Source organism: Vicia villosa, linkage group LG1 (genome assembly GCF_029867415.1).
Source record: "Vicia villosa cultivar HV-30 ecotype Madison, WI linkage group LG1, Vvil1.0, whole genome shotgun sequence".
Taxonomy (NCBI): Eukaryota; Viridiplantae; Streptophyta; class Magnoliopsida; order Fabales; family Fabaceae; genus Vicia; species Vicia villosa.
The window spans coordinates 8422313-8494401 of record NC_081180.1 but is presented as its reverse complement, the minus strand read 5'-3'; the positions used below and the strand labels follow the sequence as shown (position 1 = coordinate 8494401).

The 72089-nt window shown below is 35.5% G+C and overlaps 1 protein-coding gene across 1 annotated transcript; it reads left to right on the top strand.

Annotated features, from left to right (window-relative positions):
* Positions 1 to 52035: 52035 nt before the first annotated feature.
* Positions 52036 to 54457, top strand: LOC131627947 (WAT1-related protein At4g28040-like). The gene is made up of 7 exons (XM_058898807.1): positions 52036 to 52633; positions 52721 to 52789; positions 53021 to 53137; positions 53298 to 53532; positions 53617 to 53775; positions 53871 to 54019; positions 54111 to 54457. Exons 1-7 carry the CDS (start codon positions 52449 to 52451, stop codon positions 54298 to 54300), a joined length of 1104 nt encoding a protein of 367 aa, XP_058754790.1. The 5' UTR covers positions 52036 to 52448; the 3' UTR covers positions 54301 to 54457.
* Positions 54458 to 72089: the final 17632 nt, after the last annotated feature.

Sequence of the window (72089 nt, the reverse complement as noted above, 5' to 3'; positions counted from 1 at the left end):
GGAAACTTTCATAATCCTTTTGGGGAGAGATCAAATTTTAGAGAGTTTTTACGACCGCAAGGATTTTAAAAGAAAGGATTGAATGATTTCAATCTTCAAATTCATGTATCTTTCTTCTAAACTTTTTCTATGGATAAATATATTTTGATTTGTTTGTAACATATTGTAATTGGTCCACTACTATTCTATAAAATTGCTAGATTAGTATTATTCAGTTAAATTTGTTCTTAATGCTTGTTGTATGTTTACAAATATACAAATTAATTCTAGGTTTTGAATGATTAATGACCCTAACTTTTGAAACTTACTCTAGTTTAAGAGTTCGAAAATAGTAATTAATTTAGGAATGAGGAATTATAATTTTGTGATATAGAAATTAATGTTCGATAAAAACCTGTTTTGATTTTGAATTCGTCTAAGGGATTGTTATTAAAAGAGAGGGTTATACAATAAAGGATTGGGTATAACTATTTTGTTAATTCATCGTAATATTAGAGATACAATTTTAGGAAATAGACACAATTACCATATAGTGATAAATAAATGACTCAAGAAAGGCCTGATCATTTTTAATCTCTAATAATTTTCATCTTTTTATTTTATCTTTCGTTGCCAACCAGACCTTTATGAAAATTTCCCAATTTAGTAATTTTAGTATGATAATTTTGTTATGTTAAAATTAAGTAATTAATCTATTTCGAGACAATCTTATTAAAAATATTATTTGCTTGGCAACGATTTAGTACACTTGTCAAATAACATCAACAAGTTTTTTACTGAGTTGTCAATCATTTCTTATTGATTTCAGCAAGATAATTAAATTGTACTTGAATATATTTTGGAAATTTCTTTCTCTACCTCCCTCTTTTCTTGGTCACCTCTGGTGAAAAACCCAAAATACTCTCACTTCGGAAATGCATTTCTGAAACGCTTTTTTTTTTCAAAATTTGTCTTATTTCGGAAATGCACTTTCGAAAACACGAAAAAAAGTGTTTTCGGAGATGCATTTCCGAAAACACCCTTTTTTGGGTTTTCGGAGATGCATTTCTGAAAACACCTTTTTTTTTTTGGAGGGGGTGTCTTCGGAGATGCATATCCTAAATATTCCAAGACCAAAATGGTCTTGGAATGTTTCGGATATACACTTCCGAAAGAATTGAATAATTATTAATAAATTAAAATCAAGGTGAATCAATAGAATTAATAGGTATAAAATCAAGGTGAATCAATAAAATGAAGGTGAATCAATAAAATCAATGTGAATCAAAATTTCCTAAACAATTTTAAAGTTCAAAATTATTTTTAACTTATATAAATCAAAAACATTTTAATTCCATAAGTAAATTTTGAATTATATAGAATTAAATATAAAATTTATTCATTAAATAAAATTAAGACAAAATCTTTTTTTAATTTTTTTAAACTAAATAAAAAATTATAACTCATTTTTAATTATGAATCAGAATAGAAATATATAAATATATAATAATAATTATTAATTTTATAAGTGAAATATATTAATATATAATATATAAATATATAATAATTAATATATAAATATATAAATATATAATAATTAATATATAAATATATAAATATATAATAATTATTATAAATTAAAACACTCATTTTTTTAATTGTTATAATTATTATATAAATATATAAATATATAATAATTTTTATAAATATATAATAATAATTATAATTATTATATAAATATATAAATTAAAACACTCATTTTTTTAATTTTTTTGGTAAATACATAATAATTATTATAAATATATAAATAAAAATTATAACTATTTTGTAAGTGAAATTATTTTAGTTTTTTTAATTAAAATTATTTTAAATTTTAAAATATGAATCAGAATAGAAATATATAATAATTATTATTTATAACTCATAAATTATATCAAAATATATAATTATTATTATTATTCATTACTCATAAATTATATCAAATTTATGATATATGAATTAATTAATATCCTAAAATTAATTTTTGGGATTTTTAGATTTTTTTTTGTTTTTTCGGAGATGCATCTCCGAATTAATCAAAATCTCAATTTTTGGGATTTTTTCGGAAATGCACTTCCGAAGTCTGGAAAAATTTAGAAAAAATATATTTCGGAAATGCATTTCCGAAGCAGGGGTAAAATGGGGTTTTCGCTGGGGGTGACCCCAATAGGGAGGTGGGTAAAGAAAAAATCTATATTTTTTACTTTTGAGTTTTTGGTTATTAGTTTTATTTTATTTTCTTCAATTTTTACTACTGATTAGTTATTTATGTATTGAACGGTGCTTTAGTGAGAATTATGGCTTATGCAAAATTTATGAAGATATTTTAGTCAGTGCAATTATCCAAAGGAAACCTCTATCAAAGCTCACAGATTCTGTTCGTTTTACTATTCCTTCCTAAATTAGTAGCCAAAATTTTAAGGACACACTTTGCAATTTAGGGGTTAGTATCAACTTGACGTCCCTTTCAATGATGAAGAAGTTTGGTTGTAGAAGTTTTAAATAGGGGTGGCAAAATGGGCCGGGGCCCGCTGGGCCGCCCGCGCACCTGCCAAAAATTGGCGGGTTGGGTTGGGATTTTAGGCTCGCCGCTCGCCAAAGCCCGCCCCGCCAAAACCCGCTGCCCGCCATACCCACCCCGCCAAAACCGACTCCTCCTCCAAAACTCACTCTCTTTTTTAGTTAATTCTAGTAATTGCAATTCTTGATGGTTTATTTTATACATTTATTTATAAATATATGTAATATTTTTTAGAGTAAATTTGTTAAAAAATTACTTTTATAAAAAATTATTTTAAAAAATAAGTGAAAAGTTTAATTAAAAAGTAAAAAAAAACATATTAATCTATTAAAAAAATATAAATAAAAATAGACGGGTAAACCCGCCGCCCGCCAACCCGCCATCTTGGCGTGGCGAACATGATTTTGATGCCCATTTTACTTGGCGGGCATGCCCGCCCCGCTCATTTTTTGGCGGGCATAAGGCGGGGCGGGCGGCGGGCTGCCCGTTTTGCCACCCCTAGTTTTAAACCTACAAGTATGACTTTGACCCTAGCGGATCATTCAATTACTTATCCTTATTATGTACTTAAAGAAGTGTAAGTTTATAATTAAAATAAATAGGGAAAGATAGAAAATAGTTCATTATCGATATTAAGGTTGTGTAGAGGAATTAAGCACCATCCCAGACAGCTAAAAACGCTATACCAAATAGACACCATGTTGGAACAAAATTCGTTTGTACCACATCCCTAAGATTTTAATGATAACAAAGTATTTAAAGAACAATTGGGCTTACTCTTTTTCTTATGTCATTTTTCGAACCTTTCTCCATAAATGGCTCTGCAGTCTGCCATATTTTCTTCATACTGTATGTATTTTTATGCTCGAGCTATTATGCTATTGAATGTTTTTGGTTATCTAATATTGATTCTTTCAACAAAATTTAATCTACTTGCAGCCCGAGACGCAGCAGATATTTTATAATTTCATCATAAACAATCACTACTAAAAAATTCGCTTTTAGTGAGCGATTTAGTGACCGAAAAATTTTGGTCACTGTAGTGACCGAATTAGCCACCAAAATTTTATATTCATGAGCAAATTTTAAGAGGTCACTAAATCGGTCACTAAAATAAATCAGCCACCGATTTAGAGATCAATATTTTGTGACCGAAATTTTGGTCACTATAGTGACCGAATTAGCCACCAAAATTTAATATTCATGAGCCAACTTTAAGTGGTCACTAAATCGGTCACAAAAAATAATTTTATATACAGTTTAATTTTTATATATAAATTAGAGACCGAAATTTCGGTCACTAATATTTTTTATTTTCTTTTTGTATTTTTAATCCTCTTTATTATTTTACTATTTCCTTTCCAATTTTTTAAAGATTTTAATTCTCTTTCAAATTTAAATTTTTACTAAAATTTTCATATTTTTATTGTTTTAACATATAATATATTTATAAAAAAAACTATATGTATATATGTTTAAATATAAAATATAACAATAGTTGTTAATTGGTGTAGTGGCAAGTTGTTATGAAAATACACGAAGGTCATAAGTTCGATTCCTAGGTATCATAATTTTTAATTTTATTTTATGAAAAAGAACACTAAAATCGGTCACTGAATTCAGTCACAAATTCGGTCTTTAAATTTCGGTCACTAAATTCGTCGCAAAAGCTTAGCGACTAGCACTTTTTCAACCAAAAAGTAATGGTCGCTAAATCGGTCTCTAAACGTTTTAGTGACCGATTTTTAAGCTTTTTTGATCTCTAATTCGGTCACTAAAAGCGAATTTTCTAGTAGTAAATCTTGACTAGTATGACTTCTTTATTGAACATCTCTATGCAAGACCTGAACGTCTCATCTTTCTCCTTCCTGATGGTTATTGAAGTTTCAACACACACACACACACACACACACACATATATATAGAGGATGGATATATTTACTCCAATCTTGACCATTTATTCTTTTCAATCTAATAGTTAAAAATAATAAGTAATTAATTATGGAGAGAGAAAACTATTACTTATCATTTTTAACCATTAGATTGAAAAGACTAAATGATCAAGATGTGGAGTAAGTTATAATAACTTACTCTTGGCTCAGATTATGAGAACTTTAGTTATTATCAAATGAGAACTTTAGTTAGTATGAGAGCTGACAACTTTTAATAACAATCATACGGTTTAAAATTAGTGGCTCAGATTTTACTCAAATTTTAAGAGACAATAATTAATAGATAGATTCTAGTTTAAATACATATCACATATATGCATATCTGAGCATTGATTTTAAATTGTATGGTTATTATTAAAAGTTCCCAGTTCTCATAATAACTAAAGTTCTCATTTGATACGTTCAATATATATATATATATATATATATATATATATATATATATATATATATATATATATGATGTATCATATGAGAATGACATTTTATGTGAGAACATGAGAATGAATCTAAACCATTAGAACTTCCAAGAGGATGAATGAAGAATCAGAAGGAACAATATAAAAGCGGAAGAACCAAAACACAAAAACAACTTCATTCAAAGGAATCAACATGTGTTATCCTGCTCAAGCTACCAACAATATTGAGAATTCAAATGTTGTTGTAGAGGATGTTGTGGTGCAAAACCAGCCTGAGCCTCAAGATGGTGTTGTGGCGCAAAACTAGCATCAGATTCAAGATGTTGTTGAAGAGTGTGTTGTGTTTAGACTAATGAGAGTTATCAGGGTGAGGAGAAGAAGAAGAAGAAGAAGGTTGAGGCAAATAATTAATTTTTTTCGATTCTGATGATGATGATGAGACCCACTATGATTGGTCTAATTTTATCTCAATGAGAAGGTTTAGATATTATAATGATTTTTGATTATGTAATGAAAGATTATGTGATGGAGTTTTAATCTTTTTGTTTAACTGTCTTAAGGTTATCAACTTAACAACTTAAACTATCAACTTAAACTATCAACTTAAACTATCAACTTAAACTACAAATTGGATAAACTAACAAATAGATAATTGTAATTGAAAATTCAACAGTTTACGATGAACTTACTCGTAAGAAAGCGTCTTTTAGTTGCATTCCTGTCTGTTAGAACAAGATTAAGAATCTATGTTCAGAATCTGGTTTTGATGATAAAGAACATATATTTTGTAAGTAACAATTTTATTACTAATGGTTTCATTTAGTGTGCAGAAATTATGCTTATACAGGTTGCATCAGAATCAGATATGAAAGAAGATTAACTGAAGCCGAGACATTAGATGTTCTGAATCAATAATTTGTCAAGCAAGCATAAGACCACATATCAGAAGCAAGAAAAGCAAAAATAAGGAACAAGACCATTCATAAGGAAAAGAAATATCAAGATCTACATACAACAGTCTCAATTAGAAAGTACATCAGAAGCTGTAAGGAAATGAACGAGAAAGATCAACTACAAAAGCCTCGCAAACATCAGAAGATCACGCAAGTATGAAGATCAGAAGTTCTGAAGCTACAATTTCTGAAGACTACGATACAGTGACATATAACATACAAACAATCAGCAAAAGTCACGTACAAGCTAATAAAGAAACTACAGCTCAGCATACAAGATTAAATTAAATACAAAGAGCTTAGAATCTAAGGAAGAGCCGTTAGAAACATCATCACATGCAAAACAATGGCAACATTTAAAAGGGAACAACTCCCAAGGCTGGAGGAAGAAGCAAGCCACATGGAGCGCATTGGAAAGACAAGCTTAACCAAAGATACACGCCATCGACTATAGTCATCATGCTGAGGATAAGGTTCTGCAGAGAACAACACTTGTCATAAAAGGATCATACGAGACAAAGCTTTTCAAAGACAACATTCAAATAAGTCTCAACGGTTAGATTCCAACGGTAGCATACCAAGCTCTATAAATATATCAAAGTTTCAGACTTGAAGGTATGCGTTCTAGTATGTATCTGAGTATGCATCTAGAATGAGCTTCTAAATATGTATCTAGGATACATCTACAGAATGAAGATCAAGAAGTATTTCAGAAGAAAATATGTAGTGAGAAACTGATCATGAAAATATGAAAGAAGAAATCCTAAAGACATGTATCCGAAGTTACGTAAAAGGCAACATACATAGAGTGTATGATGGAATAGAATCGTTATTAGCATCTGCCTCCCAGAAGATGAGTTCTAGAGAAGACAGACAACTCCTTCTATATGAGCTGTATGCATCCCAAGAAAGCTAAGTTGTACACTTACTGAAGATGCATCAAAAGTTGATGATGAAGACAAAATCAAAGGATATAAGAGTTGCTGCTCATTATGTGATTCTGAGAAAGAAGAAGAAGTTATTTCTGAAGAAGCAATTAATTCCTCACGCAAATGTTCAACATATGCTTAATCAGAATTAAAGGAGAAGGTCTTACAAGAAGGAGTGGTTGCTCCAAAATCTTCAACCTCCATATTCAAGGAAAGAATTAAAGAAGCGTATTTACATAAGACTTGTTGCTCTTACACTGCTTAAAGAAGAACGAAGATGAAGATCAGATTGAAGAAGCAATCATCAAAAAGGAGCAAATCTTCTAATTCTGCTTATCAATCAGTAAAGCAAATATCTCATCTAGAAGTTGAAGACTAGAAGATTGTAAAACATATGTATCTTGTATTCCTAATGTAAAACACATAGAGTTGTTGCTCGTAGTGTGTTATATCTTAAAGTATGCACTTAGGATAGGAGAAAATCTGCTTAACTAAGAAGCACACGTGTAATCTCCAGAAGATAGATGAATGTTATATCCTGCTAGGATCCCTGAATGATTCATTATCAGAAGTTAGTCATAGTGGTTTGCTGTGCAGGGTTCCTGAGTCAATGGACGTTATCTCGCGGAGATCACTGAACGGGTCATTGTCCAGATGGTTAGTCACAACAGTTGGTTGTGTAGGTTGTGAGTCACGACGGAGGATCGTGTGGATGTAATTAAGATTTGGTTATAGTGGATTAAGACCTCTGTTGAGAGGCAAATCACCTGAAGAAGGTGGACTGGAGGTAGCCTTAGTTAGAAGGTGAACCAGGATAAAAATGAATGTGTCTTTTACTTTCTGCACATGTCATTTTAACTTAGAACTTTCAAGCTTTAATACAGCAGAACTGTACTGAACATGTCAGAAGTTCTAATATTCATTAGAAGTTAAAATGAACATATTATTGGTTATGTATTCATCATGCTTCCGCAACATCAAAGCATAATCCAATGGACGAGTATACAAAAGAAAGAAAAGACGTTAATAAAAAGAAAGGGATTTTAAATTGATAAAGAACACAATTCAATCCCCCCATTTCTTGTGTTTTTCTCCACCTTCACTGTCAAGTTCACTGCATCTTCAACTATTACATTTATAACAAAGTAAATATTAAACATAAAGCACATAAGAATCAGTGTAAAATTTTTAATTTTCAAACCCTACTTTAACTATTGTATTTCATAACAAAGTAAATATTAAACATGAAGTGGATAAGAAAACACAACAACTTCAAATTTCCAGAAAATCTCTCTGACTTCAGTTTATTCTTCTTTTTTAATCTTCATACATAACCTTCAAATAAAGTACAACTTCCAACTCTGACTTCATATTACTCTCATCTTCATTTCCCAATTTTTCTCTCAGTCTTCATCCCTTAAGAAAAAATTACATGTTTCATCACTATTCCAAAATGGACATCTCCAAAAAAGCCTTCCTTTATTCTGTCCCTTCTTGCATTAATACAAAACCATACGACTATCACAACCACAAAAATTTCCAGATCTAGATTTTACAGTGGAAGAAGACATAGTAAAACCTTTGGATGAGTTTCTTTTCAAATACAACAGTTGAAACAAAACTGAACAACAACAATGAGTATGAGTGTTCTTGTCTTCTTCCCGACGATGTCGACGGTGTTGGTGTTAGGGTTTGTTTATTTTTCAGTGGAAATGGATACATAGTGTTTAACATATATAAAGAAGCGTCAATATGTAACAACGGTTTTATAAAGGAGCCGTAGTGATATATCTATTAATTTTTAATTAAATATAAATAAAATTGAATATGCACGTATTAACGCAAAATGGATTAACTATTTGAGGAACCAGAGGATCGAACCTAGGAAAGATGGGTTATATCACCACTGGTAGGTAATTAACCGTAATTATAACATTAAAAAATTTCATAAAAAAATTAAAAAGATTATTAGTGCATGAGATTAGAAGTGTCATCACGGTTTTGGGCGAACCGTGGTGACTTTGGCGTCGCAGTTTTCGCGTTTTGTAGTAGTGGTGATTTTATCAATGATTTTTTTTAATCATTGGTTTTTAAACCTCTACAACTCACACTCCCTCTTTTGTTTGGAGTCACATGTCCAATAGATGAGTCTCCTAGCCCACCCAAATTTATATTTATTAGACCTATCAGAGAAATATTTTTAGGTGGTGTAATAATTTAAGGAAGTAGTTAAGTCCCCAACACAAGATTGAGACTCAAGTAACTCGACGAGATCCATTGCAAAGATTGACAAGAATTGTCAAAGATATGGGAGACTCCTTCAAGATACACTTCCAACATGATCTAAATCAACTTTATATAATTCAAAAGAGTTGTATTATGGATCTTGTGGGTTATTAATTGACTTGACATAACATACTACAATTATGGCGAATGTAAGTACATCTTTTTTTTGGTGATTTCAATTTATATTCATTGTTCTAAAATAATTTCAATGTTAATATTTACATTAAAATAAGACTTTTTTTTTTGTAATATTTAGGTACATGCATCGTATGTGTAGAGAAAGAAATGTAGGAAAGTATGGTTTCTTTTAACCCTGTTAGTTACCAATTTGTGTAAATATCTTAGGTAATTTTTGGTAACTCTCAAGTCTTTTTGTGGTTAATAGTAGTATTTTATTGTCATTTGGTATATATTTATTCTTATATTTATATTATTGTTGAATAGTTCTTATCTTTGCAATCTATGTTGGATTTTGTAGTTTTTATAGATAATTGGAAGCTTGGACCATGGAAAAAGCACTTTGAAGATGTTCCAAGACCAAAGCCAAGGATTGCTGAAAAGAGGTAGCGCGCTAAGCGAGGTTGAGCCCGCTAAGCGCGCTTTTGAAGAAAAGAAGGAAGTTCTGGCAGAGAGTTCTGCGCTAAGCGAGGTCTGAAGCCCGCTTAGCGCGGTTGGGCGGTTTAAGCAATTATTGATAGCGCGCTTAGCGGGCTGCACCGCGCTAAGCGCGGTCTGCGAAACTTTGTTTATTTGCTTATGGGCCAGATCACTTTTGAATGTATGTAGAGATATTTTAGAGAGAACCAAGAGCATAATACACTGTAGCAAACATAGAGTTGAAGATTGGAAGCCTTGATCGTCGATTAATCGCCTTTGATGCTTGTTGATCTTCATCCTTTCCTTCTTATGCAAGCTACCATTCTCATGGATAGCTAAATCCCTTTTGTATCAAGATAAGATGTAATCTTCCTAGCCTTTTGTATGTTTTTCTTGTGAATATATGTGTATGAACAAGTGATGATCAATATAGATGGTTTAGTTTGTTTATTAAAGCTTTTCTTTGGTATAAATTGTGGTGGTCGTTTTCTTTACCTCCCCGTTTCACTTGGGAGGACGGCACGCTAAACCCTTCACGCGAAATTTGGAAGGAGAATGCGCCCGTGGTGGGATGAATTTTATTTCAGTTCTTCCTACGATATCACACGAACTTTCTTATTTGTCCTACGAGTAGGAAAGGGGAAAAAAGATCTCAACTAAACCCTAGGAGTTTGCTAAGTGTGGGGATTTCACCTAGACTAGAAATTCTGGAGTCCGGGAGGTCGGTTATACATAGGGAAGTGTTTAAACACCCTACATATCTGTAGTACTCTACAGGAACCTTCTCTGTGTCATTGTGATTGTGTTTATTGCTAAAGATTGGGAAAGTTTCTCCTTTGTGTTAGGAGAGAGAATTGAATTGATTAAAGAAAGACAGACAGATAGACAGACTGACTATTTTTGGTATTTTATTAGCTCGCTGAGATTCCTTGTGAACCTCATGCCTACATATCCCTAGTGGAAGTCAGAGCTTAATGTAGTTCGGGGAACTAACTAGGGAAATTACTTATTTTTGGTGCCTTGCTTAAAGCTCAAGGTTGAAGCTTGGAATTAAATCTCTGTTTACAGTAAAGAGACATGGAATCATCTTTACAGAGAGGTATTAGTACTATTCTACCACAAACATTTAAAGGAGTGACAGAATAACTGAATTCATTTCATTCAAGAGGGGGACCTTACTTGTGTATGTGCAAGTATACCAGTCAAATGCCTTTTAAATGAAAGAAAGATGCTCATCCAAATTAGGGAAAGTTACCACATGTCTGGGTATTACTGCCAGCTCATGCCTTTCAAAATCCTAAATGGGAGACTTGATTAAAATTGAAATTGAAATGTTTGTTTGTTTGAATGTGGTAGAGTAGTAAAAATATCTCTCTATAGAGATAAGCTATGTCTATCTACTGTATAAAAGATTTGACTTTAGCTGGCTTGTATGAGGCCCAAGCTTGAGGCTTTTTGATTAATTAATTAATATTATTGACTCTGGGAGATGACTCCACTGGGGATTAATTACAGGGTATTTTTTGTGCTCTGTACAAAGCCCAGAATTGAGGCTGACTCTACTTAGGGAGACTCTATTTATGTGCCTTGTACAAAGCCCAAGGTTGTGGCTAACTGTTGAGGATAATGGAATGAATGACTCTATTTTATGTGCCTTGTACAAAGCCCAAGGTTGTGGCTGACTCTAGCTATGGAAAACATTATTTTCTGCCTTGTACAAAGCCCAAGGTTGTGGCAGACTCTTAAATAAACTGAGTATGGATGACTCTATGGGGAAAAGATCCTAGGTGTTAGGAATCTTTGACACATGAAAATATGGTTTATCTGCCTTGTACAAGGCCCAAGGTTGTGGCTACTGAATGATGAAGAACTCACTGGGGAGACTCTATTATCTGCCTTGTACAATGCCCAAGGTTGAGGCTGACTCTTGACAGGGGAGTTTTATTGTTTGGTGCCTTGTATGAAGCCCAAGGTTGAGGCTAACTATTTTTGTTGGTTTTGACTCTATTGAGGAGATTTTATTTATTGAAAGACTGTTTTTCTTTGGAAGCTAACCCTTTCCAGGGATTTTGACTCAGCTGGTGAATTTGTCTGTTAAAAGACTGACTTTATAATGTTTTTTGGAGGCTGACCCTTTCCAGGGGTTTTGACTCTTTTGGGGAAATTATCTCCTAAGAGAAATGAATCTTTATTTATTTTGACATTTAATAATTGACTTTGGAGGCTAACCCTTTCCAGGGGTTTTGTTGAAATGAAAGAATGTGTGGAAGCTAACCCTTTCCAGGGATATTTATTGGAATGATGGATTGATTTTAATTGACTTTGGAGGCTAACCCTTTCCAGGGGTTTTTATTGAAATGATGGAATGTGTGGAAGCTAACCCTTTCCAGGGATATTTATTGAAATGACTGGCAGAAAGATTATCTAGTGGAGACTTCTTGTTTAAAGCCCAAGATGAAGGCTGACACATGCTGAGGAGAAAATAAACATAGATCCTAGACTCTGCTAAGGAAGATTGATGAAGATAAGGGTGATAGAGACTGTCCATGTCTCTCATTCCAAAAGGTGTACTCAATGCAAAATTGAGACAAACTTAGCTTGTTTAAAGTCTGGTTTAAATTGGAAGAAACTCACCAGGGTGGGCTAAAAGGTGACTAAAGACCTGTTCCTATGTTTATAAGAAACCTGATGGGTCCTTGTATACAAGCTCAAGAGGAAGCTGGAAATGCTTTTAAGAAGCCTGTGGGTCCTTGTACAAAGCCCAAGAGGAGGCTAATCGAGGGTCCTTGTTATAGCACAAGAGAAAGCTATGTAGTTTTGAACTTATTTTGGCTCTAAGCAAATGGGTAAGAGGTTTCACCGGGAATAATTCCTCTTTGGGTGGATGTGTCCTATTATTTGGATTCTAAGGTTTTTACCAAGATGTTTCACCGGGAATAATTCATCTTGGGGGTTTGAACTATAGATCTCTAATTAGGAAAGAGCCTTCACCGGGAAGACATTCTCAATCCTAGGCCATATTCCTATAATATATATAGTTTAACTGTCCTAGGGTTTATACTCAAACGTAGTTCTAAACTAATATATGCACAATATATATTTGACAGTAATTTAAATAAAGACTGTAAATTGAAAGCTTGTAAAGCCTAACCTGGATGGAGTGGAGGCCATTGAAGAAGTATGTACAGAGCCTCAACAGTATTTTTGTTGTTTTGTTGATAACAGTTGAATATATATATGATAAACAGTTAATGGTTTTTTTGAAAACAGAAGAAGTGAAGATGGACAAAGGTCACATAGGTATCTGAAGAGTTTCACCGGGAATAATGCCCTTCAAATACCAGAAGAATGTTTTGAAAACAGAAAGAAGATTTTGAAAATACAGTTTTGAAAACAAGCTAAGAAGAGAAGGTTTTTGGGACTTACACTCTATTAGAGGCCCAGTACTTTTCAGTACTGGTGTAAAAGCAATTTGAAAATGATTTTGAATGATACAAGGTTTTGTTGTTTGAAAACCCTAATCATTTGATTTATTCGGAGATTGAAAACAGTTTTGAAAATTGACAAAAGTCAACTTAATTAAGGTAAAAATAAAGACTTTTAACTAATTAAGACCTAAACAATTAGGGTTTTATCATAAAATTATTTACAAAGTGATTAGGTTAAAATAAAGTGACAATATATATTTAAAGTATTTAAGAAAACACTTAAAAACATACTATTTTAAACCTAATTAAAATTCATGAAATAAATAATATTTTTATGATTTTTTTGACTATTCACAAAATAGATATATTAAATAATAGGTGTATGAAAAATGAAGTGAAAATGATTTAATTTGATAGGTGAATTAATTGTGTGAAGTTGTGAAGAAAATAGGTGTGACAAGTGATAAAAAATTAGGAATGTCTCCACCAAGGCTTGAACTCACGCCCTTTAGGTCACATACCCAAAACCAAACCACTGGGCCAGCGCGCGCATGGTGATAGTGATACACATTCAACACATTATATTTTCAGATAAACGTGTAAATCATGAAAAAAATAAAAGGAATAAAAAGTCTGGGGCGAGGGGGATTCGAACCCCAGACTTGAGGCATGAGGAGACTAAGAGCGCATGTGAGGCCACTAGGGCAAACGATGTATTCGTTTAAAACACGCTTTCAGTTAAATATATTTTAAACCCTCCCCTGAGAATTCAAAAATGGCGCCACCCACCATCTTCATCTTCAACCTCAAGCTCTTCAAATTTGAATTTCTGAACTTACTCGTTTCTCAACCAAACGTGATGATGTAAAGATGAATTTCACTCCAAATTTCCTCACGAATCTAAATATGCAACTAATATCTATTTATATTAACTACATCTAACTAATTTACCAGAAATCGTGAAGAACCCTAAATTTTAAAAATCAAATTAAATGACTATACTGAAAGATAAATGAATGATGATAGAGGGTTTTCAATCCTCTGATGATGCTGAACAAAATAGAATCGAGCTTTATCACAAAGAGTGCTTAAATTAAAGAGGTGAGGTTCAGAAACTTACCTCTGAAAATGGAGGTCGTGAGGATGATAGAGAGCACCTGGGCTTGAATGAATGATCTCAATAGCTTCCCTGAGACTCAATGATGCTAACTGAATGCTTATTGGAGCTTGAATCCTCCTGAATTGCTCTATGGACCTCCCTCGATTTCAGCTTCAAGTGAACATGGAGGTTGTTGAATTTGGAGTTACAGATGAGCTGCAGCCATCTGGTTAGCTTCACTATGACCTGAGGAGTGTGCCTGGATGATTGGCTTGGCTTGAAACCTCCTGAATTACTCTATGGACCTCCAACTGCAAGTGCTCCAAATGAGAGGTGTAGATGATGATTCTCCATGCCCAGCAGTGTTCCAGAGGTTTGGATCACCTCCAAATGCCTCCCTCAATGTGTTTGAATACTTATTTTCAAAGAGAGAGCTTTGGTTTGAAGAATCCGAGTCTTCTTGCCAAAGGACCTTTGAAAAAACTAAGTATGAAGAAAGAAAAGAGAAAGCAAGAATTCTGTTGCTTTGGTGTGTTTTTTGAATGAGAATGAGGCCTCTATTTATAGGCAATTGGTTCAGTACTGATTGAGAGAGTGAGCTTGCTTAGTGGGAGAGTTTTGGTTTCTTAGCCATGAAGAAATTCAAAGAATATCCCAAGTGCAATGATGAGAATTTTGATTCCATTTGATCAATCCCCTAGCCCTCGATTTTGCTTGATCTTAGGGGACAATTCTGAGCCAGAAATAAGCTCTAATTGGTTGGTGAGAAGATTCCTTGGGTGATTCATCAATTTGCCATAAATTCACAAATGTAATCATTACATAATCACATGTTCTTGTTTTTAGAATCTTCTTCAATCCTTATGGCATGGTGAAAATGAATGCATGGCATTGTTTCAGATATGTTATGGGTCGTGTAGCATCCATAATTGAGGTCATGTGCACAAAATTTCAAAGTTCAAAAATGATGCATGACCTATAATTTTACTTCATGAGGCCAACTTTGAACAAGCATAACTCTTAGCTCAAATTGAATTTGGAGAAGGTTGAACACAATTTGGAAAGCCCTAAACATCTACTTCAAATCATTAGTTTATGTCTTCTTCAGAATCATTTGGGAAATTTGTGAAAAATGAGCCCAAAGTTGGATGAAAACTAGGTTAAAACACTTAGAAAATTTTCTAAGTGTTTATGACCTAAAACTTCAAAATTTTCAAAACCCTTAAATGGTTGATCTTTTGAAAAAAGTTCTTATGTGAGATGTTGTTTTATTTTGCAAGATCTACAACTTTCATGTTGGAAGTTTTTTGAGTTGTGTAGGTGAAATTTTGAGTTCTCACCATGCCCTCAAAAACCCTAATTCCCGACTTTTTGCTCCTTGATGAATTTCTTTGAATTTCTTTGGTCAAATGACTTTGACATCCATATATTGATGATATTGATCTTTGAAAGTCATTTTTTGACCAAAAACCTTAAAAGTCAATGATGATCCCACACAGTTGACTTTTCCTGACAAAGTGAATTTTTGGGCTTTTGTGTAGAAACAAGATCTTTTCCTCAAATGAATGATGTAAATGGATTATATTGAGGTAGTAGAGATTCTTGAATCATGTCTTGAGTTTTGGATCCATGCCCTGATTAAAAGTCAACTATCTTGGTGAATTAGGTCAAAAACCCTAATTGTCGACCAGAGGACAATGATGAGTGTAGACTTTGAATTGAGGTGTAATGTCCAGTGGATCTTGTCATAAGAGTTATTTGAAGATGATTAATGTCTTTGAATGGTTTCCTGGGGCTTTTTAGGGTTTCCCAAAGGTGATCCCTGATTTTAGTCCTTGATAGGCTCCAAACCCTAGTCTGTTGATCTGAGTAATCCTGTACTTAGATGACTGGGTGTCTTAATCAATCATAGGTGTAATAATGAGGCTTTTGAGTCTCATGATTGTGTTAGAGACTAATCCTCCTATTGATTGATCCTTTGCCTGAGTTTTCTTGTCTTTGAACACCCTCGATTGAATGTCAGGCTGTTCTGGGTACTTGCTTTGACTTGATGAAAAATCCTGAAGATATGTCATCTCAGGGGGGTCAAAAATTAGGGTATGACAGATGCCCCTATTTAAGTTTCTTTTATCTGGAGGGAGAGAGATTGAGATCTCGATTTCTCCTGCGTAAAAGAGACTTAAATATCAAAGAATGCCCGAATTTTGGGCGCTCCTGAGATGATAAAATCTTTGCATGATTTGATCCCGTTGTCGCACTTGGCGGGGGATGAGGAGACAAACTCCTGCAGAAATACTTGATGTGGATTCTGGTGAATGGATGGCAATGTAGGATGCGCAATCCATCTTCTTTAACTAAGTGTTGATACTTAGAAAAAGGTAAACAACCTCCCCCTTGTTTCGGATGTCCATATCTCGAAACTGGTCTTAGTTGTGTTTGGACAATATCTCAGATAAAGAGAAAATTTCCAACGGTTTGTTTCCTCATCAAACTTCTTACCAGCACTTGGAGGTAAGATACCATTTGACGGTAAATAAAGAAACTTCAAAGGTTTGTTTCCTCATCAAACTTCTCATCAGCACTTGGAGATGAGATACCATTTGACGGTAATAAAGAAACTTCAAAGGTTTGTTTCCTCATCAAACTTCTCATCAGCACTTGGAGATGAGATACCATTTGATGGTAATAAAGAAACTTCAAAGGTTTGTTTCCTCATCAAACTTCTCATCAGCACTTGGAGATGAAGATACCATTTGACGGTAATAAAGAAACTTCAAAGGTTTGTTTCCTCATCAAACTTCTCATCAGCACTTGGAGATGAGATACCATTTGATGGTAATAAAGAAACTTCAAAGGTTTGTTTCCTCATCAAACTTCTCATCAGCACTTGGAGATGAGATACCATTTGACGGTAAATAAAGAAACTTCAAAGGTTTGTTTCCTCATCAAACTTCTCATCAGCACTTGGAGATGAGATACCATTTGACGGTAATAAAGAAACTTCACCATCTTCCCTTTTGACCTGGCATCTTTGAAAGATTGTCATATGGGCCCATGCTCTTTTGAGGGGCTAATGACTTTGTTTGAAGGCGGACGAACTGTTTTCGGGGTGGAAACTGCCATTCGTCGACTGGTGCCTGGGGAATCAACAAACTGTTTTCCTAAGGGGAAAACTACCATTTATCGACTCTGTGGGGAACTAAACATCCCTGAAACAGACAAACTGTTTGAAGAAACTGCCATTTGTCGATCTCTTGAGTATTTAACAGACAAACTGTCTTTTCTTGGGAAAAGACTGCCATTTGCCAATTGCTAGGGGAACAAACTGTCTTCTGCCGGGGAAGACTGCCATTTGTTGACCCTGTCGTGATAGGAAAGTGAGCAAACTGTCTTCTGCTGAAAGAGACTGCCATTTGCTGTTTTTGTTGGGGAATCTGAACTATCTTCTGGACGAAGACCATCATTCGCTGACTCCGCTGGGGAATCATTTGTCGATCTGCTGGCAGATTTCCTGAATTATTTTCTTTGACGAAAAAGTGGCATCTCTCGACCTTGCTGGGGAAATACCAAACCTGTAGGGAATTCCAAAATGCGAAGCAGACTATCTTATCTGAAGAAGACTGTTGAATGTCGCTCTGCAGGAGAATCTCGGCTGAGGAATTCCAAAAGTGAACAAACTATCTCCTTGAGGGAGACTACCATTTGTTGACTTGCTTGGTGAGATCCTTGTGTATGAACTGTTGTCTCGAAGGAAAAAGTTTCTCCGGAACTTGCAGGGGAAACTTGAGTTCATGCCTCAATGACTCGGGCATTCACAGGATCAAAGCCTGACTTGACTATGCAATTGTAATGTATGCATGAATATTATGACAATGATAAAATGTAAAGTGAATGTGAATAGAATTGTCGCGGATGTAAAATCCTAAGATACGACTTGAATTCTTGTTGATCAGAAGATGTCCTCTTCTTGTAGTTCGAACTCTGTTGGGAATATCTGGTTATCAGTTGTCCGCTGTCCGAAGTAAGTAATATGAATTGAAGTGAAGATCCGTCATCGGGAGATGTTCGCAAAGCGACCTCATGGGGAAATCTTGGTTCCCGGAGTCTCAACCGTTCTCGGAGCAACTGTTTGCATTCTTCCTATTGTTTGTAAACCTTAGAAAGAAATTTCACCTTTATTTTTGCAAGTAAATTCATTTTATTTTTATGAAAACATTTGTTTCAAGAAAAATGACTGTTTAAACTTAAAATGCATTTCAAGAAACTGAATAAGACTAGATTGCAAAGGAAAAGCACAAGGCTCAAATTATTATATATGGAATGGTAATCAGCCAAATGCTTGATTCCATGGAGTATTTACAAAGTTGGAAATTGGTAATTTTCGGGAAAAGGGCTACGATGAAACGTGACGACCGTTATCTTTCCCTTCCACTCCAAGTTGCGCTGTATTCGTGCTTCGTAGAAGATGACCTACTGCTGATGAACACTCCGCTATGGATTTTGAATGATCAAGTTTGTCCTGAACACAGTTACTTGCCATATATCCCTAACTTTTGCGTAAACTACCCCTTTCGGGTTTTAAGTCTACCGGGATTGATTAATTTATTTTTTTTATGTCTCTAATTTTTGCCTGAATCGCCCTTTCGGGTTTTCGATTCACCGAGACGCTCTTTTTTGCCTAAGCCGCTCTTTGCGAGTTTTCAACTTAGCGAGCTGTTCTTTTAATTATTTAGGCGAAGTATTTCTTGACTGCGTCGACGTTCACAGGACGGGTGAATTCTTCTCCATCCATAGTCGTGAGTATTAAGGCTCCTCCTGAGAAAGCTCTCTTGACCACGTAGGGGCCGTCATAATTGGGAGTCCATTTCCCTCTCGAATCTGTGAGAAAAGATTGAATCTTTTTGAGTACAAGGTCGCCTTCTTTGATTGTGCGAGGTCGAACCTTTTTGTCGAAAGCTTTCTTCATTCTTTGTTGATATAGCTGTCCGTGGCATAAAGCTGTCATGCGCTTTTCTTCGATTAAGTTCAATTCATCGAATCTGCTTTGACACCACTCGGCTTCTGTTAATTTTGCTTCCATCAAAACTCTCATTGATGGAATCTCAACCTCTATTGGTAGGACTGCCTCCATGCCATATACAAGGGAGAAAGGAGTTGCTCCAGTCGAAGTACGTACTGATGTACGGTAACCATGAAGAGCATACGGGAGCATTTCATGCCAATCTTTGTAAGTGATGACCATCTTCTGAATGATTTTCTTGATGTTTTTGTTAGCTGCTTCTACAGCTCCATTCATCTTTGGCCTGTAAGGAGATGAGTTGTGATGTTCAATCTTGAATTCTTCACAAAGCTCCTTCATCATTTTGTTATTCAAATTTGACCCATTGTCAGTGATTATCTTGCTAGGAATGCCGTAGCGACAGATGATGTGATTCTTGATAAACCTGACGACAACTTGTCTTGTAACGTTTGCATATGAAGCTGCTTCAACCCATTTGGTGAAATAGTCTATGGCTACCAAGATGAAGCGATGTCCGTTGGACGCTTTTGGTTCGATCATTCCAATCATGTCGATTCCCCACATGGAGAAAGGCCAAGGGGAAGAGAGTATGTTGAGAAGAGATGGTGGCACATGAATTCTATCGGCGTAGATCTGGCATTTGTGACACCTCTTTGCGTACTGGTAGCAATCTGACTCCATCGTCAGCCAATAATATCCTGCTCTCAGTATTTTCCTTGTCATGGTATGTCCATTGGTGTGAGTACCAAAGGAACCTTCATGTATTTCTCTCATGAGTATTTCTGCTTCTTTTCTGTCAACGCATCTGAGCAGAACCATGTCGAAGTTTCTCTTGTACAGAACATCTTCATTCAGGAAGAATCTACAAGCTAACTTTCTCAAAGTCTTTCTATCTTTCTTTGATGCCCCAAGAGGGTACTCTTGCTTTTGAAGAAAGTTCTTGATGTCGTGATACCACGGTTTGTCGTCGATGATTGCTTCTACTGTGAACACATGAGCGGGCCTATCCAGGCGCATAACATCGATCCGAGGAATGTCATTCCAATGATTTATCCTAATCATGGAAGAGAGTGTGGCTAATGCATCAGCCAAATTGTTTTCTTCACGAGGAATGTGATGAAAATCTACCCTGTCGAAGAATGGTAATAATCTTCTCGCGTAGTCTTTGTAAGGAATTAGCCCTGGTTGGCGTGTTTCCCATTCTCCTTTGATTTGATTGATGACCAAAGCAGAATCTCCATATACATCCAAGTGTTTGATTCTTAGATCCATGGCTTCTTCGAGACCCATGATGCAAGCTTCATATTCGGCCTCATTGTTTGTGCATTTGAAAGTTAATCTGGCAGTAAATGGAATATGGGTACCCTGAGGTGTAACAATGATTGCCCCAATTCCTCGTCCATAAGCATTGACAGCTCCGTCAAAGATTAAGCCCCACTGGGATCCTATCTCAGGTCCTTCGTCTGGTAGTGGCTCGTCGTAATCTTTCATCTTGAGGTACATGACGTCCTCGTCCGGAAAGTCGAAACTGGTTGATTCATGACCATTGAGTGGGTGGTGAGCCAGGTGCTCAGCTAGAATGCTTCCTTTCACGGCTTTCTGTGCGTGATACTCAATGTCATATTCTGATAACAACATCTGCCAACGGGCAATTCTCCCGGTTAAAGCAGGCTTCTCAAAGATGTACTTGATTGGATCCATATGAGAGATCAAACAAGTAGTATGTCGAATCATGTACTGGCGGAGACGCTTGGCAGCCCAGGCCAAAGCACAACACGTCTTCTCGAGCATGGAGTAGCGGGATTCACAGTCAGTGAATTTCTTGCTCAGGTAGTAGATGGCATGCTCTTTTCTCTTTGTCTCGTCTTGCTGTCCAAGGACACAACCCATGGAATCTTCTAAGACGGTTAAGTACATTATCAAAGGTCTTCCTTCCACTGGAGGAGACAAGATGGGTGGTTCGAGCAGATATTCCTTAATGTTGTCGAACGCTTTCTGACAATCGTCTGTCCAGACGCAACTTTGATTTTTCCGTAGAAGTTTGAAAATAGGAGCGCAAGTTGCAGTCATGAGATATATGAATCTCGAGATGTAATTCAGACGTCCAAGAAATCCTCTAACTTGTTTCTCGGTTCTGGGCGAAGGCATTTCTTGAATTGCCTTGACTTTGTCTGGATCTACTTCAATTCCTCGTTTGCTGACAATGAAACCAAGGAGTTTTCCTGAATAGACACCAAAGGTGCACTTGTTGGGGTTCAGGCGAAGCTGAAACTTCCGTAAGCGTTGAAATAACTTTGTCAGATTCTGTATGTGATCTTCTTCATTTTCTGATTTGGCAATCATGTCGTCCACATAGACTTCCACTTCCTTATGCATCATGTCGTGGAAAAGTGTAGTCATGGCCCTTTGATAAGTTGCCCCTGCGTTCTTTAGTCCAAAAGGCATAACACGATAGCAGAACGTGCCCCAGGGGGTGATGAAAGCTGTTTTTTCCATGTCTTCAGGTGCCATTTTGATTTGGTTGTATCCTGAAAATCCGTCCATGAACGAGAAAACTTTGGATTTTGCTGTACTGTCTACCAACATATCAATATGTGGTAAAGGAAAATCATCCTTAGGGCTAGCTTTGTTCAAATCTCTGTAGTCGACGCACATGCGGACTTTTCCGTCTTTCTTAGGAACGGGAACAATGTTAGCTAACCACTGAGGGTATTCTGAAGTGACGAGGAAACCTGCGTTGATCTGCTTTTGAACTTCCTCTTTGATTTTCATGGCCATCTCCGGATGAGTTCTTCTTAATTTTTGCTTGACCGGAGGGCATTCTGCTTTTAATGGCAAGTGATGCTCCACTATACTGGTATCCAACCCTGGCATATCTTGATAAGACCAAGCGAAGACATCTGAGAATTCTTTGAGCAGCTGTATCAAACTCTCTCTGATCTCTGAACTGAGCGAAGCTCCAATCTTAACCTCTTTTCTGTTTCCATCGGAACCAAGGTTAATGATCTCTAGAGGCTCATTGTATGGCTGAATGGCCTCTTCCTTTTGTTGAAGTAACCGTGAAATTTCCTTTGATATTTCTTCGTCTTCTTCTTCCTCTGCCTCGAATACAGGAAACTCAAAGCTTGGAGAAGTCATACGGTCGCACGTTTCAACGGGGTATTTTATGATTAATCTGCATATGTGTGATAAGTTTTATTTAGACAACGAGGGAAGACTCGGTGTATGCAGTTAATGGAATATTTGATGTTTTTTAAGGGTGTTTTTTAGGATTACCAATTTCCGAAAAAAGAAAAGGAAAAACTAAACGAAGGAACAGAATGACATTTTTATTTATGGACAGTCATTTCTTGAAACAAAGACCCTATAAAACAAAACTCTATTGCTTTGGGCGAAGCAAAGAGGGACATTTTCCTAAGAAATAGTAAAATGCAAAGCCCTATGAAACATCTCTTCACCCTGGGCTATGGTGAGAGGACAAAATAACGGTGAAAGTTCCTACTTAGGAGTGCGAACAACAGTTGAAACTTCAACAGCTGTCCAGTAGTGGCGAACCCCATTGTGCACTAAGTAATCTGGAACCTTAGGCTTAAGCTGGCCTGTGGTAGGTCTTGATTTACCAACCACTGTCTTTGCAACACTCAGACGATCTTCTTCTACTTCAGCAGACTGAGCTGTGTGAGCATACCCATTTCCAAGTGGAGTATGTCGGTTTTTCTTTTGAGGAAACTTCCAATCTTCTGAATGGAGAGACTCGTTGTCGGAGACACTTTCGAGATCATCCTCTTCTGTATTTTGGTCTTGCTCTTCTCCCAAGATGGCATTGACTAGATATGTGAACTCTAGATCCGTAGCCTCGGAAGGTGACTTGGGGATATAATCCTCAATGATGATTTCACCAGTAGATGATGATGAATAGCAAGGGTTATACATCTCTTTTGGCTGAGAGAGGTACTCATAATCAATGTTCCATCCAGTTGGAACAATATCTTCAAGAGAGATTCTTGAACTTTCAGGAGCGGAGTATTTCACCATGTAGTCGAATTTTCCGCTTGGTTCTCCTAATGTATCCCAAGTCTCTTCGGGGATAGGAGGAACTTCTTCTGATGAACCATGACTTCTGGTGGTGAAGCTGTCAGTAACTTCATCCCTGCTTGGTTGAGTCTTACTTTCAGATCCTTTAGTCGGATAACAGCAAGGTGGATCAGACTCTGGTAGGGAGATATATCCTGCTCTGTTAAGATAGGATAACCACTCCTCTTCATCGGTGTTTTCCGTACCGATGGTATTGACTGTTTGTTGAACAGGTTGAAGAAAACCTCCACTGCAGAAAGTTTCTTGAATAGGGAGAACTACCTCAATCCCTGGGATAGCTTTTGATGATGTCGGAAAGAATCCAATTCCTGTTCTGTTCTTGTTGTTGGTAGGAATATTAATGTGCCCCCAACCACTGGTAGTGCCATCCTTTACAACTTGGATTGCATCTCTGTATGAAGAAATAGACGCTGCTTTCTCCTTTCCTTTGTCCAAGGAAAGTGCTTGGAATTTAGTTCCAACAACTTCTTTTGGTTCTATGTCGGAGAATGATGACAGGTTGCTGACGATCAGAGCTCGTTCTCCACATACGGTTACCAATTTGTCATTTCTTATGAACTTCAGTTTCTGATGAAGTGTTGAAGTAATTGCCCCAGCCTCATGAATCCATGGGCGACCTAGCAAACAACTGTATTGTGCTGGAATGTCCATAACCTGGAAAGTGATTTTGAACGTCTGAGGTCCAATAGTTATGGGAAGATCTACTTCTCCGAAAACTGACTTTCTTGATCCATCAAATGCTTTGACGATGACATGACTTTTTCTTAGAGGGTAATCTTCGAAAGATAATCTTGATAATGTTGATTTAGGCATGACGTTGAGAGAGGATCCATTGTCTATTAGGACTCCTGTGAGTGTATCACCCATGCAGCCAACTGAGATGTGAAGTGGAAGATTGTGGTCCACTCCTTCTTCAGGAAGATCTTCGTCACAGAAACTTAGGTTAGTTCCGGCGGAGATGTTGGCAACGATGTTGTTGAATTGGCTTATAGTAACACTTGGTTCTACGAAAGCTTGTTCCAAAACTTTCTGTAGAGCTTCCCTATGAGCTTCAGAACTCAATAGCAGGGAAAGAACAGAAATCCTAGACGGAGTATGTAGTAATTGGTCTACAATGTTGTATTCACTCCTCTGGATTAACTTCAAGATCTCATCATTTTCTTTCGCTTGAACAGCATTGGTCGGATGATTGTCTTGCCTATGTGGTACTTCCTCCGAAGGTTTCTCCACATTTTCTGTTGTTCTGTTGAAGACTCGTCCACTTCTGGTGACTCGACTAACATCAGCAATGTTGACAACAGACGGTAATGGTATTTCCTTACCATTTTCAATGAATGTAGCGTTGTACTTGTATGGTATAGCCTTGCTGGACTCATACGGTACAGGACCTGGTAAGTAGATGACTAGTGGTGCAACTGCTGTCTTCCTGCTATCATACTTAACTTGCATAGGTTCAACTTGATTAATTTGAGGAGATACGGTAAAGACTTCATCATCTTCTCTGTTGGCAAGAACAGTAATGGTATTGTCATCCATCAGCTTTTGAATGTCGTTGCGAACACGCAAACATCCTCGTGAATTTCTTCGACAGATTTCGCATCTACTGTAAGCGTGGAAATCTGTTCCAAAGTAGGCAAGTCCATTTAAAGTTTTGTGGAACCTGACTACCGATCCTTCAAGGTCTTCAACTTTGTAGATTTTGTATTCTCCTGGACATCCTTGAACCATGTTGATGTCATGTTCAGTTCTGACTCGGATATGTTGAATCCATCCTAAGTCCATTTGTTCTTGTAATGCAGCTTGAACTATGGCACATCCTTGATTATTCTTTGGACAAATTTCACATGTGAAGTAGTTGTGAGGTGGTACATGACCGTACCCAGCTTGTTTAGCGTGCATCCTGACAAGATTTTCCCCTATCTGACGAATGTCGTAGATTTGAATGACATTGGGGTGTTGATCTATCAGATTTACTGAAGCTTCTTTATGCTGCGGCAAAGGATTTGCTTGGACGTTTGGATTAGTATCTTTGAAGGATAGCATTCCGCTCTTCACTAATCGTTGGACGTCAATCTTGAAAGGGAAACAGTTCTCAATATTGTGACCTGGTGCCCCCTGATGATAGGGACAAGATTGGTCAGCCTTATACCATGGTGAGGAACTGTTTGTAGGATTTGGAGGACTCCTTGTCTGAATGAGTCCTTTTGCCAGTAATGTTGGAAACAATTCCGCATACGGCATTGGTACGGGGTCAAAGGCAGGATACCTTGGAGCCCGATTGTTGTAATTTGGAGGTCGAACCTGCTGCTGAGGTTGCTGCGACCTTTGTTGAATTTGTTGTTGCGAAACCTGAGGTTGATAAGCTGGCGCTGAGTTAACAACCGGAGTTATTGTTGCAACTTGAGGTTGGAATTTCTTCTTGATTTTGTGCAAGACATTGCTGACATCTTGATCCTTTTTCTTCTGGAAAGAACTTCCATACTTCCTTGGACCAACAGAAGATTCTGGTTCTTTGTTCAAGCGTCCTTCTCGAACTGCTTCTTCTAAACGCACACCCATGTTTACCATCTCGGTAAAGTCACTTGGTGCACTTGCAACCATTCGTCCGTAGTAAAATGGACTCAAAGTTTTGAGATAGATTTTTGTCATTTCTTTCTCTTCAAGTGGTGGACAAATTTGAGCAGCAACTTCACGCCATCTCTGAGCGTATTCCTTGAAGCTTTCTCTATCCTTTTGAGTCATGGCCCGGAGTTGATCTCTGTCGGGAGCCATATCCAGATTGTACTTATACTGTTTGACGAAGGCCTCTCCGAGGTCTCGAAAAGTACGAATCTCTGAACTGTCCAAGTTCATGTACCATTTGAGTGCAGCACCAGTTAGGCTGTCTTGAAAATAATGAATGAGCAATTGTTGATTATCAGTCTGAGTTGACATTCTTCGAGCGTACATCACAAGATGACTTTGTGGGCATGAATTCCCTTTATACTTCTCGAATTCTGGTACTTTGAATTTGTGAGGAATCTTAACATTTGGAACCAGACAGAGGTCTGCAGCATTCTTTCCAAATAGATCTTGTCCTCGGAGAGTCTTGAGTTCCTTCTGCATTTGCAGAAACTGTTCTTGGAACTCGTCCAATCTTTCATACACGCCAGCATCCTCACTTGGAGCGTGATGATATACTTGTCCGCCCTGCGGGGGAAAAGTATGCATAATGGGCTGTGGAGAAGCCATGACAGCAGATCTTGGTATCTCAGCATTCTGTTGTGCGAAACCCATTGCCGTTGCTCTTGGAACTTCAATTTCCAGAGGTTTGTAACCCTCCGGTGGACGCATATCCATGGTGACTTTTGGAGCTTCAGAAGCTGGAGGTATGTACCCTTCTGGAGTAAAGTTATACGGCATGCCCCAAGGTCGATCAGGCGGCATGGTATACTGAGGAATAGGAGTAGAAACAATCTCGGAAACCACAGTCCTTTGTGGTTCTTCTGGCGTTGGTCGATTCTGCGCAACTACCAGGGCTTCTACCATACTATTGAGTCTTTCAACAGTACCTTTGAGAGTATTAATCTCTTCTCTGAGTTCTTCATTCTCTTGCTCAAAGTCTTCCATTCTTTTCTTGCGACTTGAACGAGTGTTGTATGGATGAGACAGCTTGAAAGTCTTGGTTCACCTCCTTCTCCTCCTCTCTTTCTGGAGAAAGGAAAGTGACTATTAGATCCGCGACAATTCTCGTGTCAGTGCGTACGACTAAAGCGATGTATGATATGCAATTAAGTTAATTATTTTTCAAGGAAACACCATAATTACGTTATGAAACATCAAACTTTTATTAATTAAGCGAAAACGCCGTTTTTACACACTTTGAAAATGGAAATACAGAGAAACTGAGAGAAAGGACTCTAAAACTTTGACGAAGAGCCGACTTCACGTTCTAACATCTTCTTCTGTTTCTTGAGCTGAGCGTTCTCTGACGTGAGCTGATCGATGATCCAGGAAGCAGGAGGGATATGATGAGAAAGTGACGATTGTGTCACTTGTCGATCGAGTACTTCAAGTAACTCATCCTTCCTTCTTAGGATGTTTTGAATCTCAACATTTTCCGTGTTGACAATTCGATACTTGTTCCTCCAAGCATTCCTTTCTTGGCATACCTTGTTTAATGCCGCTTGCAGTTTTTCAACATCGGTGGAGAAAAGGTAAATTGGTTCCCTTAGGGGAATAGGTTCTTGATGTTGATATGGCATCCTGAGCTTGAATGCTCTGACGCGTACCCATTGAAGGTAAGGATCCAGGGAGATGCAAAGATGTTTTCCTAACAATCTTCTCCCTTTGCTGTGAACAAGACGCCAGGCTTGGACAATTTCCTTCTTCAGCATGTTGCCATGATCGTCGATGTTCTTGAAGAACAGACCCTCCAATTGGATGTTACTTGGTATATTTTTCATGGGATAGCCGTATTGACGACGGGCTAAAGCTGGATTGTAACTGATTCCTCCCTTAGTTCCAATAAGGGGTATGTTGGGAAAACTTCCGCAACTGAAGATGATCTTGGTTTCGTCGTTGTCAGGACTACACCAATCAATGTCTGTATGAGTGAGAGACATGATTTTCTGTGACCAGTAAAGGCCATCCCTCATGTTCCAGAAAGTGCTAGACTTCGGCAGGTGTGAAACGAACCATTCGTATAACAACGGTACGCAGCATGTGATTAATCCTCCTCGCTGCAGGTTTCTTGAATGCACAGAGTGATAAGCATCCGCAAGCAAGGTTGGAACTGGATTTCCAATTAAGAAGATCTTAATTGCGTTGATGTCGACGAAATCGTTAATGTTAGGGAACAAAAACAATCCGTAGATAAGCAAAGCCAAGACTTCCTCAAATGCGCTCATATCTTGGATGCTGACGAAGTACCGAGCTTGATCAAACAGGAATTTGGAGGGCAATCCTTGAATTCCTCCTCTACTCACCATATGAGTTCTAATGTCGACTACGTTCAAAGGAGTAGTTGCAGCAATGATAATGTCGTCAGGATTCTTTTCCAAACCGGAGTACGGATCTTGCGCGTACACGGGTATTCCAATCAGACGAGAGTACTCCTCTAACGTAGGCATGAGCTGATAATCTGGAAAGGTGAAACAGTGATACGTTGGATCGTAAAACTGTACCAAGGTGGGAAGGATCCCATCCACCATGTTGGTATTGAGCAAAGGCAGAAGTTTTCCATACTTCTCCTTGAAAGCCTGGGGGTTGACCACCAGTTTTCCGAGCTTTCCCAGTTCCTCGACCTGGGGAATCTTGAAGGTGTATTTCCTAGCTCTCTTTCTTCCGTAATCCATAATATAGATCCTTAAGTCCTTTCTCCGTTTCTCTCTTTCTATGAAGTTCAAAACGTTCGTTATTTAGTTTCCTTGAAAAACGACTCGAAAAAGACTCTTTTTTTTTGTTTTTAGTTGTTTATTAATGAATGATGCATGAATGCATGAATGCACACACAAGAGTTTTAAACAAACATGGCGTTGAAGGGTATAGTGGTCATGAAGTCAAAACGCAATCCCCGCCCCAATGGTAAACTAAGGTTAAGGATTTTTGTACCTGTAGAACGGGTTCTAGGGGTCTCAGAGTTTTTGCTCAACCTTAAAGATACGTTGATTGGTATCTATAAGAGAGTTTTCTCTGAGTGTAGTATCTGCGTGACAATTACTTCCGTAATCACCGCTCTACGTCCTAAAAAAAAGGCTTTAAGTGGGGTTAATGTGTTTCTAGGTCCTCCTGGTACAAATCAGTCTCGGAATGCAGTGGCGCAGTTAATCACAACCAGCCAGGCAAATCCCAAGAGTAGACTTGGAAACCAAGATTAGAGGGCCTTCACCGGGAAGACATCCTCCATCCTATCTTATGTTGCACTCAAATCCGGGTATAGGATTTCTCACCACAAGGGGGAATCAAGCCCTTTCCCGATACAGAATAAACAAAATAAACAAATATATATGCAACAAACACATGATATGACACAGAGGTTAGGCAGGACCTCTCTTGTTTGAGGGGGAATTTGGCATCCCTAATTCCTCATTGGGGCTGGACCAGCAACAGGTCAACCATTGGTTTGGATGAAAAACCAAGGTTTTTAACACTTATATCCCCAGCAGAGTCGCCATTTTTCTGTGGTGGTCGTTTTCTTTACCTCCCCGTTTCACTTGGGAGGACGGCACGCTAAACCCTTCACGCGAAATTTGGAAGGAGAATGCGCCCGTGGTGGGATGAATTTTATTTCAGTTCTTCCTACGATATCACACGAACTTTCTTATTTGTCCTACGAGTAGGAAAGGGGAAAAAAGATCTCAACTAAACCCTAGGAGTTTGCTAAGTGTGGGGATTTCACCTAGACTAGAAATTCTGGAGTCCGGGAGGTCGGTTATACATAGGGAAGTGTTTAAACACCCTACATATCTGTAGTACTCTACAGGAACCTTCTCTGTGTCATTGTGATTGTGTTTATTGCTAAAGATTGGGAAAGTTTCTCCTTTGTGTTAGGAGAGAGAATTGAATTGATTAAAGAAAGACAGACAGATAGACAGACTGACTATTTTTGGTATTTTATTAGCTCGCTGAGATTCCTTGTGAACCTCATGCCTACATATCCCTAGTGGAAGTCAGAGCTTAATGTAGTTCGGGGAACTAACTAGGGAAATTACTTATTTTTGGTGCCTTGCTTAAAGCTCAAGGTTGAAGCTTGGAATTAAATCTCTGTTTACAGTAAAGAGACATGGAATCATCTTTACAGAGAGGTATTAGTACTATTCTACCACAAACATTTAAAGGAGTGACAGAATAACTGAATTCATTTCATTCAAGAGGGGGACCTTACTTGTGTATGTGCAAGTATACCAGTCAAATGCCTCTTAAATGAAAGAAAGATGCTCATCCAAATTAGGGAAAGTTACCACATGTCTGGGTTTTACTGCCAGCTCATGCCTTTCAAAATCCTAAATGGGAGACTTGATTAAAATTGAAATTGAAATGTTTGTTTGTTTGAATGTGGTAGAGTAGTAAAAATATCTCTCTATAGAGATAAGCTATGTCTATCTACTGTATAAAAGATTTGACTTTAGCTGGCTTGTATGAGGCCCAAGCTTGAGGCTTTTTGATTAATTAATTAATATTATTGACTCTGGGAGATGACTCCACTGGGGATTAATTACAGGGTATTTTTTGTGTTCTGTACAAAGCCCAGAATTGAGGCTGACTCTACTTAGGGAGACTCTATTTATGTGCCTTGTACAAAGCCCAAGGTTGTGGCTAACTGTTGAGGATAATGGAATGAATGACTCTATTTTATGTGCCTTGTACAAAGCCCAAGGTTGTGGCTGACTCTAGCTAGGGAAAACATTATTTTCTGCCTTGTACAAAGCCCAAGGTTGTGGCAGACTCTTAAATAAACTGAGTATGGATGACTCTATGGGGAAAAGATCCTAGGTGTTAGGAATCTTTGACACATGAAAATATGGTTTATCTGCCTTGTACAAGGCCCAAAGTTGTGGCTACTGAATGATGAAGAACTCACTGGGGAGACTCTATTATCTGCCTTGTACAATGCCCAAGGTTGAGGCTGACTCTTGACAGGGGAGTTTTATTGTTTGGTGCCTTGTATGAAGCCCAAGGTTGAGGCTAACTATTTTTGTTGGTTTTGACTCTATTGAGGAGATTTTATTTATTGAAAGACTGTTTTTCTTTGGAAGCTAACCCTTTCCAGGGATTTTGACTCAGCTGGTGAATTTGTCTGTTAAAAGACTGACTTTATCATGTTTTTTGGAGGCTGACCCTTTCCAGGGGTTTTGACTCTTTTGGGGAAATTATCTCCTAAGAGAAATGAATCTTTATTTATTTTGACATTTAATAATTGACTTTGGAGGCTAACCCTTTCCAGGGGTTTTGTTGAAATGAAAGAATGTGTGGAAGCTAACCCTTTCCAGGGATATTTATTGGAATGATGGATTGATTTTAATTGACTTTGGAGGCTAACCCTTTCCAGGGGTTTTTATTGAAATGATGGAATGTGTGGAAGCTAACCCTTTTCCAGGGATATTTATTGAAATGACTGGCAGAAAGATTATCTAGTGGAGACTTCTTGTTTAAAGCCCAAGATGAAGGCTGACACATGCTGAGGAGAAAATAAACATAGATCCTAGACTCTGCTAAGGAAGATTGATGAAGATAAGGGTGATAGAGACTGTCCATGTCTCTCATTCCAAAAGGTGTACTCAATGCAAAATTGAGACAAACTTAGCTTGTTTAAAGTCTGGTTTAAATTGGAAGAAACTCACCAGGGTGGGCTAAAAGGTGACTAAAGACCTGTTCCTATGTTTATAAGAAACCTGATGGGTCCTTGTATACAAGCTCAAGAGGAAGCTGGAAATGCTTTTAAGAAGCCTGTGGGTCCTTGTACAAAGCCCAAGAGGAGGCTAATCGAGGGTCCTTGTTATAGCACAAGAGAAAGCTATGTAGTTTTGAACTTATTTTGGCTCTAAGCAAATGGGTAAGAGGTTTCACCGGGAATAATTCCTCTTTGGGTGGATGTGTCCTATTATTTGGATTCTAAGGTTTTTACCAAGATGTTTCACCGGGAATAATTCATCTTGGGGGTTTGAACTACAGATCTCTAATTAGGAAAGAGCCTTCACCGGGAAGACATTCTCAATCCTAGGCCATATTCCTATAATATATATAGTTTAACTGTCCTAGGGTTTATACTCAAACGTAGTTCTAAACTAATATATGCACAATTTATATTTGACAGTAATTTAAATAAAGACTGTAAATTGAAAGCTTGTAAAGCCTAACCTGGATGGAGTGGAGGCCATTGAAGAAGTATGTACAGAGCCTCAACAGTATTTTTGTTGTTTTGTTGATAACAGTTGAATATATATGATAAACAGTTAATGGTTTTTTTGAAAACAGAAGAAGTGAAGATGGACAAAGGTCACATAGGTATCTGAAGAGTTTCACCGGGAATAATGCCCTTCAAATACCAGAAGAATGTTTTGAAAACAGAAAGAAGATTTTGAAAATACAGTTTTGAAAACAAGCTAAGAAGAGAAGGTTTTTGGGACTTACACTCTATTAGAGGCCCAGTACTTTTCAGTACTGGTGTAAAAGCAATTTGAAAATGATTTTGAATGATACAAGGTTTTGTTGTTTGAAAACCCTAATCATTTGATTTATTCGGAGATTGAAAACAGTTTTGAAAATTGACAAAAGTCAACTTAATTAAGGTAAAAATAAAGACTTTTAACTAATTAAGACCTAAACAATTAGGGTTTTATCATAAAATTATTTACAAAGTGATTAGGTTAAAATAAAGTGACAATATATATTTAAAGTATTTAAGAAAACACTTAAAAACATACTATTTTAAACCTAATTAAAATTCATGAAATAAATAATATTTTTATGATTTTTTTGACTATTCACAAAATAGATATATTAAATAATAGGTGTATGAAAAATGAAGTGAAAATGATTTAATTTGATAGGTGAATTAATTGTGTGAAGTTGTGAAGAAAATAGGTGTGACAAGTGATAAAAAATTAGGAATGTCTCCACCAAGGCTTGAACTCACGCCCTTTAGGTCACATACCCAAAACCAAACCACTGGGCCAGCGCGCGCATGGTGATAGTGATACACATCCAACACATTATATTTTCAGATAAACGTGTAAATCATGAAAAAAATAAAAGGAATAAAAAGTCTGGGGCGAGGGGGATTCGAACCCCAGACTTGAGGCATGAGGAGACTAAGAGCGCATGTGAGGCCACTAGGGCAAACGATGTATTCGTTTAAAACACGCTTTCAGTTAAATATATTTTAAACCCTCCCCTGAGAATTCAAAAATGGCGCCACCCACCATCTTCATCTTCAACCTCAAGCTCTTCAAATTTGAATTTCTGAACTTACTCGTTTCTCAACCAAACGTGATGATGTAAAGATGAATTTCACTCCAAATTTCCTCACGAATCTAAATATGCAACTAATATCTATTTATATTAACTACATCTAACTAATTTACCAGAAATCGTGAAGAACCCTAAATTTTAAAAATCAAATTAAATGACTATACTGAAAGATAAATGAATGATGATAGAGGGTTTTCAATCCTCTGATGATGCTGAACAAAATAGAATCGAGCTTTATCACAAAGAGTGCTTAAATTAAAGAGGTGAGGTTCAGAAACTTACCTCTGAAAATGGAGGTCGTGAGGATGATAGAGAGCACCTGGGCTTGAATGAATGATCTCAATAGCTTCCCTGAGACTCAATGATGCTAACTGAATGCTTATTGGAGCTTGAATCCTCCTGAATTGTTCTATGGACCTCCCTCGATTTCAGCTTCAAGTGAACATGGAGGTTATTGAATTTGGAGTTACAGATGAGCTGCAGCCATCTGGTTAGCTTCACTATGACCTGAGGAGTGTGCCTGGATGATTGGCTTGGCTTGAAACCTCCTGAATTACTCTATGGACCTCCAACTGCAAGTGCTCCAAATGAGAGGTGGAGATGATGATTCTCCACGCCCAGCAGTGTTCCAGAGGTTTGGATCACCTCCAAATGCCTCCCTCAATGTGTTTGAATACTTATTTTCAAAGAGAGAGCTTTGGTTTGAAGAATCCGAGTCTTCTTGCCAAAGGACCTTTGAAAAAACTAAGTATGAAGAAAGAAAAGAGAAAGCAAGAATTCTGTTGCTTTGGTGTGTTTTTTGAATGAGAATGAGGCCTCTATTTATAGGCAATTGGTTCAGTACTGATTGAGAGAGTGAGCTTGCTTAGTGGGAGAGTTTTGGTTTCTTAGCCATGAAGAAATTCAAAGAATATCCCAAGTGCAATGATGAGAATTTTGATTCCATTTGATCAATCCCCTAGCCCTCGATTTTGCTTGATCTTAGGGGACAATTCTGAGCCAGAAATAAGCTCTAATTGGTTGGTGAGAAGATTCCTTGGGTGATTCATCAATTTGCCATAAATTCACAAATGTAATCATTACATAATCACATGTTCTTGTTTTTAGAATCTTCTTCAATCCTTATGGCATGGTGAAAATGAATGCATGGCATTGTTTCAGATATGTTATGGGTCGTGTAGCATCCATAATTGAGGTCATGTGCACAAAATTTCAAAGTTCAAAAATGATGCATGACCTATAATTTTACTTCATGAGGCCAACTTTGACCAAGCATAACTCTTAGCTCAAAATGAATTTGGAGAAGGTTGAACACAATTTGGAAAGCCCTAAACATCTACTTCAAATCATTAGTTTATGTCTTCTTCAGAATCATTTGGGAAATTTGTGAAAAATGAGCCCAAAGTTGGATGAAAACTAGGTTAAAACACTTAGAAAATTTTCTAAGTGTTTATGACCTAAAACTTCAAAATTTTCAAAACCCTTAAATGGTTGATCTTTTGAAAAAAGTTCTTATGTGAGATGTTGTTTTATTTTGCAAGATCTACAACTTTCATGTTGGAAGTTTTTTGAGTTGTGTAGGTGAAATTTTGAGTTCTCACCATGCCCTCAAAAACCCTAATTCCCGACTTTTTGCTCCTTGATGAATTTCTTTGGTCAAATGACTTTTACATCCATATATTGATGATATTGATCTTTGAAAGTCATTTTTTGACCAAAAACCTTAAAAGTCAATGATGATCCCACACAGTTGACTTTTTCCTGACAAAGTGAATTTTTGGGCTTTTGTGTAGAAACAAGATCTTTTCCTCAAATGAATGATGTAAATGGATTATATTGAGGTAGTAGAGATTCTTGAATCATGTCTTGAGTTTTGGATCCATGCCCTGATTAAAAGTCAACTATCTTGGTGAATTAGGTCAAAAACCCTAATTGTCGACTAGAGGACAATGATGAGTGTAGACTTTGAATTGAGGTGTAATGTCCAGTGGATCTTGTCATAAGAGTTATTTGAAGATGATTAATGTCTTTGAATGGTTTCCTGGGGCTTTTTAGGGTTTCCCAAAGGTGATCCCTGATTTTAGTCCTTGATAGGCTCCAAACCCTAGTCTGTTGATCTGAGTAATCCTGTACTTAGATGACTGGGTGTCTTAATCAATCATAGGTGTAATAATGAGGCTTTTGAGTCTCATGATTGTGTTAGAGACTAATCCTCCTATTGATTGATCCTTTGCCTGAGTTTTCTTGTCTTTGAACACCCTCGATTGAATGTCAGGCTGTTCTGGGTACTTGCTTTGACTTGATGAAAAATCCTGAAGATATGTCATCTCAGGGGGGGTCAAAAATTAGGGTATGACATAAATGTTTGAGACATCAATGTTTGTATCTAGACCTAACTCATCATCTTTCAAACTATAAGTTGCAGACATGGATTTAGAGTTTGATGTTTACTAAGTATCGGTTTTAAAACGTTATTTGTATTGTTTAAACGGTGGAGAAATCGTCGGTTAAACAATACGGTAAATCTAACTATATCGTTGCGGACACGGACGATATAGGTGTCGATACGTAATTATATTGATCGTTAGCAAGTTCATAAGCATCTATTTATAAGGAAACATACAAATTTAGGTCGATGAAATCGAATCTTGATACATTTTCTTTAACTTAGAACTTTCATTAATTTACTCTTTGCTACTAAAGTGATTGAATGATCTTTTGCAAACCTAAAACAAAAGTAACATTAACTCAAGACAAAATAGGCTATAGAACGGCGGTGATATCGCAATAATCCCTGTGGATACGATATAAACGGAAAGTATACCACAATACTCTTTCAACAAAATGGCGCCGTTGCCGGGGATTGTTGTTTAGATATTGTAAGCATTGCAATAGTTTGTTTTGTATTGAGTCTTATAATTAATATCTTGTTTCTAAATTTATTTTCCTTGTGTTTGTTAATTTGCTTGGTTAGTTTTTCAGATTACAGTTTATGCGAGGACGTGTACCTGCAGATCAACTCCATTTTGATCCTGAGATTGAGAGGACTGCTCGTAGAGAGAATAGCAAAACTCGTAGGAGGAGACAACTAGCTAGGGAAAGAAGACAACAACAAGAGGCATCTTCTTCTTCAACTCCGGTTGAAAACTTAGTTGAGGGAGAAATGGCAGGAGAGATCCCTAATGTTCCAGCTCGAGGGCCTTGTGTTAATAGCCCTCGACTCAATTCACAATTTGCTCGTGATCAGGCCAATGGAAGAAACTCCGAGATGAAGACGGGGTTACTTCAATTATTATACCAAAATCCGTTCACAGGGGCAGATCACGAGGATCCATTTACTCATCTAACAAAGTTCTACGAGATCGCCGGAACAATTGGTGCTCCGGAAGACCAAGAAGAACAGGTGTTCAGGAGACTTTTTCCTCATTCCTTAATTGGAAAAGCTAAGGAATGGTACCTTGATCAACCAAATAATGTCATGACAAATTGGAACGAGTTAGAAGAGAAGTTCTTGGATCGGTTCTTTCCTCACAATAGGTTCATGGAAGCGAAAACTTCTATTGCGGTGTTCTCTCAAGGTTCGAATGAATCTCTCAATGAAGCATGGGAGAGGTTCAAGTCCATGGTTAGAAAGTGCAAAGGTCATGGGTTTGATGAATTGTCTCAAATCCATATCTTTAGAAATGGACTCCAACCTCAACCAAAAACTCTTTTAGATGCTACCGCGGGTGGTTCGTTGATCTCAAAAACTGCTGCAGAAGCGATTGCTATCATTGATAGAATGGCTTTGAATGATCATCAAGGGCAACACAACCGTAGTGCATTGCAAAGAAAACCGGGAGTTCTTGAATTGAATACTAGTGATGCAATACTTGCTCAAAACAAGTTATTGACACAACAAGTAGAATTGCTCACTCAACAAATGTCAAAACTCCCTCAACAAATCAAAGAGATAAATGGGAGCCCTTCTAAAAATCAACATGTGATGTGTTGTGAATTGTGTAGGGGTGACCATCAAACAGGTTTTTGTCCTCCACCGGGTGAAGAGGTGAATTATGTGTCTAATCCTAATCAAGGATATGGTGGGAGACAACAACAACAACCTTACAACAATAACCAAGGTTACCAACAAAGAGGTAATCAAGGTTATCAACAAGGATGGAGGCCGGAAGCGGGCCCATCGAATCGTCAAAATCCTTATCAAGGCGGTTACAATCAACAACCTCAACAAACAAAGCTTTCAATCGAGGACACTCTTAGCCAATTCATGCAATTGCAAATTGCAAGCCAAAAGAGTACGGATGCCGCAATAAAGAACCTTGAAACTCAAGTCGGGCAATTGTCAAAGCAACTTGCCGATCAAAACAAAGGTCCTTTTCCGGCTACTACACAAGAAAATCCTCGTGAGCATTGTAAGTCAATTCTAACTCGTAGCGGTAGAAATATTGATATGGGTGTAGGAGAGATAGTTGAGGAGGAAGTTGTTGAGAGTGAAAAAGATAGGGTGATTGAAGTCGAAAAAAATGTTGAGGGTGATTTAGTTGAAAATGAGAAAGAGAAAGAATTAGTGGAAAAAGAAACTCTTGAGAAAGTTGTAGAAAAAGAGAGAAAAAAATTGAGTGTGAGTGAAAAGGGAAAGAAGAAGGTGGATGATTCTATACAAGTGAAGAAATTACCTTACCCTCCCGGTCCGTCAAAGAAAGAAGATGCAAAGCACTATGCTCGGTTCTTGGACATTTTTAGCAAGTTGCAAATCAATGTTCCTTTTTCCGAAGCATTAGAGCAAATGCCGATGTATGCAAAATTCATCAAAGACATCATCACTAAGAAGAGAAGATTCTTGGATCCGGAGGTAGTAACGGTGAGCTCTTGTTGTAATGCGTTAATTCAACGCACTACTCCGATAAAATCAAATGATCCTGGGCGGGTAACCTTACCGGTGTCTATTGGAAATGTCCACATAGGCAAAGGTTTGGTAGATACCGGTTCTAGCATTAATTTGATCCCTCTGTCAATGGTGAGAAGATTAGGAATCAATGATTTGAAACCGACAAGAATGACGTTATCATTAGCAGATAAATCCACAGCTCATCCTCATGGAGTTGCGGAAGACTTGCTTGTCAAGGTTGACAAATTTTGGTATCCTGTTGATTTTATCGTCATAGACATGGAAGAAGATCCTGAGATTCCATTGATCTTAGGAAGGCCTTTTATGAAGACGGCCCGAATGATGATCGATATTGATGATGGCTTAATGAAATTAAGGTACCAAGATGAAGAATTATGTCTTGATCTCTTTGAAGCCATCAAGCATCCGAGTGATGATGATGATTGTTTTAGAATCGATGCTACCGAAAGGGCTATAATGAAAGTGGAGAATCAAATGCACTTGTCGAATCCTCTTGAGAAGACTTTAATGGAAGCTCTTGAAGTTCTCACCAAAGATCAAGAGAAAGAAATTGAAGATTGCTTGAGAAATTTAGAGGCTTGTGATGAGATGAATCCATTTGAAACTCAAATTGAAGAGTTGAAGGATGAACCTAAAGTTGAAGAGCAAAAGGTGGAGTTGAATGTGTTACCATCTCACTTGAAGTACGTGTTTCTCGGTGACAATTCTACTAAGCCGGTTATCATTAATAATGGTTTGTCTAGCAAGGAAGAGCATCGATTGAAGGAAGTATTGATAAAGAATCAAGAAGCAATAGGATGGGTTTTATCCGACTTGAAGGGTATTAGTCCGGCCTATTGTATGCATAAGATTATGTTAGAAGATGATTTTCGGCCCGTAGCACAACCTCAAAGGCGATTGAATCCAACCATGAAAGAAGTTGTTAGAAAAGAGGTTGTGAAGTTATTAGAGGCGGGGATGATTTATCCCATCTCCGATAGCGAATGGGTGAGCCCGGTGCATGTGGTTCCTAAGAAGGGTGGATTGACGGTTGTGAGAAATGAGAAGAACGAGTTGATTCCTTCGAGATCGGTGACCGGGTGGCGTATGTGTATTGATTATAGGAGGTTGAACCAAGCAACCAGAAAAGATCACTTTCCATTACCTTTTATGGATCAAATGTTAGAGAGGTTAGCCGGAAGAAATTTCTATTGTTTCTTGGATGGTTATTCGGGATACAATCAAATATCAGTGAATCCGGCGGACCACGAGAAAACTGCCTTTACATGTCCTTTTGGCGTTTTCGCATACCGAAGAATGCCATTTGGACTATGTAATGCTCCTGCAACATTTCAAAGGTGCATGCAAGCTATCTTCTCAGATTTGATCGAAAAAAGCATTGAGGTGTTCATGGATGATTTTTCTGTGTACGGGTCATCATTTGACTTGTGCTTGAAGAACCTTGATGTGGTGATGGAAAGATGCATTGAAACAAATTTGGTTCTCAACTGGGAGAAATGCACTTTCATGGTGACAGATGGGATTGTTCTTGGCCACAAGGTTTCTTCAAAGGGGCTTGAGGTTGATCCGGCAAAAATCGAGGTTATTGAAAAGCTTCCCCCTCCGGTGAATGTTAAAGGCATAAGGAGCTTTTTGGGACATGCTGGGTTCTATAGAAGATTCATCAAGGATTTCTCCAAGGTTGCAAAGCCTTTGAGTAATTTGCTCAACAAAGGTATGGAATTTAATTTTGATGAATCATGTCTAAAAGCTTTCCTAGAACTTAAAGAAAATTTGACCACCACACCCATAATTGTCGCTCCTAATTGGTCGCTTGAGTTTGAACTCATGTGCGATGCTAGTGACTATGCGGTTGGTGCGGTCTTAGGCCAAAGGAAGAACAAACAATTCCATGCTATACATTATGCGAGCAAAGTTTTAAATGAGGCACAGGTTAACTATGCCACTACCGAAAAAGAATTGCTCGCAATTGTATTTGCATTGGAAAAGTTTCGTCCTTACCTCATTGGTTCTAAAGTTGTGTGTTATACTGATCATGCCGCAATCAAATATCTTCTTACCAAGCCTGATTCAAAACAGAGGCTTATTCGGTGGATTCTTTTGCTTCAAGAATTTGATCTTGAAGTGAGAGATAAGAAAGGTACAGAAAATTTGATTGCGGATCATTTGTCTCGGTTAGTGAATACCGAGGTAACAAACAATGAAAAAGAAGTGAGGGAAGAATTCCCTGATGAAAAACTGTACATGGTACAGGAAGTTAGACCCTGGTTCGCGGATATGGCTAACCACAAAGCATCCGGCTGGATACCTGAGGATCTAACTTGGAATCAAAGAAAAAAGTTTTTGAACGATGCTAATTTCTATGTTTGGGATGATCCTCACTTGTTTAAGTTGAGTAGTGACAATCTTTTGAGAAGATGTGTCGCGGATGAGGAGTCAAAAAGCATATTGTGGCATTGCCACAATTCGCCTTATGGTGGTCATTTTAATGGTTTGCGTACGGCCACAAAAGTCCTTCAATCGGGATTTTGGTGGCCTACTTTGTTCAAAGATGCTTACCACCATGTTGCCTCATGCGACAGTTGTCAAAGAACTGGTGGAATAGGGAAAAGAGAGGAAATGCCCCTCCAAAGTATTGTAGAAGTTGAGGTATTTGATTGTTGGGGTATTGACTTTGTTGGACCATTCCCTTCCTCAATGTCAAATGAATACATCTTGGTAGCTGTGGATTATGTGTCTAAATGGGTGGAAGCGATTGCTTCACCCAAAGCGGATGGTAAGACTGTGATTAAATTTCTGAAGAAAAATATATTTTCGCGGTTTGGCTCGCCAAGAGTAATAATTAGTGATGGTGGATCTCATTTCTGTAATGCCCCGCTTGAAAAAGTGTTGGAGCAATATGGAGTAAAGCACAAGGTGGCTACTCCATATCATCCACAAACTAATGGGCAAGTTGAGAGGACAAATAGAGAAATTAAGAGAATTCTTGAGAAAACTGTGTCTAGCTCTAGGAAGGATTGGTCAATGAAGCTTGATGAAACCTTGTGGGCATATCGGACCGCTTTCAAAGCACCGATCGGTCTGACACCATTCCAAATGGTGTATGGTAAAAGTTGTCACCTTCCCGTAGAACTAGAGCATAAGGCATATTGGGCCTTGAAGCTTTTGAATTTTGACCACAAGTTGTGTGGAGAGAGAAGAAAAATCCAATTAAATGAGTTGAAAGAGATGATATTGCATGCCTATAAGTCTAATTCGATTTACAAAGAAAAGACCAAATTCTATCATGATAGTAAGATTAGAATGAAAGACTTTAAGGTAGGGCAATTAGTTTTACTCTTCAATTCCCGGTTAAGACTTTTTCCGGGAAAGTTGAAGTCTAAATGGTCCGGACTGTTTTTGGTCAAAGAGGTTAGAAGCCATGGGGCTATTGTGATAGAGGACCAAAAATCAAAGCAAGAATGGGTAGTTAATGGTCAGAGGTTGAAGGTTTATCGAGGAAGCGATTTTAATCGTGAAACTTGTGTTTTATCGTTTGGTGATCCTTGATTGCCTTTGACCGTCGAGCTGACCGACGTTAAACAAAGCGCTTATTGGGAGGCACCCCAATTTGTATATATTCAGCTTGTTTTATGTGTTTTTTACCGTTTATGTTTTTTGCGTTCTGGTCGAGCCAAAATCAGTCTACCGGTAAAGTTTCACATGCTGGTAGAAAGAAAAAATTTTCTGTGTTCTGTCAAGGGCGCTTAGCGCGCTCCTAGCCCGCTTAGCGCGCTTTTGAAATTTTGGAACCCTTCGTTCCAGAGACTTGCGCGCTTAGCGCGCTTCATACCCCGCTTAGCGCGGGTTGGTTTTCAGAAAAAAAAAATATTTTTGATTTTGGGCCCTTTGTCTTTGACCCGACCCAACACGAATTCTGGGTGAGGGAAGTAGGGTTTTGAGGTTTGGTTGCCTCATTTCTCCCATTTTCTTCTCCTAGCTTTCTTTCTTTCTTTCTTTGCTTACTTTTTGTTTTGCTAATTAATCAAGGTTCATGTGCCTTCTTCATCATCACCAAGGTAATGTCTTCATCTTCTTCTTTTTATTTCTTTTCTCTTATGCTTGCATTATATATTAAGGTTTAATTTTTGATTTTAGGAATATATGATTTGGTTAGGATTTTTGTGTTGAAAACCTAGTAGTAGAATCTCTTTTCCAGTACCATGTTGTGTTTAAAATCGTATTTGGGTGCTGGAGATGTTTGGAAATAACCCTGGTTCGCATGGGATTTTTTCTGCAAATCGCAGAGCCCGCTTAGCGCGGTAGGCGCGCTTAGCGCGGTCTGGGGATTTCAGAAAAATCCCCTCTTCTGCCTGTTTTTGTTTGATGCAGGGGGGAGTGGTATTGTCTTTGCTTCTTCTTGGGCTGTTTATTATTATTTTTTTTGTGTGTTATGAAATGTGTTAACATATTGGTTTTTGTGTGCTATTTCTTTAATCATTTCAGATGGGACCGAAATTCCTAGGCTCTAAGAAAAGAAAGTCCGGAACCGAAGGTGGCAGCTCTTCTCAAGCACCTAGGGCTATTCCGTTTAATCATAACCGTTTTAAGAGTCATGTCCAAGAGGAGAGGTACAAAAAGTTAGAGGTTAGGACATGGTGGCCTGAGCGAATTGTGAGAATCAATCCTGAGGGAACCTATGGGTGGTGTCATAACACCATTGAGGAGTATGGTTGGCTTAAGCTTTGTGAGCCTGCACCTAAGTTTCATTTGGAGATTGTAAGAGAGTTCTATGCTAATGCTGTTCCAAATGAGGAATTTCCGGTTGAAGGTGTTCCCTTTGAGTTCAAAACTTGGGTGCGTGGTAAGGAAATTGATTTTTCTCGTCAAGCTATCCGTGAGTTTCTTGGAACTCAATTACCTTTTGAGGATGGTGAGTTGTGTGGGTATCATGTGCAATTGGCAAGGGGTAATTTTGATTGGGAGCATCTGAGGGAGGTCTTGTGTGCGAGGGGGCAGTCTTATGATCTTAATCCTTCACAACAACCCCAGAAATTCTCTAGGAAGTCGTTGTCTACTAATGCTCAGATTCTCATGTCTGTTGTCCTTCATAATTTAAGGCCTAGGAGTCACACTTCCTCTTTACCTGCTGAGTCTGCTGCACTGGTTGCTCGTATGATTGAGCATGAGCCGATTGATATTACTCGCATTATTGCGAATGAGCTGAAGAGGGTTGCTTTGAGTGGAACTCGGCATGGTGATCGTGCTCCATGCAAGCTGATTTTTCCTGGTTTGATCATGAATCTGTGCAAGAAAGCAAGAGTGCAGATTCCTTCTGAGGGGCTTGTGTCTATTGACACTTTTATTGATGACATTTTTATTGAGCGTTATTGTTTATCCAGGTTGACTGCTGTTCCTGTTGCTGCTGCTCGCCCTGCTCGCCGCCGTAGTAATCCTGATAGAGAGGAGAACTTAGCATTTCATATGGCGCATCAGAGAGCATTCATGTTTTTGCATGATTCTATGTCTCAGCTGAGGTTGCAGATGATGGAGCCCCATGTGGCTCATCCGTGGAGTTCTCGCTAAGATTTGGTGGATTATGCTGATTGGCCTGAGGTCAGTCCATTTCCTGAGGAGGAGGAAGGTGGTGAGGATGAGAATGTGGAAGAAGATCATCAGGATGAGGATGAGTAGTTTTATATTTTATGTTTAGTGCTATAGTATATTTAGTACTAGTTTTTATTTTATTTTATTAGCTTTGTTATGTTTTGTTCCATCCTTGTATAGGATGAGGTATTTTGAACCTTAGGCATTGCTATGCCTTTTTGGATATTGTGACACCTTTTGGTGTTTGTTTTAAATTATTAAGTTTTTAGTTTAATTGCTTTTATTTTTATGAACATATGCAATTGTTTTCTTTTAATTTTTGATTGTCCTTGTGAAAGTGTTTCCTTGAGGGAGCAAGTTTTACATCCAATTGGGGCGGTGATGATATAATGTGAAATTAGTACGTACAAGGTACATTTTTATCGTTTCTTTAATATACCATGAAGTAGATACTTCTAATTGTACAAATTAGATGTCATATTTTATTTAACAAATATAGTTCAATAATGAATCATTTTAGCTCTAAAACTAGTGTGAGGAGCCTTTCCATTGTACATATATATATTATTTTGTGGTTACCAACAATGTGCGTTTAACTCGTGTTTATTATGTTTAATCTTGCGGTTTTATTTAATTGTGTAAAGCATGAAAGTGATCAAAGCATTTGGTTTCGCATTACGAGTATAACTTCTCTTCCAAATATAACCTACCCGGTGAGTGTGTGAGTATTTGCTAACCACTTTGAGCCATTTTGCCAAGATTCAATCGGTATCATGTCATGCCTTATAATTGCCGATTTTTGATTTGAATCTTGATGACTTTCTTTGAACCTTGAAAAGTACCATGAAATGTGGTTAGGATTGATTCCTTTTCGCCTTAGAATAGGGAGCATTCGTGATTATGTGGTGGTAATATTCAAGTTAGGGAGAATAAAATTATGATCTTGGTTGTATTGGTGTGTAGAAGAAAATAAATAATTGTTCAAGAGAGAAAAAGAAAAAAAAAAGAAAATGAATGAAAAGAAAAAGAAAAAGGAAAAGAAAAGAGCTTTGTATATAGCTAGTTCCTTTAAAATAAAAAGATGAACTCTTGAGCAATAAAATTGTGTGATCGGTTGATAAGGATGTGTGGATATAATCATGATTTGAATGCTCTCTTAGGAATTGACCCCTTTTGTTTCAATGGCCTTGAGAAATGACACTTCCTTGTTAACCAACCCAAGTTTCAACCCTAAAGTCTTTGTGATTCTTGCTTTTACGCTTTTTATATAAATGTTGTGTGGATGAATGCATAATTAATTCTGGATGTTGGCGACATTGTTGTGTGAGTGTTAGGACCTCAATTTTGTCTCTTACTAGAGAAGTGTATAGGTTGTGATTCAATTTTGAACTTATTTTGTTTTAGGAATTTTAGACATCAAATATGTATTTAGTATTAGTATCTGCATCATGGTGTTATTTTAGTAAAGGTAAGACGTTACTTGTGTGCTTATGGAATTTGAACCACCCAATTGTTTTTGTCTTAGCTTGTGATCTCTTGGTGTATTTGTTTTGTTTGAGGACAAACAAAGGTTTAAGTTGGGGAGAGTTGTTAGTTACCAATTTGTGTAAATATCTTAGGTAATTTTTGGTAACTCTCAAGTCTTTTTGTGGTTAATAGTAGTATTTTATTGTCATTTGGTATATATTTATTCTTATATTTATATTATTGTTGAATAGTTCTTATCTTTGCAATCTATGTTGGATTTTGTAGTTTTTATAGATAATTGGAAGCTTGGACCATGGAAAAAGCACTTTGAAGATGTTCCAAGACCAAAGCCAAGGATTGCTGAAAAGAGGTAGCGCGCTAAGCGAGGTTGAGCCCGCTAAGCGCGCTTTTGAAGAAAAGAAGGAAGTTCTGGCAGAGAGTTCCGCGCTAAGCGAGGTCTGAAGCCCGCTTAGCGCGGTTGGGCGGTTTAAGCAATTATTGATAGCGCGCTTAGCGGGCTGCACCGCGCTAAGCGCGGTCTGCGAAACTTTGTTTATTTGTTTATGGGCCAGATCACTTTTGAATGTATGTAGAGATATTTTAGAGAGAACCAAGAGCATAATACACTGTAGCAAACATAGAGTTGAAGATTGGAAGCCTTGATCGTCGATTAATCGCCTTTGATGCTTGTTGATCTTCATCCTTTCCTTCTTATGCAAGCTACCATTCTCATGGATAGCTAAATCCCTTTTGTATCAAGATAAGATGTAATCTTCCTAGCCTTTTGTATGTTTTTCTTGTGAATATATGTGTATGAACAAGTGATGATCAATATAGATGGTTTAGTTTGTTTATTAAAGCTTTTCTTTGGTATAAATGTTTGAGACATCAATGTTTGTATCTAGACCTAACTCATCATCTTTCAAACTATAAGTTGCAGACATGGATTTAGAGTTTGATGTTTACTAAGTATCGGTTTTAAAACGTTATTTGTATTGTTTAAACGGTGGAGAAATCGTCGGTTAAACAATACGGTAAATCTAACTATATCGTTGCGGACACGGACGATATAGGTGTCGATACGTAATTATATTGATCGTTAGCAAGTTCATAAGCATCTATTTATAAGGAAACATACAAATTTAGGTCGATGAAATCGAATCTTGATACATTTTCTTTAACTTAGAACTTTCATTAATTTACTCTTTGCTACTAAAGTGATTGAATGATCTTTTGCAAACCTAAAACAAAAGTAACATTAACTCAAGACAAAATAGGCTATAGAACGGCGGTGATATCGCAATAATCCCTGTGGATACGATATAAACGGAAAGTATACCACAATACTCTTTCAATAAACCCCTTCAATATTCAATATGCCATACGTCTATCAAATGATAACCAAACTCATATACAAAATAAATTAATTCAAGAGAAAAGAGATTATTACCTATGACCGCTTATCAATTCTTAAGTATATATGAATTTTTGTTTTCTCTTATTTAGTATTCAATTTTATACCAATTGTTAATTATTTTTTATATTCATGCAATAGTCATAGGCAATTAATAATAATTTCTCTTAAGCAAAATGACATAATTATTCTATGCTCGTTAGGCAATTATATTAATTCAAAGATGAAAGATATTACTCGCACGTAAGTTCTATTATTCATAATACTAAATTGTTCACTTTACTTTTAATCAATTTATTTATGTTTGATTTTTTTCAACATGTAGAGTTGTGGAGGGATACAATCTTATGTGTCGTGGTTTAAGAAATAAAAAGCCTAAATTTATTTTTGTAAAAGTTAGTGATATTATTTTTGACATTCTTTTATTTTTACTAATATTACTTGTCTCTTTTAGGTGTATTAATCACTCTATAAAAATTATTTGTAGATGCATCGACAACCAAAAGTATATATATGTGAATACTAAGGGTGGTGGCAAAACGAGTCGGCCCGCGCACCCGCCATAAAATGGTGGATTGCGTTGGGATTTTGGGCCCGCCGCCCACCAAACTCCGCCCGCCACCCGTCAATGCATCGCCCGCCAAAACCTGCCGCCCGCTGATGCTCGTCCCGTCAAAACCTGTCGCCCGTCAATGCATCGCCCGCCAAAACACGCCGCCCGCAAAATCTTGTCGCGCCGATCTTTTAACTCGTCCCGCCTTAAATCCACCATTTCTTAGTTAGTTCTAGTGATTCTAATTCTTGATAGTTTTATTTTATATATTTATTTGTGAATATTGTAATTTTTTTAAGTCAAATTTGTTAAAAAGATGTTTTGTAAAAAATTGTTCTAAAAAATAAGTGAAAAATTTAATTGAAATTAAGGTAAAAAAAACATATTAATCTATAAAAATAAAAATAAAAAGACGGGCAAGCCCGCCACCCGCCAACCTGCCACCTTTTCGGAGGACGGGCGGCCCATTTTGCCAACCCTAGTGAATACTATGTATTGAAAGATATGTTGGATAATCTCTTTGGAGGCATTAGAGATTCATGACCTAATGTAATCACTCTAATCATATATGTATGTACTTTATTTATGTTAGTTGTTAAGTTAATATTATTGTTGTTAGCTAGTAAAAAGTTTATGTTTTTATTGTGGAGACTGAATGTTTAATGTTGTTAGTTATGTGTTATTTCAATTTAAATTTTGTTCAAATTATAGGCGTTTAATGATCAAACACCATTCACAAAAAGAAGATATAAATGACGCCCTTTCACATTTGATTGATTTTTTCCTAGAGTTTTTTATGTTCAAGAATATTAATTTCTCTTAGTTATTGCCTTTCAAGAATATATATATATATATATATATATATATATATATATATATGTTTGAAGAGGGATAAAATTACACCCGAAGAGTTACACCATGAGTTACACTCGCTCAATAACTTCACATTGGATAATTATGTTTTAAAATCAACTGTTGGCTTGAAATATATTATCATATAGATCATATATATAAAGTTTGAGATTAATCTATAATGATTTACTATGTCAATGAATTACATCAAAATTAACGTTATATAAAAGTCCATTTTGACGTCAATCCTTATGTATCTTGATAACATAGTAAATCATTATAGATTAATCTCAAACTTTATACATATGATCTATATGATAATATGTTTCAATCCAACAGTTGATTTTAAAAAGTAATTATCTGATGTGAAGTTATTTAACGAGTGTAACTCTTCAGGTATATAAGTTATGTCTAAAAAATACGAGTTATAAAGAACATAATGTAAATTTAAAAAGTTTATATTTAAAAAAACAAGGTATTTCTCTTCGGTTGGAACTTTCAACAGAGATAAAAACCTATCTTTTACATCGTGTAATAAAAACAACTAAGAGGAAAAGTGTCGTGCTTTTTTTCTTTTGAAAATTTAAAAAGTGTTCTTGTTGCGGATCGAACCCATGACCTGTGCCTCTTTTTCTTTTGGTTAGAAGTCCAACACAGGGAAAAAAGTGACACACTTTCTATAACACCCGTTGTTACCCGCCCATCAAACCGAGGTAAAATCTATTTTTCAAACAAGATTAAAACACTTATTCGTAGTAGTGGTTGGTGAAGGCTTGAATTCTAAGAGTGTGCTCCTCTCAAATTCTCAAGTTTAAGTCCCGCTAGGTGCTATTAATCTCTATGTTTGGTCAGTCCATACATAATTATTTTTTGACTTTAATTGAGCCCCGTAAGTGGAAGAGGAGATTAGTCCCATTGGATTAGTTGATTTCAAGGTTGAATACCAAGTTAAAAAAAACTGAATAATAGAAAAAAAGATGTTGGTTTCCTTTTACAATATCTTTTTTATTAGTGAGTGTGAGCCATAATACCTTCAATCAATCATAAATATGTTATTTCTTGTATTTTCAATCTAAATATTTACTCTATATTAGTTTTGAACTGGCATGAACAACCTAATTAATGACTAAACTAGTAAGTGTACTACTCTCGTCGTAAGTAATAAAATAATTCATCTCTATAGAAATTATAAATTTAACAATGTAATAACAATGTGTTTTGAAATTTATAACAAAGGGGAGATTTTCAGTAATGAAAAGTGATTAGATCTTTATTTCAAATCTCATAATTATACCTGTTGATGAACTGTGAATTATATGAAGAATAACTATGTTCTAATATTATCACGAATTAACAAAACCATTGTGTCTAATTCTTTGGTGTACAACTCACTAATTTCTACAATAATGCTCTAATTCATTGAGTCAATTCACAGTTAAATCACATGTTTCTAAGTTTGTTAATTAAAAAGTCTTAACTTATAACTATCTATTCCTAATTAATTACTAAGTTAAATAATTGTCCTAGTTCAGATTGGTAGATAATTATTACGGTCACTAAATCATACTCATCTGATATCAATTAGCTCGCTCGTCAACACACAAAAAACAACGAACACAAGAACAATTAAATAATAATTACTCCCTCCGTCTCATAATAAATGTCCTATTTGAGCAATGCGCGGTTTTTAAGAAAATGATTGGATGTGTTGGTTTTAGTAAAAAAGTTAATGTCATTTACTAGAATACCCCTATTAATAGTAGTTGAATAACGTGAAAGTTACTAAATAGGGGTATAATAGTGGAAAAATAATAATGATTGATGCATTAAAATTGTAAATGGACAATTAATTTGAGACAAGGAAAAAATGCAAATGGGACACTTATTATGAGACGGAGGGAGTACAACATAAAAACCTTCAAAGTCATATGATCCAACATAATACAATTAAGTTCATCTCAAACGATCTAATCTAAAATGACTTAGCTACTCATAATGAAATTAACAACTATTATGAGTTGATAAGGAGTATTCATCAAAATCTATGGAAAGTAAGCTCTCCAATGACTTTAATGCTCTTCAAAATCGTGCTACAAAAGCTCATAGCCATCACTTTCTATCTCAAATTTGGAATCCTAAAAAAAATTAGCAAAAAGCCCCATTTATAGGAGTTGGCACGTGTTAGAAACGTGTGTCATCGTGATCGCGTTACACAACATGGCGACCTTGATGTGACTTCATTGCGCCTGCGGTGAGAATATCACGAGCGTGAGAAGACCAGTGACAAAAATCTTCATTTTCTTCCTTTTTTTTTCAAATTTTTATTAAGTCTCAATTTTCTTTCCTTTAATTATTTGGCTTAGTTGCAATTTTGATCTCCCTATTTTAATTTTTTTGAGTTTTGCAGCAGGAATATATAGCAAGAACTCTTGCTTAAAAAAAAAAAAGCAAGAACTAAACAACATCTCAGAAGAAAAATTTTCATTCACCATGCATCACCAATACCCGCACAGTAACCAAAACTAGGAAACAATGTACTTATTTTATTAAGCTAGGAACAAATCAACAATATTTCAGAAGAATTTTGGCCTTACCTTATTACTACTACCCTGGTTTGTGGTCCAGTGTATTTTGGTGAGTCACGAGTGGTTGAAAATACTGCACAGCAGTAATAAATTTGTGATGAATGTTTTCATATGCAAACCAATTCTATTTGAAAAAAAATCAAGGAGTGGAATGGTTACAATCCAATAAAGTACAAACCTGCTCCTATGTCCAAAACCCTATTACAATCCATAACCGCTAGTTTTTAGTGAGGAATGCTAATAATTGTTTGATCTGTATAGTCTTATTTGATGACTTTTCGTAAATCAATTTATATGTTGTTGCTTCATCCATGAATATTAGATGTTGTTGATGTAATATGTTGTTGGCAAAGTGGCAAGTTTAGCCCGGTAGTACCATGGAGGTATGGGTTCAATACTGTACTGTTGCTAAATTTGAAGTTATTGAGCCGTAAAAGAAAAACATACGTTCATTTCCCAATAAAACAACAACATACGACCATGGTCCAACCCAACAACACTGAGTGGTAATTGCGTGGCTGGTAATAAATTTCATACTACAAAACCAGCCAACGCATTGGCATGTGCATGCATTTTACAAGATCTGTGTGGCTGTCTTTTATCTAACATTTCATGTGACATTGGAATCTGACACGTTCAAAAAAATGTTGTAGTTTAGTGTTACAATACTAATGGAAGACAAATTGAATTTGACAACCCAAGTCTCTGGCGTCTTCAACACAGCAACTTGTAAGGATCTTATTGGATTTACTCAGCCATGTAGGCATTACAAATTTCATCATTATCATTTATCAATATTCATTCATCAAAAACTATTATAGAGCCAATCAATTCAAGTTTTATTTTCCTCTCTAAATTATTAGATCTGACTAAGTCATATGCTAAAAACTGACACCGCTCAATAATAAGACAAACTCGCAAAGAGATAAAATAAAAAACTCAATCATTGAATTTTAGCCAATCAATAGTAGTGCTATCAACAATTACTTTATTAAAAATATTAAGAATTATTTCAGTTTAATTACAGACTCTAGATTGAAATTCAATCCTAAAAAATATATAAAAAAAAATTTATTAAACAAAATATATTGTAGTCTCATCACATAGCATAAACTACCTTTTTAATATTATTATAGTAGAACTTAAGTATTTTATTTAACAAGTAACTTAGCTAGTAGAAATATAATATTAGAATAAATGTTGATTAAACTCGTAATCATTCAATGAGTAAGAGATTAACTTGAACTCTTGAAATCTATCTAATATGGAGATCTTATCTTCACAAATAATGTTGTCTCCACCATATGGCATTTTGGCAATATTCACCTAACAATTTAATTATACAACATAATGACATTCCAAATTTGGCATTTCCAATATTTTGCAAAATCAATTAGTTAATAATCATGCCTTACGTTTTTTTTCTTTGTTTGTTTACCAATATTCGGCCCACTCAACCGCCTCCATCAAGTGGTTTCAGTCTCTCTCAATCGCACTTGCGGGATCATGATTTCTTCTACTAAATTTATTACCTATCACTACTGGATCAACTAACGATTGGTGTGTTACGTTTCTTTACTAGAACCTTCCTTTTACTCACACAGAGACACCGACGTGCAAAGACATGCACATAGTGTGTTGTCAAGTCTATCCTTCCACATGATACTGACCAATTTGTTTCAAAACCTAAAAGGCTACTATGTTCATGTTTGTCTATATATTGTCAATATATTGTCCAGATTCATTATTCAAGTATATTACGCCTATTGCCTCCTATAACATAGTTTGAAGGTATAGCTAAAGAGCATCTGAAAATGGGTGTTCTAGATGGTTATCTTCCGGTATTGGTTATGATAGGGTTACAGTTTCATTATGCACTGCTTGCCATGTTTACAAGAGCTGCTCTATTAGATGGATTGACTCCAACTGTCTTTGTAGTCTATAGGCAAGGGATAGCCACTTTGTCATTGGCACCTATCATCTTTTCATCTTATAAAAGGTAAATATATAACTATTTTTCCTCTCTTAATCAATTATTCTTATTTTAACTCATATATATCACATATGCTTGTTTTTTTCATTGTAGGAGACAATCTTTGAAGAGTTCACTAGGATGGAAGAGTTTCTCTATGATGTTTATGACCTCTCTTATTGGGTATACTTTGTCAAATCATCTCTAATTTTTATGGTTGTGTGATAATATATGTACTACTGATACCTCTGAAAAAACATGTATTCATGTCAGTGTTGGTGTTTAAAAGCGAAACCGCTATTGACGTGTCAGTGTTATAGTCATGTTTCCGGTGTTCATGGTTATAATTTTATTTATTTTTAATAAAGTTATAATAATGAAACTTACCTAGTTTCTGTTATTGTTTACATGCAGGGTTACAGCAAATCAGAATGCATATTTTAGTGGACTATTCTATGCATCTTCTACGGCAGCCACTGCTATGAGTAATTTGATACCTGCATTAACTTTTGTATTTGCAGCAATTTTGGGGTAATAGCTCTCTATAAGTATAAGCAGAAAAATAGTATCAGGAACAAATAATCAATAATACAGTGAAAGTAAATAATGAGAACTAAACTAATATTAGGACTAATACAGTGACATTATTATTAATATGATCATTAACATTTCTGTTTTTTTGAATGATTAGATTTGAGAAAATCAATCTTCGAAGTTTAAGAAACGTGGCCAAGATATTAGGGACAGTTTGTTGTGTCAGTGGAGCCTTAACCATGGCATTTATCAAAGGACATAAGCTATTACACATGGAGTTCTTTCTTCCTGATTCCATACATCTCACTTCAAGTGGAGATGATAATTGGATTCTGGGTTGTTTGTTGCTCTTAGCAAGTAGTGTTTTTTGGTCTTGTTGGATGATTATGCAGGTAAATTAATAAAACCAAAAATTATTTTATAAGGTGACAAGATTATTGTTAATGAATGGAAATTTGATCAAAATTTCTATATAGGTACCGATTTCTGCATCTTGCCCGGATCATATATTATCGACTTTTTGGATGTGTCTCTTTGCTACGATACAGTCTGCTATATTTGCACTGCTGAAAGAGCAGAATCTTCAATCATGGATTCTACCTTCACCTTTACAAATTTCATGCAGTTTATATGCAGTAAGTAGTCTGTCACAGGTCCCTCCGAAACATTTCAATTGGTATCATTTGTCGCAATTTCGTTCAATACTAAATCAGTATTTTTTGTGGCACAGGGAATTGGAATTGCTCTTAGTTTTTTCATTCAATCCTGGTGCATATCAGAAAGAGGTCCATTGTATTGTGCAATGTTTAACCCTCTAGCAACTGTCATCACAGTGTTAGTAGCTGCGACATTCCTAGAAGAAGAGCTATACGTTGGAAGGTACGTAATACATACATACATGTAGAGTTGTATTGCATTATTATTGTGTATGTATGGCCTCCTCATTCATATGCAACTATGTTCATTTCAGTTTGGTTGGGGCTTTTGGAGTGATCACTGGTTTGTATATTGTGTTATGGGGAAAAGCCAAAGACTTTGATGGGACAAAACAAAAACTGCCACAATCAAACATGGAGGATGATGATATAACTAATAGAATAGATTTGGAAGAACCACTTCTGGCAGACAAATCAAAATCAGAGATAAAGATGGAGCCCTGATATGTTAAACTGAGGATAATCTTGGTGAAATTTAATCACTCAAAGCGAAAACCGGATCAAGTAGCTACTTAGCGTGTGTTTGATTCTGCGTTTTCTGAATTTGATAGTACTTGAGTTCATAAATTAATGGAAAAGTGATTCTTATCAGTTCAGTTCATATTGTTACTTGTTATTGTTAGGATAAAAGTTCCACAGATAATATTCTTACACCCCACGTAATGTTTAAACATGTGAGGACCACCACTCTCATTTCTTTCTCAAATGTGATAAAAAATAATGAGAGATCCCAAAAACCCAATCTCTTCGCCCAAAAATAGAGAGTTCTAATACCTTATTCTAAGTAACCTCGGAGAAAATTTTCAGAGGCATTAAAAAAATCCCTCCCACTCACTCCTTATTCTCTTCTGATAAGTGAAATCTTCCTAAATAAAATACTTTTTGAAATTTTCCGAAAATATAAAATACATATGTAGTGATTTTGATTGTTTAAGGAAAAACAAAGCATAGAGAATAAAAAAGAACACAATAAATACAACAGATTAACATGAAAATTCTAAAATAAAAAAAAATCACTTGACAGTTGTCAAATCACAACTAGATAATAATAATAATATATAAAAATTGTTATAAAACATGAACTACTCCCAACCACCTTAACCCTAATACCCCTACACTCTTAAAAGCACATATTTAACTAACCCTCACAACGCTCTAACACAAGATTATAAAAGAAAATAAATTAAGCGATGTGAGACTTCTTCAATTCTTTATATAGTCTTGAACGTGAGAATTCTTTTTTAGAAAGATCCTAAAGTCTCACATATTGGTTGGAGATATAACATTGAAAGAGTTTATATAGAGTGACAGTCCTGACATTACCAGTCGGTTTTGTAAGGATGAGTAACTATAATATGGTATCAGAGTCTATCGATCGAACCATGGGCCGCCCACCTTTAATATCCACGCATCAAGCCCAAAAGAATGTTGGGCGCGAGGGGTGTACCATAGTCCAAAAGAATGTTGGGCGCGAGGGGTGTATTAAAAAGATCAGTTGGTAAGGTGAAGAATGTCACTCTATATAAACTATTTTCAAGCTCTATGTCTAGCCAATGTGGGACTTATGATATTTCTAACATTCTTTAACATATATATTTTAAACAAATTCCAACAATCTCTACCTTGATTGACAATAATATGTTAGCTTTTTATTGTCTTCATTGACAATCATACTCCACCATTAAGAGTATAGTTACTTGAAGTTACACCACTCCAAAACTTTTCACATTGTCTTCACAGTCAATCATAGTTTAAAAACTATCATACTCCACCTAAAGAAGAGTATAATTCACTTGAAGCTAAATCACTTCAAGAATTTCCACATGCTAAAAATTAGGTTGAAAACTTATGATGCAACTTTCATGTTAGTATGAAACTCTCAACTATCGATATAATCTCATAACACACTTTGCATCAATGTCCACGTGTTAATTCGCTAGCAATAACTCGTTCTTTTTCACAAAAGTAGAAATGTCATGAGAACACACTTCATAATTTTCAGAGAAGAACATCATCTCTCATAACGAGAAATAGATTTTTAGCATTTGACTCAGAGCCCTTCTCCGGAACTGCCCCATTAACACATTATACTTCATATTTCCAATCTTTTCACATTTTTAACATCTCACACCCGTTTCATTATTTTTTTCCATAAGACAGTCCTCTAGCAACCAATACTAAGTTTTGATGAAGTATTATCCTCACTCTTAAATCTTATTTCTTCAAAAACAATTTTACAATCAACTTCTTCAAAACTCAAAATTTCTTTCCCATATATAAAAAGGGTTTAATATGCTCACAGAAAGATGGAAGAGACCATATGAGTCTCAAAACCTTATCTTTATAATCAATCTTGATTTCAATAGTATGTAATTCATAAAAAAAACCATTTTAAATACTTAGATGATTAGGTACTTTTGTATGTTCATCCATATGCAAGCTATATTGTTGTTACGTCTGACTATAATGGTGATAAATTAGCAAATAAATGCTAGAGTTGATAGAGTACAAACCCTTTTTTTCTCATGATAGCTATGTAACTTTTTTTGGTAGATGACACCTAGGAACAATGCTAAGTTTTATGATTTATATCTCTTCAAAAATTTAATATCTCTCAAACAATTCAATAACTAAGAAGGTTATGTGTTTTCCAAATCATTTTTCACTGTTTATGTACACTCCTAAATTAGGTGAATGACTTTTCTTCAATTTCTTCCCCTCCTCCTAAAGCCCTCTCCTCCTTTTCCTTTGTTTTTAAGTGACGATTTTAGTTTTGGGTTTTGATCCTCTCCTAGTATCTTGTTCTCTTGTAGAGCAATGTTGAACATTGAAATGTTGTGTTACCTAATGAATTTGAAATATATGAATGAGTTGTAAAGTAATTAAATCATTGTAAGTGAGTAGAATGTATGCTTAAAAGGGAAAGAATTTAAAACTTATACGGTTAACATGATCATCTTTCTAAAAAAAAATCTTTAACAGTTCTTTTATAGAAGCCATGACGTGTGCAAATTATTTCAGGAAGAGTCATATTGAGGATGAGCTTGTGACTATTAATATAATACCTAGCTGGAAGAAGGGGACAGAAGTTATCTTCATTGAAAAGGGTGACCAAAAGCCTAACATCATCTCAGCATATATCATTTTTTTTAATTGAGGAGAAACCACATGCTCGTTATATAAGAAATGACAATGATCTGACAATTAACCAAAAGATAACTGTGAGAATTGGGTCGAACTCTAGTGAGTCGAAGAATAGTTTCTTGTTTCGAAAGAAAATGTATCGAAGACCTACATACTGTAGTCGAAGTGTATTTTAGTATGTGGGTGTCAAAATGCTAGGATTGTTAGTATTTCAAATTGGACATATTTGTTATGTTCAATTGTTTAAGTTAACATGTACCCTAAGTTGGCTTGTAATGGATATTTGTGAACAAGCCAATTAGTTTAGTGTGTTAGGTTTATTATAAATATCATACTAGTCTCTCATCATTTCACACTACAAATCTTAATTTAGGGTGAGAGGGTTATTTGTTATTCTTGTAACACTTGTAATCTTGAATGAAGAGAAAGTAAAGAATAGCAATTATAACCAATCCTTATTGTCCTTCTTGCTTTCCTATTGTGTTCCCTATTGTAGTATGTTCTCGGCATAGTTTTCACAATAATGACTCTAGTCAATGCCTTTACAAATAAAATATTGGAAATTCTTACCTTGGATGGGAGGCGACTCCTGGTCTAGTTGTCATGTATAGTCACACCTAGCTATTTGCATGTAGTACCTAATGAAGGAATGTCTATTCAAAGAACCTGGAAGGAAGGGAAATTTTTTATAAAAAAAAGAAAGATTATTGACATCTTGTATCCTTGTCTAACTCCTCTACAAAAATTTGATCTAAAGGCTAGAACACTAGGGTGCCATACTTGATTTTATTACAGGGAACACTGCTACAGAAAACCCACTTCACAACGGTTGAAAAAGGGATACCATCACGCGTGTCATACTGTTGTTAAGTAGCGTGTTGTTGTAAGTTGTCATTTTCCACCATGGTTTGGAAACTATCATAGAAAGGCAGGACACGCGCTACTAATCACAACGTTTATGAGTAACAACCGTTGTGATATAGACCATTTATTTTCTTAATTGCATGCGTCTCATCTTTCATTTTTCGCTATTTAACATATAGAGTGTGGTTTAATGGTCTGGATCTTTCATGGTATCAATATCTTCTCATCTAGTTTAATTTCAATAACAATAATTTATTGACTAAGTCTACCTCATCATCGTAACTTATCAACATGATTGTTTTGACGATTTATCATCATAACAATTACGACGATTAGTGACGAGGAGGAGGTAGACTTAGCCTATAAATTATGGTTATTTAAATTAAAGTATATGAGAAGATATCGATATAAGGAAGGATCCAAATCATTATACCATGTTCTATATGTTAAAGAGCTAGAAATAAATGATGAGACGGGTGCAATTTGAAAACATTTAATATAATAAACTCAACCACAACTACAACAACAACATACAAAAGCATTTATCAACAAAACAACATCATACAACATCATTCAGGACGTACCTTTTATTGAAACTAATCATGGAAATTCATTTAGTTTGTGAAGCTATGAAAAGAAATATAAGGAGTAAGAAGTTTAAACAACAGCTTCATAATTCTTATTTTTTTTCATAGGTTCTCAAACTAGATGAAGTTTCCTTCCGTTGTTGTTTCAAACTAGATAAAGTTTGCTTCCGCTATTGTTTTGTTCTTGTTGTTGTTCTTGTCAACAGAGTATGAAAACCTACTTGTTTGTGAAGCAATGACGAAAAATTACAAGGTGGATGAAGTTTCTATCATAGCTTCATGCTTCTTATACTTTTTCCATAACTACGCAAACAATATGTATCATAACCAAAGTATGGTCTTTATTAAGTGTACCACTTCGAGTATGCAGGATGATCTCATTGGCATAGTCGAAGCAAAATAATTTCTAGATTGCTTTCCAACTAAACAACCTTCACATAATTTGTCAGGCATCTCAAGACTTGGAATACCAAAAACTATATCTTGAGTAATCAGTTGATTGAGTGATCAAAAATTCAAATGTCCCAACCTCAAATGCCACAACCAATTATCCTTGTGGTCGACAACAGTTTTTAGACATTGTACTTTAGTCGAACTGATCATGGTCTTAAACGTCCTGTTCTTCGACAGAGGAGATTTCAAGACCAAATTATTCTGGGTGTCGAACAATTTTAAAATTCCATCTTTCATGACAACTGAGAAACCCTTTTCGACTAGTTGTGCAACACTTCGCAGGTTGAACTTCATTCTAGGTACATAGAGAACATATTTGATCATAGCTTTCCCTTCATTACTTATTTGAAAGATTATGTTGCCAATACCTTTTACTTATAACGAACTATTATCAACAAGTTTTACCTTGCTCTTCTTTGACTCGTCGAAATTTGCCAACCACACGTTTTGACCAGTCATGTAATTCGAGCATCCTGAGTCGAGAAACCAAATCTTGGATTTGACATGGTTATCTATAACTGCAGTCATAACCACCATACCATCATAATCATATGAATCTTAGCATGCAAAGTTCGCTCATTTGTCCTTGCCTTTTGTCGATCCATTGTCTTTCATGTACCAACAATGTTTAGACAAGTGACCCCACTTCTTACAATTAAAACACTGAACATCTTTCTTATCTTGTTTGTCCTTTCGATAGTTTCCTCCTCCTTTTTTCGAGGATTCAGAAGTTCTATCTTTGACCTGTTGCTTGTGACAGTTCGACTAACGCTTCTTGCCCTGAGTCTTGCCGACTTTTCCTCTGAATTTGTTGGAACCACTATTCTTTTTCCATGGCTGAGCCTGCAAAGCTTGTATCGAATCTTGAACTTCTTACTGTTATAGCACTGAACGTCTTTCTTATCTTCTTTGTCCTTTTGATAGTTTCCTCCTCCTTTTTTCGAGGATTCAGAAGTTCTATCTTTGACATGCTGCTTGTGAGAGTTCGACCAAAGCTTCTTGCCCTGAGTCTTGTCAACTTTTCCTCTGAATTTGTTGGAACCACTATTCTTTTTCCATGGCTGAGTCTGCAAAGCTTGTATCGATAATTTGTTGGTTCGTTGTTATTATAATTAATTGGATAATTTTTGTAAGAAATTTGTTGAGTGGCATTCTGGCGCGCGTATTACTCTGATTGTGTTACATAGTCGTTTTAGTATTTAGTTAGCAAATCTTGTTTCTTTTGAGTTCGTCTAGAAGATTCATAAGTTGCTTTGGGAAGAAGTTTGTTGATCCAAATTAATTTGGAAATGATTTTATTAAATCATATGTTGTGAATTCAATGCCACGAACAAAGTATAAAATAAGGGATGAATAAAGACACGGAAGAAGAGGAACACAATAATTGGTTATAACTGCTATTCTTTCACTTTCTCTTAGAACAAGATTACAAGTTTACAAGAATAACAAATAACCTCTCTCACCATAAATTAGGATTTGCAGCTTAGCAATGATGAGAGACTAGTATGCTATTTATAATAAAACCTAACATACTAACTAATGGGCTTTTTCAGCAAGGCCCATTACACAAGCCAACTTAATAAACAAGCTAACTTAACAAATTAGGGTTTAAACACTAAAACCTAATTTAACATGCTAACAACCCTAGCATCTTCGACATCTGCATGCTAGACCCATCTTCGACTACAACATGCACACTTCGACACCAGCATGTGAACAATCCTTCGACTTCATGCTTAACTCTGTCGAACTGTCAAACCAAGAAGCTACCCTTCGACAATACTAGAGTTTGATCCAATATCTCACAAATCTCCACCTTGGATCTAACTCTACAACGTCAAGGAACAAACTAGCTTTCTTCATGCAGCTTTATCAACTGCATACAGTGGAAAAACTTGCAACTCGGCAATGTCTTGGTGATCATATCAGCAGCATTGTCTTCAGTCGAAACCTTCAGCACTTGGACTTCTCCACGCTCGATTACTCCTCTGACGAAATGCAGCCTCACATCAATGTGCTTAGTTCGCTCATGATAGGCTGAATTCTTCGACAGGTGTATTGCACTTTTACTATCACATTTAACAGTGATACCTCGACCTTGAAGTTTCAGCTCCTTCGCAAAACCTTCAAGCCACAATGCTTCTTTCACAGCTTCAGTTAGGGTAATATACTCCGCTTCAGTGGTTAATAGAGCAACAACCTTCTGAAGTGTTGCTTTCCAACTAATTGTAGTGCCAAACATAGTGAAAACATATCCAGAAATAGATTTTCTGGAATTCATACAACTTGCATAATCAGAGTCGACATATCCTTCTATTACTGCTTTACTATCTTCACCCAAGGCTCCACCATAAATTAGGACTCTATTCAGAGACCCGTTTACCTTAAAATCCACTTCAATGCTTGCCAGTGAGCTTTTCCAGGATTCGCCATGTACCTGCTTACAAGACTGACTGCGTAAGCAATGTCGAGTCTAGTACAAACCATAACATACATCAAAGAACCAACTATATTAGCATACGGAATGCTATTCATATATGCTCTTTCGACATCAGTACTGGGACACTGATCAATACTCAGCTTGAATTGAGGGTTTGTTGGAGTCACAACTGGCTTCGAATTCGACATACCAAACTTTTCAAGAATCTTCCGTAGATATGCCTTTTGAGATAAGCATAACTTCGACTTCTTTCTATCTCTTCGAATGTCAATTCCAAGAATCCTGGAAGCAGCTCCCAGATCCTTCATATCGAACTCCTTATTGAGTTCAGCCTTCACCCTCGTCACATCTTCAACATTGTTGCTTGCTATGAGAATATCATCCACATAAAGCAACAAAATAACAAATGAATTACCAGATCAAAATCTGAAGTAAACGCAGTGGTCGAACTGACTTATAATGAAACTTATGCGTGCCATGAACTTGTCGAATCTCCTATTCCACTGTCGAGGAGATTGTTTCAGCCCATACAAAGATCTCTTTAACTTGCACACATAATCTTCCTTCCCCTTTTCGACATACCCTTCAGGTTGCCTCATCAGGATCGTTTCATCTAAATCACCATACAAGAACACAGTCTTCACATTCATCTGTTCCAGTTCAAGATCGAACTGTGCCACCATGGCAAGCAACATTCGAATGGACCTATGCTTCACAACAGGAGAAAACACATCATTGAAGTCGACACCTTCTTTCTGAGTGAAACCCCCTGCAACTAACCTTGCCTTGTATCTTTTCGACGTCACTCCTTCAATTCCTTCCTTAACTTTGAAAATCCATTTACAGCTGACTAACCTTGCCCCAGCAGGTTTCTTGATCAGTTCCCAGGTATGATTATCATGAAGAGATTTTATCTCATCATCCATGGCCTTCAGCCATTCAGTCTTATTTCGACTCCTCATAACTTCCTTATAGTCTCTAGGTTCTTCGTCTAGAACCTCACTTGCAGAGATTAAGGCATAAGCTATAAGATCTGCATATCCAAGTCTCTGAGGTGGCTTGATGACTCTTCTCGACCTATCTCTCGACAATAGGTAGTCATCGTCAGTTTCCTGAACTTCAGCATCTTCTGCTTCTTCTTCGACTTCATCTGGGATATGCAATTCAGCATCAACATGCTCCACCTCAACAGGAATCTCTACCTGTTCCAGCTCTTCGTCAGATGTTTCTGTACTTCGACCAACATCATCAGTTTTCTTAAAAGCCATTTCAGCTTCATTGAAAACTACATCTCGAATGGTGATACACCTCCTGTGACCTGGCTCTAGGCACCATAGCCTATAAGCTTTGACTCCTTCAGGGTATCCCATGAACATGCATTTCAGAGCTCTAGGTTCGACCTTGTCTTGCCTAATGTGAGCATAGGCTACGCAGCCAAATACTCTCAGTTTGTCGAGATCTGGTGGATGTCCCGACCAAACTTCTTCAGGTGTCTTCATATCTAACGCTGTCGAAGGACATCTGTTTATCAGATATGTTGCTGTCGAAACAGCCTCAGCCCAGAACACCTTTGTTAACCCCGCACTAGTCAACATGCATCTGACTCTCTCTAAAATAGTTCGATTAAACCTTTCAGCCAAACCATTTTGCTGTGGAGTACCTGCAGTAGTTCTATGCCTTGCAATACCAGAGGAAGCACAAAAACTGTCGAATGCCTCATTGCAAAATTCAAGGCCATTGTCGGTTCTCAACCTCTTGACCTTTTTGCCAGTCTGATTTTCAACCAGAGTCTTCCAACTTTTGAAATTCTCAAAAGTTTCATCCTTAGTCTTCTGGATGAATACCCATAATTTTCTGGAATAATCATCTACTATGGATAGAAAATACCTTGCTCCTAAATGTGATGGACACCTTGCAGGCCCCCAAAGATCAGCATGGATGTAATCAAGGGATCCATGTGTTCTTTGTTTGCCTTTGTTGAACTTCACTCTGCAAGATTTTCCAAGTACACAGGGTTCATAAAACTTCAGCTTTTCGACTTTGTCTCCACCAAGCAGATTTTGTTTCCCTAATTCGACCAGACCCCTTTCACTGACATGGCCCAATCTCATGTGCCAGATTTATGTTTTCGACAAAGGTTTCGTGGATGCAACATTTGTCGAACCACTTACAACTTCAGCCTCAAGGGTATACAAGCCTTGTTTCTTCACGCCTCTCAAGACTTCCTTCGAACCCTTCATGACTCTTAGGATATTTTTCTCTCCTTGGAAAACATATCCTTTCTTGTCGAATTCACCAAGAGAAAGCAGATTTCTCTTCAAATCAGGAACATACCTGACTTCAGTCAACAACCTTATTGACTCATCATGGAGCTTGAATCTCACAGATCCAACACCTGCAATCTTGCAAGCCTTGTTGTTTCCCAGCAATACTGATCCACCATCTTGATCACATAATTCCTCAAACAAGTCTTTGTTTGGAGTCATGTGCCAAGTGCAACCTGAATCCATAATCCACTCCTTCTTAGAGTCACTGCTTGAAACCACAAGGACATCAGATGATTCAAAATCATCTTGAACAATGGCAGCGTTGCCATTATCCTTACCTCCATGATATTTCAAGCGTTCAGGGCACGCCTTTCTTGTGTGACCCTCCTTCTTACAATGGTAGCATCGAATGCCAGATGCTTCGCCACTGTAAGTCTTCGACTGGCTTTTGCCTTTCTTCTTGTCGAACTTACCATCCTTTCGTAAGAGTTTTCCTTTAACGGCCAAACCTTCGCCAACAGTCGAAAGTTTATGCTCCTTTTGTTCATTCAAGTCCTTAGAGTACAAGGCTGATTGAACTTCTTCAAACGTCAGGGACTCCCTTCCATACAAGAGAGTTTCCTTGAAGTGATCATGTGATCGAGGCAAAGAACACAATAGTAACAGCGCTTGATCTTCATCATCGATCTTCACATCAATATTTTCAAGATCAAGAATCAGCTTGTTGAACATATCCAACTGCTCAGGCAATACTTTGTCTTCAATCATCTTGAATGAATACAAAGCTTGCTTCAGGTAGAGTCGATTTACCAGCGATTTGGTCATATACAAACTTTCAAGTTTCACCCATAACCTTGATGCCGTCGTCTCCTTTGATACCTGCCGGAGAACCTTATCACCAAGGCTCAACAAAATTGTGCTGTGTGCTTTCTCGATCATATTCGTCTTCTTCGCTGCCGTCAATTCTGCATTCATGGCTGCCTCTCCCTTCAACGCTTCCAAACAACCCTGCTGAACCAGTAGAGCTTTCATCTTCAAGCACCACAGACCGAAATCATTCACTCCGGTGAACTTTTCAATCTCATACTTTGTTGAAGGCATCTTCTCCACGCTCATCGCACCAATTTGTTGTGAATTCAATGCCACGAACAAAGTATAAAATAAGGGATGAATAAAGACACGGAAGAAGAGGAACACAATAATTGGTTATAACTGTTATTCTTTCACTTTCTCTTAGAACAAGATTACAAGTTTACAAGAATAACAAATAACCTCTCTCACCCTAAATTAGGATTTGCAGCTTAGCAATGATGAGAGACTAGTATGCTATTTATAATAAAACCTAACATACTAACTAATGGGCTTTTTCAGCAAGGCCCATTACACAAGCCAACTTAATAAACAAGCTAACTTAACAAATTAGGGTTTAAACACTAAAACCTAATTTAACATGCTAACAACCCTAGCATCTTCTACATCTGCATGCTAGACCCATCTTCGACTACAGCATGCACACTTCGACACCAGCATGTGAACAATCCTTCGACTTCATGCTTAACTCTGTCGAACTGTCGAACCAAGAAGCTACCCTTCGACAATACTAGAGTTCGATCCAATATCTCACATCATAAATATGGATGAAGAATTCTTTTAAGGAGAATACTTAGATACAATTCTTTAGGTGTGGTTTATACTATTTTCCAATAAATATATGACAAGTGTATAATTTCCTCTTACACATATACAATTTTCTCCTATTTTTACTCCTTGAATGATGTTAAAGTACACTTGTCATATTTTCATTGACAAATAGCATAAACCACACCTAAAAAATTGTAGGTAAATGTTCTCCTTCTTTTAAATTTCAAAATAATAAATAGTGTTAAGAAGATAAAAAATTACTCGAATGGCAATTCACTGTATAAATTTTTATTAAATTTTTCTTTTCAATTTTATAATCATTTAAAATATATTCTTTGTATTTTTTCTTAAGTATTCTTTTCAATTGTAAATATAAGAAAAAAAAATTAAAAATTACTTATTTCATGTCAAACACGTACCATGCAAACTATATCTTTTGTAAAAATCACATAATATGTAATTACATGTATTAGTTATGAGGTTGGGTAAGAAAATGTTTAAAGCATGAGGTACTTCATTTATATAGAAAATATGTGTGTAATTTGTGCTATAAAAATATATATTGTCAATTTTATCACTTTATATTGAGTTTTTTTACCTCTTCTTTTACAAAAACTTTCTGCAAGTGTTTTATTTTCTATCTCAATTCTTTTTCGTATTTTTTATTTATTCTATTTGTTTATATGCTATAACTAAATAATGTAAGTAGCAATTAAGAAATATGCAATGTCTTTTTCACTATATTCTTTTTCTTGATTTTTGGTTCAGTTTTTTATATTTTTGTGTTGAAGTGATTAAAATATTTTTGTGATCAATTCAAAAATAAAAATGAAAAAGTTTGATGTTTTATAATATTTTAACACATTCTTGGGGGCTTGATCCATTCCAAAAATAAAAATGAAAAAATTCTTGGGGGTTTGATCCATTCCAAAAAAAAAACATTCCAAACTTTTCTTTAAGTCTTTAAATAATTTGTTTTGAATTTAATCTCTAACTTGAAAAGTGGTCTCTCTTCTTTAGGTCTCTAAATAATTTGTTTTGAATTTAATCTCTCTCTTCTTTAGTTCTCTAAATAATTTGTTTTGAATATAATCTCTCTCTTCTTTACGTCTCTAAATAATTTGTTTTGAATTTAATCTCTCTTTTTTTAGTCTCTAAATAATTTGTTTTTCAACAACAAGCTACTCGCCATCCACTAAATCAACTTACCATTTAATCGAAATAACTATAGGAAAAATCTAACATGTGCTCTAAGGGCACAAGTTAATGAAATATTTTTAGAAATATCTTTTAGAAATGCGTACATTCAATATATCGAAAATTTAAATATAACTTTATTGCATTTAATTACATTTAACTTTTTCTATTTATAGTATCCTTAACATGTGCCCTTATGGCACATGTTAGCATATATATTACATAAATACTTTAATGGTACCAAAATAGTGTATTAAATAGTTTAGTTTTTTTATAGCACTAAATAAAGTATTAATTAATTAATTAGTTTATTTGATTACTATTTTATTAAATAGTAAAAATTACATAACTAAAATTTTAATTAGTAAAGTTAAATATAATAAACTAATAATTAAAATATTTAATTAAGTAATTATTTAATAAATAAAATAGTTGAACTAAACTATTTACTTTAACTATTTAATATTTAATATAATTAGTTTATTAATAATTGATTTAAACAAAACTTAACATTACTATTTACTATAAAAAGACAATTTAACACTTAATAGTTAAAATATTAAATAATTGAAATAATATAAAATAATTATTTAATACTTAATAGAAAAATTAATCGTTAATAGTTAAAATATTAAATATTTTATTAAAACTAAATAGTTGAGATATTAATAAATTATTAAACATTGATATTTGAAATATTTGAAATATTAAAAAGTGGAAATATTGAATAGTTAAAATATTTAATAGACTAAATATGTAATAAACTAAATAGTTGAAATACATTAGTCATTTAATAATATTTAGTTTAATTCAACTATTTCAACTATTAGTCTAATAAATAGTCTATATATTACATAAATTATTAAATATAAATTATTAAACATGCGATTAATAAATAGTTTATATATTTAATAAATCTATCAACTATTAAATATAGTTAATTAATAATTAAAATGTTTCAAATGGTTTAATATATAAATTACTATATATTATTATTTTTTAGAATAAAACAAAAATTAATATTCAAAACAAAACAAAATCTATTTCAGACTAAATTATTGCATTATGTAATATACATTTGCATTTTTAGTGTTAAATAAAAACTCAAGTGGTGTAGTAGAAAGACATGCTTGCATGCGTTAGGTGGAAGAACCCCAACTTCTATGGCTAGATTTCGTGTAATTTAGGTGGAGCAAACTCGTATAGGAAGGAAAAGAATGAATATAAAGATAATAAAAAGAGATATAGATTAGTGAAGATGAGAAAAAGAATTATGTAGAGGTTTTGGATACAATTAAATTTTAGATGACAACTCACATCTATTTGTAATTTTAAAACAAAAGATATATGTTTTGTATAAAAGAATTGACCGAAATTTTCATTTATATTTTTTCCATCTAAATGTATTGAAAAGATAGATTATTAAGGAAGGAATAGATCAGGAGAATGAAATAACAAAATATAAGAAAAATATATATAATTATATGATTAAAAATATTAGTTAAATATTATTGTAACAAAAATAAAAAATAAAACAAAATTTATAGCTTTTCATAGGAAGAAACAATTCAAATTATCCTGGAAAGGAACTAATCTCTTGAATATTAACTAAACAAAGTTAATGGGTAAAAATACTAGGGATAATCAACATTTACCCCCTACTCATATGGGTGAGATTCGAGTTATCCCCCTATAATTGTTTTTTGGATTATCCCCTGTAATTTTAGGGTACCTCCTAAGCGTGTAAAAACAGGGAAAACCCAGGAGGATAAATAAAAAAACAATTTTACAGTAAGGTCATAGGGGGCAAAAACATAAAACTTTTCATATTTCAAAGGGATAATCTAAAAAAAAATAATATAGGGGGTAGCCTGAATCTCGCCTATATGGCAGAGCGTAAATGTTGATTATCCCAAAAAATATAATCTATGTTTTTTTTATTTTTTTTAAAGGAAATAGAACTATATATAAATAACAAAATACTAAAGAGAAAAAAGTACAAAATTAGAAATGATAGGCAGTACAAGATGTACCAAAACAACAAACAAAATGAAATAACAACCAAAATATGAAAAACAACATTACAAAAAGATTAAAAAAAACTTAAATAAATACAGAGGAAGCTCATAGGAAAGAAGAAAACTAAGTGCACTAGAAGGGAACACAAATTAGATCTCCTCAGTCAAGGACCTGCAAGAAACGACATCAATCTCTAAAAGGAGGTCGAAGACACGCATACTTCTATTGACTCAGATGCCAGATAGGGTTTTCGAGCTAGGTTGAAAAATCACATGAGTTCCATGCAGACCTACCAAGATACTATTTCCAAGTCAAAAGGATGTGCATATCACTATTACAAAAAAGATATACAACAATGACCAAAGGACTGTGGTAACATCTCTAAACTCATGCGCCAATATATATATATATATATATATATATATATATATATATATATATATATATATATATATATATATATATATATATATATATATATATATTGTTAATGTATTACCACGATTGTTTAGATCAACCGTGGTGATATCTTTAACCTTTCATGCGTTCAAATCTCAGCACCAATAAATTTGTGATTTCGTTATTATTTTAGTTGCGCCTTTTGTTTTGATTTATTTTTAAATAAAAAATAAAAGTGATATCACTACAATTGTTTAACCTAACCATTGTGATATATTTTTAATTTTTATTTTTAAATGCTTAAAACTGCATTTTTATAATTTTTCTTTAAGTAAACCATATATCACCAGGGTTGGTTTAGATGACTGTAGTGGAACGTCTTATTCACTTAAAAAGAAACACGTCTAGCATGTCCCTTCAGTAGCAATTTTTTCTTTTTCATTAGCGAAATCATTTTCAACCTTAACATTTAGCGGTGAGAAACCATTTTCAATCAATTGCATCTTCATCATACATTAACAAAACGAAACCCTTTTCAACCAACGGCATCTTCATCGTTTTTGGCTTACGTGCCGTTGAGGAGGAAGACGACACTAGATTTATCATTTTTGGCTTAACAACCATTGAGGAGGAAGACGAAGATATTTATTTAGATTGTTTACTTATTCATCACGATTTCGGTACATAAGCATTTTTTCTCATGCATTTACAGTAAACTTCAATTGCCATTATGTTGATGTTTATGTTTATGTTGTTGAATATGTATGACCACATTTGTTTGATTAAAATTGGATGAATCTTTTGTTGTTGTTGTTGTTGTTGTTGTTGTTGTTTATGATTATATGTGGAAATAATAGGATTTGATGAAAGATTTATTTGTTTATGTTGTTGTTGGTTTTGTTGTTTATGTAGTTGTTGGTGTTGTTGTTTATGTTATTTAAGTCATTGTGGTTGATGTTTATGTTTTTGTCTTGATGTTGAATGTTTTTTGTTTTGATATATGGTCTTTTCTTCATCTAGTAGGGACAAAACTTATACAAATAAAACTTGTACAAATGATTATGAATTAATAGATGGATAACAGAAGAAAAAAAACAAAGAGGTGTCACAATGATGGCTAAATTAACAAAACTCCACACCTCGGCTAACAAATTTTAATTGAGTTTAATGTCATATATTTGATAGTTGATGGTCCTCATTCTTTGAATTTTAAGAGTTATGTTGTGTTCCTTGGACGTAGCAAAGTCAGTATATTGATAGATGATTGGAAAGATGCCCCCAAGGATGTGAAATAGAGCATAAGGACAGACATTCAGATATTAATTTTAACTTTCATCAATTTGATATTACCACTACTACAAAACATACTTACGGTGAAGATATATTACCATGATCATTTATTCACCGTAGTAATATCTTATTTTTTGCGCGCATTATTTTTTTAATTTTATGAAGAAACATTTCATCACGGTTTTTAAATTTAACAATGATGATAGAAATTAGGTGACAAACTTCAAATCCCAACATCAACACTTTTTCATTTTTTCAATAAAAATAAGCGTGTAACCCTTAATGTTTTTTGTTATTTAAAAATTTAAAGTATAACAACCACGAATGTTTCATTCAATCGTGGTTATTTGTTCCATATTTCATTACGGTTGTTTCTTGCAACCGTTGTGAAATTATTTTCACTTAATATAAACATAACAGGCTATTTATTTTGTTTATAACACACAAGGATGCCATAGCGAACGAGACGACAACGATAGCGAAATCTTAACTATCTTCATTCGTTTCTGGAAACGAATTTCTGAAATCTTCAAATATTTCCATCAAAAACATAAGAGATTTGATTAAGTAAGACCAAAAAAAGAGCTTTTAGCTTTTAGCTTTTAACTTTTCAGCTTACATTTATGAAAAAACTCTGTTTGGCAACACTATTTTAGCTTTTAGCTTGAAGCTTTTTTACTAGCTTTTAGCTTCTTTTTTTTCAAAAGCTATTTGAAGTAGCTTTTGAACTTGTAGCTTTTAGCTTGTGATTTTTTTCCATTTATACCCTTATTATTTTAACAAAATATTATTACGCTTATTAATTAAAATGATCTTTTATGTCATTTTGTATCTATCAGCTAATGAAACAGCTAATTTACCAAACACTCATGTTAACTTATCAGCTATTAGTCACCAGCTATAAGCTACCAGCTACCAGCTAGTTTTACCAAACAGAAACTTAGTCTTTTAACCATTAGCATTTGAAAGTTCAGCCTTTTTGTTTTCAAAGATATTTTTCTCTTTAAGAGTTAAGTATTTAAAAAAGAGGATGGAGCTCTAATGACTACTAAAACTGGAAAAAAAAATACAATAAAGTGGAGTTTGAATTTGTTGATTGTTTAAAAAATTTTGGTTTGTTTCAAATTAAACTCAAGTCAATCACAAATTTTAAATGATAAAGAAATCAGAAAAGAGATATTAACACGTAGAGTTTATCATGGATCACACACTTAACTAAAATCTACGTCCAATCCCTCACACACATAAATTTTCACTAAATTACAAGATCATTAAAATATTTTTTGGTTCAACTGACATATATCTTAGATTTATTAAATAAAAAGAATGGAACATAACTGGAATTACAATTATATATAAAAAATAAATGAATGGGTGTTTATAAAAATCACTCAAAAGACATAAACAAATATAAACATAAAAACAAGTGTTTGAATATTTCAACAAAAAGTGTATACAACGAAGTCACTTGCTTCCTTCTTTCTCTCTTATTTTTTCTTTGACTAGAGCTTCTTTGCTAGATTTTTTTTTTTTTAAGTTGTTTCTTTTCTTATCAAGTAGATTCTCAACATGTTTATGCAAAAAGTTGTTTTAATATTGTGCAGTGTTCTAAATAAAACACCAAGAAGTTGAATATTCGCGTGACTTATTTTGTATGACTATTTTTTATCTTGATCTTTAATAAAGTGACTATTGTGACTTTGTACTATTTGAAGCAAGATATTTTACATCATATGTACTAATAGATAATCTTGTCGCACAATATAGTATATTTTTTATTTAAAGATTCTATCATTGTATCTTGTGTATTATTGTTTAGATGTCTCTAATTTGATGTTGAGATGAAAAACAAGTAAATTATTCTTGTAGAAAATAAAATTTAGTTATGGTGTGGATGACAACATGTTCTTGCAAGAGAGGATCATACCATTG

Bases quoted from the DNA above. Each gene is read 5' to 3' on its own strand.
- LOC131627947 (XM_058898807.1), top strand. From the start codon at position 52,449: ATGGGTGTTCTAGATGGTTATCTTCCGGTATTGGTTATGATAGGGTTA. The intron at 52,790-53,020 runs GTATACTTTGTC...GTTTACATGCAG, and splicing joins TTTATGACCTCTCTTATTGG to GGTTACAGCAAATCAGAATG. The intron at 53,776-53,870 runs GTAAGTAGTCTG...TTTGTGGCACAG, and splicing joins TTTCATGCAGTTTATATGCA to GGAATTGGAATTGCTCTTAG.